At 42.8% G+C, this 65,082-nt stretch overlaps 1 protein-coding gene across 2 annotated transcripts; it reads right to left on the reverse strand.

Annotated features, from left to right (window-relative positions):
- Nucleotides 1-28,699: 28,699 nt before the first annotated feature.
- On the reverse strand, nucleotides 28,700-42,129 carry Ddx3x (DEAD-box helicase 3 X-linked). Of its 2 annotated transcripts, none has more exons than XM_028776019.1 (17): nucleotides 41,823-42,129; nucleotides 38,676-38,733; nucleotides 38,098-38,145; nucleotides 36,878-37,010; nucleotides 35,680-35,838; nucleotides 35,324-35,423; nucleotides 34,953-35,088; nucleotides 34,530-34,615; nucleotides 34,175-34,273; nucleotides 33,909-34,069; nucleotides 33,279-33,423; nucleotides 32,850-32,994; nucleotides 32,488-32,669; nucleotides 32,272-32,389; nucleotides 31,765-31,918; nucleotides 31,507-31,646; nucleotides 28,700-31,348 (listed from the first exon to the last, which is right to left on the reverse strand). In XM_028776019.1, the coding sequence occupies exons 1-17, from the start codon at nucleotides 41,865-41,867 to the stop codon at nucleotides 31,269-31,271; spliced, it is 1,989 nt and encodes a 662-aa protein (XP_028631852.1). In that variant the 5' UTR covers nucleotides 41,868-42,129; the 3' UTR covers nucleotides 28,700-31,268. The 2 variants fall into 2 exon arrangements, with proteins under 2 accessions (XP_028631852.1, XP_028631853.1); XM_028776020.1 differs by having other exon boundaries at nucleotides 38,098-38,142; nucleotides 41,823-41,943.
- Between the last annotated feature and the right edge of the window lie 22,953 nt (nucleotides 42,130-65,082).

Below are 65,082 nucleotides of genomic sequence, written 5' to 3' on the forward strand. Positions count from 1 at the left end.
AACATGAAGGAACTTCCAGTCCCCAAATTAAAACAATGTGAACAACTAAATAAAAAACAATATTAAACTGGACAGTGATAGTACATCCCTTTAATCCCAGGACTCAGGAGGCGAAGGCAAAAGGAACTATAAGTTCAAGGCTCAATCTGGTTTATAGAGTAAGTTTTAGAACAGCCAGAGCTATACAAAGAAACACTGACTCAAAACAAAACAAAGAACAATAGTAGATCAAAATCTATAGAATGAAATAAATAACAATGCACTCATACTGATATTGATATTTTAAAAAGAATAAAGATGGATGTAGGGGTGTACGCCTTTAATCCCAGCACTTGGGAGGCAGAGGCCAGTGGAGCTCAGTGAGTTCAAGGCCAGAATGGTCATAGACCATATGAAGCTTAAGAAGAAAGAAGATCAAAGTGTGGCTACTTCAGTCCTACTTAGAAGGGGGAACAAAATAATCACAGGAGATAGAGGGAGGGAAGAACCTGGGAGAGAGGGAGAAGGGAGAGGAAAAAAGGGTGGCAGGGTCAAGTATGGGAAGAGACAGGAGAGAAGTACAAAGGGTCAGGAAATTGAACAAAAATATGCAGCAGTGGGGGATGGGGAACTGGGGGTAGCCACTAGAAAGTCTCAGATGCCAGGGAAGCAAGAGGTTCCCAGGACCCAACAGGGATGACATTAGCTGAAATACCCAACAAAGGGGAGAGAGAACTTGTAGAGACCACCTCCACTAAATAGGCATGGCCCCCAGTTGAGTGATAGGTCCACCTACCCATCTCAAAAATTTTAACCAGGAATTGTTCCTATGTAAGGGAAATGCAGAGACAAAAAATGAAGTAGAGACTGAAGGAAAGGCTATCCAGAGACTGCCCAACCCCAGGGATCCATCCCATCTGCAGACACCAAACCCAGACACTATTGCTGATGCCAAGAAGTGCTTGTGGATAGGAGACTGATATAGTTGTCTCCTGAGAGACTCTTCCAGAACCTGACCAATACAAATGCAAACACTCACAGCCAACCATTGGACTGAGCCTGGAGACCCCAGTGGAAGGGGAAGGACTGAAGGTGCTGACAGGGATTGCAACTCCATAGGAAGAACAACAGTATCAACCAACCAGAGCTCCCAGGGACTAAACCACCAACCACAGAGTACACATGGAGGGACCCATGGCTCCAGTTGCATATGTAGCAGAGGATGGCCTTATCTGGCATCAATGGGAGGGGAAGCCCTTGGTCCTGTGGAGGCTTGATATCCCAGCATAAGGGAATGCTAGAGTGGTGAGGTAGGAATGGGAGTGGAGTGGGAGAGAGCACCCTCATAGAGGCAAGGTGGGGTGGAATGGGGAGTTTGTGGAGGAGAAACTGGGAAGGGGGACAACATTTGAAATGTAAATAAATAAAACAACCAAAAAAAAAAAAATACAATTGGTCCCTATAGATCTGTACCTTTTGTGGTTGAATATTTTGTTGACTGATTTTATAATCCAAACACCTAAGTGAATCTCTTATTTGTATTTTTCCTGGAGCAATCTGTAACCCCCAGCATGGCAGAATTCTTTGTGTTTCCTTAAACATTTTCTCTAAAGCATTTTTGTCAGAATCAGCCAACAAAATGTCATCCACATAGTGATAAATGATAGATTGAGGAAATTGCCTACAAATTAGTTCTAATGGTTGTTGCACAAAATATTGACATAAAGTTGGACTATTTAACATTTCCTGTGGAAGTACTTTCCAATGGTATCTTTTTATTGGACCACTGTTGTTCAGAGTAGGTACTGAGAAAGCAAACCTTTCTCTATCCCACTCATGCAAGGTTATTGTGAAATAGCAATTTGTCAAGTCAATTACTATTATAGGCCATGATCTCGGTAACAAAGATGATTTTTAAAAAGTCCAGGCTGTAAAGGACCCATTGATTGAATAACTTTGTTGCCCTTAAATAAGTTATTGTCCTCTATTTTCCTGATTTCTTTTTTACAACAAACACAGAGGAATTCCATGGGCTGGTAGACTCTTCAATATGTTGAGCCTCCAGCTGGTCTTATACCAGTTGTTCAAGTGCCTGCAATTTTTCTTTTGTTATGGGCCACTGCTCTTTCCATATAGGTCTATTCGATAACCAGTTTAGGGGCAAGGTTGTTAGTATATCAGCAGTGGCCCATTTTATAAATTTGAAAGCTCAATCCCTGTGATGTCTTGTGTTTGGATAATGGGCACTGCTTTTGATTGTTTTCTAGCACCCATATCAATAGCTTCCCCAAGGAGCATCTACTTATCACCCCAATTTTCTCATTCGCTGTCCTTAGAATTGCAGGAATATGAATTTGAGTATGCCATTATTGTAAAAGATCCATTCCCCATAAATTTATGGGTATATTAGCCACATAAGGTCTCAACTTCCCTGTTTGTCCTTCTGGTCCCACACATTTAATCCATGGGACACATTGTCTTATTCCTAATAATTTACTAATTTCTATAAACTATATGTAAACCTTCTGAAGTGGCCAAACTGGATTCAAAGACTTATGGGAAACTATACAAATGTCAGCTCCTGTATCCACCAAACCTTCCATTTCAACACTGTTCATTTGTACTATTAGTTTAGGTCTCTGATCATTAACCACTTTTTGCCAGAACACGCATTTTTCCAGTATTCCCAAAAGCCCTTTTTCTTTCTACCTACACAGCCTTGCCCTTGATGTAAGGAAACAACAGCTTAACAATTCTACCCCCTACATTAATTTGCATCTCCTTTTTTTACATATACCATAATTTTAGTTTCTTGCTATCCCCATCTACTATACATGAATGTACAATAAATTGTTGAGAAGTTAATCCATGTCTTCCCAAGATTATTCCCACTGTCCCTAAAGGTAAAGGACCATAAATACCAGTCAGTAACTTGTAATATTCAAGTTTTGGGGATAGAGATGTGTTTATAAAAAGATAAAGAGATAAAGAGTATGTTCTGTGGGTGTGTGGAGAGGTATGGGGGAAGGAGATGTCTCAGCGGGTCCATGACGAGGCATCTCTTCCCCCTGAGGGACCAGTCATACACCGGTATAGCATAGAATAGAGTTTATTCAGGGCATGGGGAGGGGAGCTGAAAGGGTAGTAGAAGCAGAGAGTAAGAAGTAGAGGCTGGCCATGACCACATGGAGAGATGGGGAAGAGAAGGGGGAAGGGTCAAGGGGACAGAGGGATCAAGAGAGCAAGAATGTGAGAGAGCAAGAGAGTAAGAGAGTATGAGCAAGAGAGCAAGAGAAAGATAAGGAGGCAAGCAGCCCCTTTTATAGTGGGCCAGGCCTACCTGGCTGTTGCCCCGTAACTGTGGGGGTGGAATTTAGACAGAATGCTAACAGATAGTGTAAGAGGCATATCTGCAGCCAGATCCGAAGCTGCACTTCTTTCTGTAGCTTGTATAAGATACTTAGTTTTGATTTTCTTGCCCACTTGGCACCTCCTGGCTGACCAAAGGAAGGCAGCTCATATTGTTTGCTGCAGGGCCTCAAGATGACAGGTGCCACTGTTTGTTTCCCAATGACAAGATGTTACCTTGTATGTCTCTCTTAGACCTACAATTCTTAGACCAATGTTTGCCCTTTCCATAGCAGCTACAATACCCTGGAAGCCTTTGTGGCTCATAGCAACCAGAACCTGCTTGTTCTCTACAATTACCATATTCTCTAGAGTCAATGGACCTGTTATTTTTGAGCTCCGAATCTTCTACCCTTACAGTTTCTTTAGTAATGGCCAAATTTTCCACAATTAAAGCATTGGGCATTTTGACTCCTAAGACTTCTAGCTATGATCTTCTCTGTGATGTTGGCATGATGTTCCTAAGAGTCAATTGCAGTTGTCTCTCTTATCCATTTGTCTATCAGGGTTCCTTGTGCTTTCAATGGTCAGATTGTTCAGTATTCACATTTTCAAATGCCAAGATCTCTATCAGTGACTGTCTGGGTCTGATATGGCTCTATTTACAGCTGAACCCAGTCTCTGTAAGAAATCAGTAAAGGCTTCTGTAGGACCCTGTACTGCCTTAATAGATTAGGTAGATTTCTTCCCTGGCTCCTCAATCATATATCCCAAACTCTTAAAGCTGCCATATGACATTGTTCATTTATGACATCATCAGGTTGGATTTGTTCTTGTAGATCAGCATAACACCCTTTACCAAACAGCTCGTCTTTAGTAACATTTATCCTCCTTGCTATATAATGTTGTTCTATTTTTGTGGCTTCCTGCCTCCACCACAATAATGGTTATTGAGCCGAGGCAAAAATCATACCAGAAAAGGTATCAATGGTAACATGAACGAAGTGTAATTTCCCAAATGAGGGGACATGTGTAACATCCATTTGCCAAATATCAAATATCATTGGGTGTAAGACCTGGGGGATTCATTCACTCCCAAGTTAGGGGAGGAGATAAACTGAGCACAGTGAGGGCAGTGAGTAACAATTTGAACAGCCTGTTCTCTGGTAATGTCACAATGAAATTTCAAGGAATTTGCATTAAGATGAAATTTATTATGCATAGCAACAGCCTTATCATAATAAATGATAAGTGATAATAATATCATAATATTATAAGTGATAATAATATCATAATAAATGATAATAGTGACTAAATTTAAGGCAAGCAAAATTTGTTTGGTGTGAAAATCAGCCTCACTATTACCTTGTGCGAAGGGGCCTAGCAACAATGAATGTCCCCGAATATGACCCACAAACACAGGCAAAGTTCGCTGCCACAAAAGAGCTTGCACCTGCAATAGGCAAGAGCAAATCGAAGACATAGGTGCCACTTAAGATGCAGTCTCTAAAGGTTCTATAATTTGAGAAACATATACACTATCAGTATATATATATATTACAAGCTTCATTTGGGAACAAAGATAGTGCCAATTGTATGACCTTTAGCTCTGCTAATTGTGCAGAGCAATTGGTCATCTGTAAGGTCTGAACTCTACCTTGGGAAGCAACTACAGCCCTACCATTGGAGGATCCATCAGTAAATACTAGGCAAGCCTGATTCAAGGGCTGATTGGAAATAATTTTTGGAAAAACCACCGGATGGAGCTTAAAATACTGGCACAACTTATTATCCAGATAATGACATCAAATTGGCTATTAATGGTACAAACAAGGCCCAGTCAACACAATTTTGAGATAAAATTTAGATCTGATCCTTATTATAAGGGGTAATAAACATGTCTGGTTCTTTACCAAACGTTTGTAGGCTTACTTTACAGGCTTTAAACAACAAGGAAACTACTGCCTGTGGGTAAGACAAAACAATCTTGGAGGGTGAAGATTGTAAATGAATCCATGAAATAGGGCCCTTCTGCCAAAAGGTACCTGTTGGGGGATGGTTTGATGCAAAAAACACAAATAACAGTTTCCTTGAATAGTCTACATAATTTAAATGAGTTTGTTCTAGAGCTTCCTATATCATTTTCAAGCATTCCCTAGCCTCTTCATTTAATTGTCTGGGGGAAGTGGGTGATGCATCTCCCTTAAGAATATCAAAGAGAGGTTTTAACTGTCCTGTGCTTAATTGTAAGGAAGGTCTTAACCAATTTTTGTCTCCTAACAATGTTTGATAATCATTTAAAGTTTTCAGAGTATCTGTTCTAATTTGTAACTTCTGAGGACAAATCCCCTTTTGTAATACTTCATGTCCTTCCTCATTTCTCCATTTTAAGATCTTATGGCTCTTGAGGGGTGCAGCAGCTGTCCCCACTCCTTGTAAGGTGGAAGAGGATCTATCCAGGGGCCAGCTACTAGGCCAAGATGTTTTAGATGTCACAGTAGTATCTGCACCAGTATCCAGAATTCCTTGCATAGATTTTCCATCAACCCAAAGGGTAAGGGTAGGGTGGTCCTCCAGGGTAGAAACCCAGAAAGCAGCAGTCCCTGTGACTCCAAATCCATCATCACCTTTAGTATTTTTAATTGTAGCATGTTTAGTAGGTAACTGCAGCAAAAGAACTAGCTGAGCAATTCTATCTCCCTGGGGAATAACTACAACTTCCCTATCCACAGTAACCATAAATTTTAATTTCTCCAGTATAATCTGAGTCTATCACTCCCAGAAGGATCCTAATTCCCTTCAACAAGGCACTGCTGCGTCCTAGGAGAAGGACTACACTCCCTGAAGTGATGGGGCCATACACTCCAGTACCTAATGCCTGAGGGCCCATTTGAGGTGTCAATACTGCTCTGGTGGAAGAGTGGAGATCCAATCCTGTGCTTCCTGGGTTACCTCTGACAAGGTCTTTGGCATAAAGGGGTAGATTTGAGGGACAAGTGGGACTGGAGTAGGGGTAATAGTGGTATTCATGGCTCTGTACACTTTGGTTTGTGGGCCCCAGAGCGGGGCCCTGCTGCCTGTTTCCCCGAAGAGGGAGAGAGCAGCCATCAGTATCTGATTTTGACCTGCATTCATTACTCTAATGATGGCCTTTTTGGCATTGAAGGCACGGGCTAGGACCTGTAATCCCCTTGTTCCCTGAACAATCCCTCTTAAAATGTCCAGCTTGGCCACATCCAAAGCAAGTTTTATTCTTGCTAGATCCTTTTTGCATGGCAGCTGTGAGTACTTGTCCCATAATAAAATTTCCATCAATTTCCTTGCAAACTCTAATATAATCATCTAAGGTTTTTGATCTATGTGGTCTAATGGCTTCTTTGAACCATTTATTAGCATTTTCAAAAGCTAACTGTTTTACTACAGGCATGGCGGTATCAGAGTCCCCAAACAATTTTTCTGCTAACTGGAGTAGTTTATTCACAAATTCTTCGAAAGGCTCAGAGGGTCCCTGGACCACCTTGGATAGTTGACCTCCAGCTGCCTTATTAGACAAGGCCTTCCAGGCTCTAATGGCTGCAGTGGCAATTTGGGCATAAACAGCAGGATCATAATGAATCTGCTGATGGAAAGCAGCATATTGTCCTGATCCAGTTAGCATTTCCAGACTTCTCTGGGGCTGCCCTGCCTGTGCATTTAATGTTGTTAAGGTAACGCATTGCTCCTGATATTCTCCCCTCCACAGTAAATCACCCCCTTCTTAGGGATGGGCTCCTCTACTCATCAATCCTTCAGGGAGCATTCATCATATACCGGAGGAACAGTAGCCTCTGTAGAATCCACAAAAGGGTTTTTACTAGGTGGTCGCTCTTCTTCCCAATCTGTTCCCTTTCGGACCTTGCATTTCTTCAATTTTTCCTTTAAATACACTATTTCCTTTTCTAAAGTTTCTTCCTCATCCTCAGAGCTGGAGCTATTCTCCACCTCATACTAAGATTTCCTACCTGCATCATCCTGTGCCACTACTCGTAAGAAGGAACTCACAATTCCCATGGTGCGATCAAAGCTCACACTCACTTAGCGCTGCTTTCAGTTTGATCCCATGCCACTTCTCCAATACATCCCACTCACTGCACCAGCCGGACAGCTTCTTCCAGAAACAATCCTGTCAGTTTCTCCCCACTTTCCTGATCTCGGTGGGACCTCCACTTGACAGCTCCTGCGCTGTCAGAGTACCAAGCTCTGGTGTAGGCCTGGGGGATTAAAGAAAGACTCAGGCTCAGATCATTCATTATGAGGGAATGCCAATGCCTTTACTGGGTAGGCTCAATATATGCACCATGTCAGGGAAGAAAAAACACAAACTCAGGAAAAAACAAGAACTCAATGGGGGGTGGGGGGGCAGTAGGATGTCAAGTGTAAATTCCCTTCCTGGGATGGATAACATGCCTTAGTCAGGATGTTTTTGATCTTAGAGGAACCACAGAATGTTACTTAGTAGACAGCAGCACACAGAAAGTCTCAGCCAGGGCATAGCAGCCCTTCGGGGTCCTACAATTTCCCATGGATCAAGCATTCAAACACAGGAATCTATGGGAGCCATACCTATTCAAACTACCACAGACACACACACAGAGGCAGAGAGAAATACACAGAGAGGTGGGGGCATCCTGTGTGGAAGGCTTGGAGAGCTTATATGAGGACTCTGAGAAGCACCAGGTGCCCAGCAAACTACACCCAAATCCAACCATGAGATTCCTGGGCTTGGTTTGGTACAAAGGCCAGGATTATGCACAGGTTGGGATAGAAAGAGCTAAGCTAAACATGCTCTCTCTGCTCTAATGCATCCAAAGGGGCAACTGGAGGGTCAGAAAAATAAACTCCAACAAGTTGTTCTCTAGCCTCCACATGCACACTATAAAAAGTGCATGCCCCCATATACAAATAAGCAAGAAACACAATCAAAAAGAGCAAGAAAACTATACAATGAGATATAAATTCCAACAGATGCCAGGGACCCTGGAAAGCTCACAGGAGCAGTAAGTTACCATCTGAAACTGGTTTGAGGTCAGGTTCTTTATTGTTCTGTAATATGTGATCATTGTAATCTTTCCCTCATGAAGTTGTTGTAGTAGTTTATATAAAATGATTAAAATAATGTGAAGAAAGTGGAAAGAAATAAAATATATACAACTAAATCCCAACAAAAGAACCCAATAGCCTATTTGAATGTTGGCCTAATGTGCACAGGGCCCCGAATCCCATTGCCACCAATGCAAAACTTTTTTTTTTTTTTTGGTTTTTCGAGACAGGGTTTCTCTGCATAGTCCTGGCTGTCCTGGAACTCACTCTGTAGACCAGGCTGGCCTCGAACTAAGAAATCCGCCTGTCTCTGCCTCCCAAGTGCTGGGATTAAAGGCGTGCGCCACCACCGCCCGGCTGCAAAACATTTTTTATGTATTATTATTTTTATGTGCATTGGTGTTTTGACTGCATGAAGGTGTCAGATCCCCTGGAACAGGAGTTATAGACAGTTGTGAGCTGCCATGTAGGTGCTGGGAATTGAACACAGGTCCTCTGGAAGAAGACCCAATCAGTGCTCTTAACTGCTGAGGCCTCTTTCCAGGCCCCTGCAAAATATTTTTTAAAAGTGACAAAACTATGATGGATAGGTCTGTCCAAACATGTATGGCCTTACTATTTGTCTCTAAACAATACAGTCCATGGACTATTTACACAGCAGTTGTGTTGGACTCTAAGATCTAACCCAGGGGATGCGCTCCAGCAGAAACACTCACAGACAGAGAATTAGATGCAATAACATGAGGTTTATTGTTGATAACCAGTGCACTGGAGTTCCCTCGCACACAGGCAAGAGGAACCCCAAGCCAAAGCTGAGAGCAGTTTTTATACCATTCTATTTTCACAGAGTTCACAGTGGCAGTTTTACCCCTTAAACAATAACCACAAAGGCTGACCTCAACAGCTGTTCCCAGGCCAGTTTCTAAGTAACTCAGATTTGCACATTATCTTTATAACACTGAGTGTTAGCTAAATGGCCTCTGTTTGCCCAGGTTTATTATGTTAAGGGCCCAGCTTCCTGATTACCTCTTATCTTGGGCCCTTCCCCTGGAATGTGTGTGTAAGTCTTTGGAATGTGCTCCTCCGGGGATGTATCCTGGGGCAGTTAATCTTTGAGTTTAAACTGAAACCTGAGATTCTTTCAATTTTAAGTTTAAACTGAGACCTGAAATTCCTACAGTTGCATTGAATGAGGTGTGATGTCACCTAGAGATAATGTAAACAGGGAGATGCCTGTGGGTGCTATGCAAATATGGTACCATTTTATGTAATGGCTTTGGACATCTGTGAGTTCTAATAGGGTTCTCATCCCTGAGATACTGAGAGACAACTGTAACTGACAGAGAAAGCAAATAGAAAGTCAGCAGCAATATGAGAGAACTAAGGAACACCATCAAGCAACAGACTCTAGGCAACCATTGCAGGACATTATCCAACAGCATGTTGGATACATAGATGTGTGTGTGTGTGTGTGTGTGTTGTTTTACTTTTGATTTTTGAAGCAGGGTCTCCTGTAGCCCAGGCTGGTCTACAACAACTTTTGTAGCCAAAAATGACTCAAACATCTGTTCTTCCTGCTTCCATTTCCCAAGTGCTTAGAAAAACAAGTGTTCATCAGCATACCAACCTGTACATGTGTTGCAGGAAATATTAAAATAGTGGCACCACCCCACGTTATCGCTGGCTACTCTCAGGCCCCGGTGACCTCACTGCTTCCATGGCTAGCTTCAAATAGTGACCACCCATCTTGATGTTCTCTTGAGGCAGATTCTGCTCACATTACCAGCCATCCACACACCCTGTGGTCAGTGGTCCCAAATCCCCCTAACTCAGTAAATCAAAACTCTTGAAGCTTATAATTTTTTCTTTTCGAGACAGAGTTTCTCTTTATAGCCCAGGCTGTCCTGGAACTCACTCTGTAGATCAGGCTGGCCTCGAACTCAGAAATCCGCCTGCCTCTGCCTCCCAAGTGCTGGGATTAAAGGCATGCGCCACCACCGCCTGGCCATCAATCAGATTTCTATATTAATAAATTCTCAATTCACAAGATGCCCACACAATAATTGATAATGGTACAAGCTGCCCACCTAGATTAGACAAGTCATCCCAATTATTCTATCCTTTATGATATTCATTGCTACCTGTGGCTATTTAAAGCCATTCAGAATCTGGATCATCTTCCTCCTCCTCCTCCTCCTCCTCCTCCTCCTCCTCCTCCTCCTCCTCCTCCATTTTCCTTTCTTCTCTTTCCTCTTCCTCTCTCTCCTCTCCTCCTTCTCTCCCAAACTTTTCAGCTCCACCTTCCCTTCCACTGCCCAATCACTGGCTCTAGCCTTTATTTTACAAGCTAAGGTGGGGAGAAGGTTCACAACAAGTCACCTGAGTCCATGACTCATTCCAGACAGCCCCTCCTGGGAAAGCAGAATTAACATCCAAATACAAACAGCACCAGGGCCATCCACAACATCCATTTTCAAGTGTGGGAAACCAAAACAAAACCTTTTCTTTCACTTTTTTAGTTTTGGGGATTGAATCCAGGGTCTCTACTGTTGTTGGAATCTAAGGTCTAATACTGCAAGGCTGCCTCGAAACCAAAAAGACAGAAATTAAAGAAAGAAGATTTGTTCAAGGTCAACCCTGAGAAATAGATTTCTCTGTCTCCACCTGTGTGTGTGTGTGTGTGTGTGTGTGTGATGTAAATGGTTTTTGTAGGACCCTAAAAAATTCAAGTGATACAAAGGACAGAAGCGTCTACCTTGGGTCTTACTTGCTTCTTTTCCAAAGTCAATCTGAACCTGGGACCTAGCTTCCAGAGCCAACATTTGCATTTCTTTTGAGCTTAATGTAGTACTTTCCTGCAAGCTGTACAGAGGCTGTTTGTTCAAATTTAGAATAGTTGGCAAAAGGAGTGGAAAGGGTTGGAAGGGAGAAGAAAAGGGACAACGCTATTCATTCTGTCTTTTTCTGTTTGTGGTCTTCTTCCTTCTCCTTCTCCTCTTCCTTCTCCTCTTCTTCCTCCTCCTCCTCCTCCTCCTCCTCCTCCTCCTCCTCCTCCTTCTTCTTCTTCCCCCCCCCTCTCTCAGACACACACACTCTGTTTTGTTTGAGATATGGTTTCTCTGTGTAGCCCTGGCTATACTGGAACTCACTCCATCGATCAGGCTGGCCTTGAACTCACAGAGATCTACCTGCCTCTGGCTCCTGAGTGCTGGGATTAAAGGCCTTTATCACCACCGGCCAACATCCACCTACTCTGTTATAGCACCACAGAGTTACGCCTGCAGTCCCTAAAACAAAACTCATTCTGTGTTGCGAAACAAACTAGGAAATCTAGGAAAACTGAAATCAAATTAATTTTTTTTGAAACAGCCTTGTGTATCCCAAACTGTCCTCAAATTCATATGCAGAGAATAACATTGAACTCCTGATTCTCCTGAGTCAGCCTTCTGAGTGCTGGCTTTACCGATGAGAGACATCACATTTGGTTTATGCTGTGCAGGGGACTGTACTCAGGGCTGGCTTTGTGCTTGGCAGGCAAAAGTTCTACCCATATCCGCCCTACAACCTAATTAAACTAAAAATCAATGACATCTAGAAAACTCTCAAGTATTTATAAATTAAACTGTGCATGTTAAAATGATTCATACGTTTAAAAAAAAATTAGATTGGATAGCCCATAGCGGCTATCCCAGTACTCTTTGGAGAGTGAGACAATAGAATCACTGTGAGTTTTGAGGTGAGCCTAAGCTACACAGTGAATTCCAGGCCAGCCTAGGCTATAGTTGAGATACTCTCAAAAGAACTGGGTTCACCTGAAAGGAGGGGTGGAAATGAAAAAAAGGACTGAGAGGTAAGAGAAGCATAAAGCCAAGACAAAGTTCTCTGATCAAGGCTCAACGTTTAATATTCAGCTCTTGTATATATAGAGAAAGCCCCACTGAGCCCATCCTTTGTTTCAGCCGGATTATGTCTCAAGGCAAGCTCAGCGGGCAGTCTAGTCTTCTAAATTCCTGTAGGAAGTTGTACCTGCAGCCAAGGTGGATAATTCCACCTAGGTCCTATTACTAGGTCTATTGTGATAAACAAGGTCTTTCCAGCCTGCTCAAGGCTGGGGGTGGGGGTGGGACACAAAGAATATTTGGGTTATCTTTTGTCTTTTTCTTACTAGAGATAGCACTCAAGGTCTTACAAAATGGTAAGCAAGTAAGTGATTTACTACCGAGTCACACCCCCCCCCAAAAAAAAAGAAAAGAAAAAGAAAAAGAAAACAAAAAAGCCAGGCGGTGGTGGCGCACACCTGTAATCCCAGCACTTGGGAGGCAGAGGCAGGTGGATTTCTGAGTTCGAGGCCAGCCTGGTCTACAGAGTGAGTTCCAGGACAGCCAGAACTAAAAAGAGAAACCCTGTCTCGAAAAAAAAAAAAAAAAAAAAAAAAAAAAAAGAAAGAAAGAAAGAAAGAAAAGAAAAGAAAAAAGAAAAACTACCGAGTCACAGCCCCAATCTTAGAAAACATTTTGAATTAAATGAAAACAAAAATATAGTCTACCTAATTTGTAGGATGCAGTTGAAGTGTACTGCTTTTAGGAAATTGCATACCATTAAACGCTTAAATTAGGAAAGAAGAAAGGTCAATGACCCCATCCTCTGTGTTGGCTGGCTCTGTGTCAATTTAGTCATCAGAGATAAAGGAGCCTCCCTTGAGGAAATGCCTCCATGAGATCCAGCTGTAAGGCATTTTCTCAATTAGAGATCAATGGTGAAGAGCCCAGCTGATTGTGGGTGGTGCCATGCCTGAGCTGGTGGTTCTAGGTTCTATAAGAAAGCCGGCTGACCAAGTCAGTAAGCAGCATCCCTCCATGGCCTCTGCATCTGCTCCTGATTCTAGGTTCCTGCCATTTAAATTCCTGGCCTAACTTCCTTCAGTGATGAACTACAAGCTGTAAGATGGAATAAACTGTTTCTTTCAGTCACAGCAATAGAAGGCAAGCTAAGACTGTTACTGTACTAAGAGATTAGAAAAGGGGATACAATAAACCCAAAGTGAGGAGAAGGAAATAATAAAGATAGAAATCAATGACACAGAAAAGCTAGCTCTCTGAAAGGATCAATAAAACTGAGGAGCTTCTAACCACATTGACAAAGAAACCAACTAAAATCCGAAGGTTGAGGCTTGGTAGAGGTCCTGCAGTGAATGAATGTATCCTACTTCGAAAGCCACAGACCACCCAAGATGTTGCAGGTAGGTTGAACAGCCACATTGAACTGCTTGAAAACTTCCCATTAAGAAAACAAAAGACAAATTGTTCCCGTTTTTTTTTCTGTGGGGAATGGTAAGAGGATCAGAAAGTGAAGGGCATTCTTGGCTACATACCAAGTTCAAGGCCAGCCTGGGATATGTGGGACCCTGCTTTTAACGAATGAGTGAGTGAATGAATGAATCATATATAGGTAAATAAAAAAAAAATCACCCACAACAAAAAATACTGTTTCAAGAATGAAAACTAGTAGGCATCCTTAGTTCAATGGTACAGCAAATGAGATCTTAGGTTCAATCCCCAGTAAGGAAAGGAGGGTACTAGGCATGTTGTTACATGCCTGCAATCCCAGCACTCAAGACACTAAGGCAGGAAGATTGTTAAAAGTTTCTAGGCCAGCCTGGGCTATGTAGCAAACCCTGTCTCAAAAAAAACTGAGGGGTTGGGGGGAGGGTGGCACATGTGTTTGGAAAGAGTTGCCATGAGGGGTGTTATTTTGTTAAACAGCTGTAAGGTATTTTCTTAATTAGTGATGGAGGGAGCTTACCTGTAGGCCTAAACTTGCCTGAACTCTGTAATCCAAACTACCCTGAAACTCTTGGCAATCCTCTTTCCTCAGCCTCCCTCATGCTGGGACTCTAGACATGTACCACCACAACCAGTTTACAATTTTTTTTTTTTTTTGTACTGGGTATTGAACCTAAGGCCTACATACTTACTAGGTGAGCAGCCACTCAATGAGAGTCCCAGCCCTACAAGCCACGTTTTTCAAATGGACAGGAAATTCTCTACCAAACAAGATAATAGAGATAGCAAGTTAATATACAAATAGAAATTTCAATTTTGTGAGTGCATGCACGTGTACACACATATGTGCTTGCACTCTTCTCATGAACATGCCATGTGAGTGCAGGTATCATGGAGGCCAGAAAAGGGTGTCAGATCAAAGAGGCAGGCTGTTACCACCTGCCCAACATGGGTTCTGGGAACTGAACTTGAGTTTTCTGTTTGAGCAGCCAGTGCTCTTAACCACTGAGCCATCTCTCCAGCCCCTCTCCCCCCCTTTTTTTTGAGATAAGGCCTTTCTAAATTGTCTGAGTGCACTTGCAGCCCCCTGAGACTGTACTGCCAGGCCCAGTTCACTTTTGTAATTTTTTATAAAGTTAAACATGCTGTAACCATGTAACCCAATATAAGCCAGTTTCACAGCCGTGCTAAGGGTTTGACACAGGGCCTTGCACATACTAGGTAGAACCTCTGTCCCAGAGCTTCTGACCCAGCATGTGTTTGTTCTATTGCTGCTACATTTCTCTCTCTCTCTCTTTTTCTGATTTATTTTTTTATGTATGTAAGTACACTGTAACTGTCTTCAGACACACCAGAAGATCTCATTACAGATGGTTATGAGCCACCATGTAGTTGCTGGGAATTGAACTCAGGACCTCTCAAAGAGTAGTCAGTTCTCTTAACCACTGAGCCATCTCCCCACCCCCCTGTTTTTCTTTTTTGATCTTTTGAGACAGAATCTCACTATGTAGTTCAGGCTGACCTGGAACTCACTATGTAGACAAGCCTCCATCCTGTTGTGGTTCTCCTGGTTCTACCTCCCTAATGGTAGAATTACAGACATTCAGCCGGGCAGTGGTGGCACACACCTGTAATCCCAGCACTTGGGAGGCAGAGACAGGCAGATTTCTGAGTTCAAGGCCAGCCTGGTCTACAGAGTGAGTTCCAGGACAGCCAGGACTACACAGAGAAACCCTGTCTCGAAAAACCAAAAAAAAAAGAAAGAAAGGAAAGAATTACAGACATTCAGCACACATTTGGCTTACTGTAATTTTTTTAAACTGGTACTGTAGAGTTTGAATAGAACATGCCTACCTTGCCCCTTGAGACAGATCACTCTGACTTTTGGCCAGATAGCAGATTCAAGGTTGAGAACATCCAAGTAGCTGGATCCGTCCCAAGGCTGCTGGAGCATTGCAGGTGAGGGAGACAGATGGTGGGGCCTCAGCCAAGTCTGCATCAATGGAATAAGAAGAAAGGGGTGGACCCTATTAAAAAATGGGGTACAGAGCTAAACAAAGAATTCTCAACCGAAGAAACTCGAATGGCCGAGAAGCACCTAAAGCATCCTTAGTCATCAGGGAAATGCAAATCAAAACAACTCTGAGATTCCACCTCATACCAGTCAGAATGGCTAAGATAAAAAACTCAGGTGATAGTAGATGCTGGTGAGGATGTGGAGAAAGAGGAACACTCCTCCATTGTTGGTGGGACTACAAGATGGTGCAACCAATCTGGAAATCAGTCTGGCAGTTCCTCAGAAAATTGGACATAGCATTACCTGAGGACCCAGCTATGTCATTCCTGGGCATATACCCAGAAGATGTTCTAACATATAACAAGGACACATGTTCCACTATGTTCTTTATAGCTTTATTTATAATAGCCAGAAGCTGGAAAGAACCCAGATGTCCTTCAACTGAGGGATGTATACAGAAAATGTGGTGCATTTACACAATGGAATATTACTCAGCTATTAAAAACAATGAATTTGAAAAATTGTTAGGTAAATGGATAGAACTAGAAAATATCATCCTGAGTGAAGTAACCCAATCACAAAAGAACACACATGGTATTCACTCACTGATTATTGGATTTTAGCCCAGAAGCTTGAAATACCCAAGATTCAACTCACAGACCACATGAAGCTCATGAAGAATGAAGATCAACTGGGGATGATTCAGTCCTTCTTAGAAGGAGCAACAAAATACTCAAGGGAGCAAATATGGAGACAAAGTGTAGGACAGAAACTGAAGGAGGGGCCATCTGGAGACCATTCCACCTGGGTATCCATTCCATGTACAGTCAGCAAAGGTAGACACTGATGTGGATGTCAGGAAGTGCATGCTGACAGGAGCCTGATATAGCTGTCTCCTTAGAGGTCTGCAAGAGTCTGACATATTCAGAGGCAGATGCTCACAGCTAACCATTGAACTGATCATGAGGTTCCCAGTGGAGGAGTTAGAGTGAAGACTGAAGGAATAGTTGAAAGGGTTTGTGACCCCATGAGGAGAGCAACAATACCAACCAACCAGAGCCCCCAGGGTTTAAACCACCAGCCTGGAAGCACTTAGGGAGGGACCCATGGCTCCAACTGTATATGCAAGGGAGGATGGCCCTGTCAGGTATAAGTGGGAGAGGAGATCCTTGGTCCCATGAAGCCTGGACGTCTTATGTGGGGATATTTGAGGGTGCAGAGGTGGGAATGGGGGGTAGTTGGGGGCACATCCTCATAGAAGCAAGAGGAAGGGGGATGGGATAGGGGTTCCTGGGCGGGACGAGGGGAAATGGGGTAAGAGGATAACATCTGAAATGTAAATAAAATATCCAATTTTTTAAAAAAGAAGAAAGGGTGGGTGTAGCAGGAGTTTTTACCCTATGCTCCCATTAGGTTGGGCTTCCAGCCACCCACCTAGGGAATCTTTGGCTCCACAAATGAAAGGTACACACACATTGGCTTATTTTGAATATGCCATCTAGCTCACTGGCTGGACACTTCTAATTCTCTATCTGCTACTGTAGGCCAAATCAGGGAAGTGGCCAGTGGCCACTTACCCAAAATCTCACATGACTGGTTGGCTTTATCTCCTGCAGCTCCTGCATCCATCTACATCCCACTACTTCACAGAGATTTCTCTTTCTCCTTCCACCTGCATCCTAGCCTCAGCAACACTAAGGGTCCCGCCCTGTCTCTCTTTGCCCAACCATTGGCCGCTGGCATCTTTACTGATCGATCAAAAACCAACTGGGGACAAGGACCTTTAGCATTTGGACATGCAGATTCTCAATGGAATCAAAGCATTAGAACCAGTCTCCAACAGGTGAGTCCAAGGAAACCACAGCCAACCTTTAATCCTTGCCAGTGCTCTGGAGGCAGAGACAAGATCTTCTCTGTGACGTGAAGGCCAGCCTTGTCTACATATAACAAGTGCCAGGCCAGCCAGAGCTATGCATTGAGACATTATCTTAAAGCAAAATACCAAATTAAAAAGGGCTGGGGATGTAGCTTAACCAGTATAACACTTGCCTAGTGATTGTAAGGTCCTGAGTTAAATCACCAGTGCTGGGGGTGCAGTGGGGGTGGGAGGGAAGGCATTTTAAAAAAAGAAATAAGGAATTCCCTTAGAGTGATTGAGCCAGGCTTGGTGGCACTCACCTGCCATCTTTAGCACTTGAGAGACAGAGGCTAGAGAATTGGGAGTTGAAACATTTAGCTCTGTAACAAAATTGAAGCTAGTAGGCTATATGAGATCCTGTCTCAAAGAACCTCATTGCTAATCACACCTCAAAACTACCATAATTCCTCATAGCAGGATGTTTGCAAGAACTAGCAAGTTCAGGGGCCAGAGAGATGACTTAGTGGTTAAGTACTGTTCTTCCAGAGGACCTGGGTTTCCTAGCACCCACATTATGTTGCTCACAACAACCTCTAACTCCAGTTTCAGGGGATCTGATTCCCTCTGACCTCCCTGTACCAGACTAAACACAAATTGTGCACACAACCCCACACAATCACACAGGTGTGCGTGCACATACACAATTTTTGTTTTTATTTATTTATTATTATTATTTGTTTTTTTGAGACAAGGTTTCTCTGTGTAGCCCTGGCTGTCCTGGAACTCACTCTGTAGACCAGGCTGGCCTCAAACTCAGAAGTCCACCTGCTTCTGCCTCCCAAGTGCTGGGATTAAAGGCATGTGCCACCACCACCCAGCTTTATTTTTCTTTGGAGAGAGAGTCTCACTATGTAACTCTGACTATCCTGAAACTCACTAAGTAAATCTGCCTGCTTCTCTGCCTCCGGAGATCTGGGTTTAAAGGCAAACACCATCATACCCAGTTAAAAATAAATCTTTTTTTTTTTAAAGAAGAATTGAAATTTCTCATAGATTTTAAAATGAAGAACAGTAACAGAAAGTGAGCACGTGGCTCATGCTCGTATTTCTAGCACTTGTGTGTATGTAGCAAGACTGGTGAGTTCTTAGAGCACACACCTGGAAGTTCAGCACTCGAGATCAAGGCAGTAGAACCATGAGTTCCAGGCCACTGAGAACTGTGTAGCAAGACCTTAAATACTAAAAACCAATAAGTAGGCCTGGAGAGATGGCTCAAAGGTTAGGAGCACTGGCTGCTCCTCTAGAGAATGCAGGTTCAATTCAGCATCCACATGATAGCTCACAACTGTCTGCAACTCCAGTTCCAGGAGATCTTATGGCACTAGGCATGCACATGGTGACATATATATATGCATACTGGCAAAACACTCATATACAATAAAACAAAATAAATCTTTTTTAAAAAAACCAGTAAGCTGGGTGGCAGTGGTACACATATTTAATCCCAGCACTTGGAAGGCAGAGGCAGGTGCATATCTGTGAGTCCAAGGCCAGTCTGATCTACAAATAGAGGTTCAGGATAGCCAGGGCTACATGGGGAAACCCTGTCTCAAAACTGAAGCGGAAGTTTCTGGTTGTGTCATGTGATGGACAGTCAAGGGAAGACACATGATATTTGGAGAGAGTATAAATAGGACTCAACGGACAGTGATGTTTGGGTAGCCTTGCACCACTTCATTTGTCTCAAGTCTTGGATGATCTCCGATTTGTTGAGAGAGGCATGACCGAGAATTTCTCCTGGTGTTACTCATGCTGACTTGTGCTGGTGGAGGTCTAGCAATTTCTACTAGTTTGTACACTGCTGGTGATTTGTGTTTGGTAGTCTGACACTTTGAACTGCTTGTATCCTGACAAACAGAGATTGGAATTGCCCCAAAGAACTCCTTCTAAACAGGTCCACAGCCCCTTGTCTCATTTACCATCTTTTCTTCCCTACCTTTGGACAGTGGGCTAGAAGGGACTTGAACTATTTGAGAACCCTTATTAAAAGTAGGTTTTGAAAAATGTAAGCCTACACAAAACCACACCCACCCACCCACCCCCAAAAAACACACACAAAACAAGCATGAGTCACTATGGCATCTTTGAATCTTGATTGGCTGCTATACCTTTACTTGAAATAGATTCTACCCTATTACAATAGTGTCTCTGCTGCAAGGTGTTGTCCATATCCCTGACAGGACTCTGTGTTCATGTCACACATGTTTTATCTTCTGTAACAGGGAAAATTAAAACCTAAAGTCAAAGTTGATCTTGCATGAGTGTGTGTACAAGCGCACACATATATGGAGGTCAGAGGTCAATCTCAGGCATCATTCCTCAGGAACTGTCTACCTTGTTTTTATGAGATGAGGTCTCTCCCTGAACTGGGAACTTGCTGTTATGGTTAGACTGGCTAGCCAGAGATCTTCCAGTGTCCACCTCCCTAGGCATGGGATTACAAGCACACGCTATCATGCCTGGCTTTGTTTGTTTGTTTGTTTGTTTGTTTGTTTTTTGAGAAAGGGTTTCTCTGTGTAGCCCTGGCTGTCCTGGAACTCACTCTGTAGACCAGGCTGGCCTTGAACTCAGAAATCTGCCTGCCTCTGCCTCCCAAGTGCTAGGATTAAAGGTGTGTGCCACCACCGCCCAGCAATGCTTGGCTTTTTACATGGGTTCTCGAGATTGAACTCAATCCTTCGTGCTTATATCACAAGCATTTCACCCACTTAGCTATCTCCTGAGCTCCAAGTTAGAGTTTTAAAAGAAGAAAGTCCTTATTTGCAAAGCCATTTATCATCTTGTGAGAAACTACGTGAAACTACTAAGACAAATGCTTAGGTTCACCGTCTCCCTCAAGTTCATTGGTTCTTTATACACTAATTTTAATTTAGGGGAGAAATATCTATACCTTTGGGATTTCAAGGATAGACCAGGGGAATGTGGCCAAGATGCACAAGTGTTTATTTTCCTGTGTACCAAGAAATTAAGGAGAAAATAGCTCAGTCAGGTACTGATACACTCGGTCCTCCATTTCTTTAGTCTGCGCATGTGCAGAGCGTGTGTCCTTGTGCTCATGGACAGGTTCCTTCACTCTCTGGCATCATGCTTGATATTCTAAGCTCTCCTTAGGAAGGCACAGCCTTCTTAGGGGATCCCAGCTGCTTCTCATTTACTTCAACTTGGAAACAGGGGTACCAACTAAGGAGCAGAGTGTTGTCCAGGCAGCATGATACCATCCAGAACTAAATCAGGGTTTCTCTTGGAAGGCAGAGACAGAAACAGAGGCAGAGAGGCAGCAGCTGTTCCCGTGGTCCACATTGAGGCTGCAGGGGAGAGAAGAACCAGTAGATGTGAGCAATATCCAGAAAAATAAGGAAAGCAGCTAGTGGACAGAGTGAGGTAATGGGGAATTGTCGGAGGGGCTCTCTGCTCACACCCTGGCAGGATGGAAGGAGTGAGGGAAGGGGAGGGTTAGTTTTTGTGACAATCTACTATTATATGTCCTTAGGAACCCTGAAATCACCAAATGGCACTAAATAGATAATTTAGTTGTAACTCCTTAACTTTTTTTTTCTCTTAAGATTCTATTTTATATATGTGAGTACACTGTAGCTGTCTTCAGACACATTAGAAAGAGGGCATTGAATCCCATTACAGATGGTTGTGAGCCACCATGTGGTTGCTGGGAATTGAACTCAGGACCTCTGGAAGAACAATCAGCTTCCTAACTGTAGAAAGCCGCGGCTTGTGCTGACAGAATTCGCCATTACAAAATGGCGCTGGCATCCGGTGCTCCTCCAAGTAAACAAGTAAACTGCGCATGTGTTGTGGTGACAGCATTCGCCATTACAAGATGGCGCTGGCATCTGGTGCTCCTCCAAGTAAACAAGTAAACTGCGCATGTGCTATGGTAAAAGCGCGCCAAAGTCAAAGCCCATCCCGGGGCGTTTTGGCGGGTAACGAGTAAGCAGCCAATCAGAAGTGAACACGCCGCTCCAAGGGTATATAAACAGTGCCTTTTCCGGGCCCAGGGTCTTCCTCTTTACATTGGAATAAATGTTTGCTGCGGAAGGATCCTGGTGTGTTGCCGTGTCTTCCTTGCTGGCGAGGTGGGCACGCTTCACACCTAACCACTGAGCCATCTCTCCAGCCCCAACTCCTTAACTCTTAACTGCTCAGAGGTTAAGTATTCTTGACTTTCTTTCTTCTTCATTTTTGAGACAGGGTCTCATCATAGGCTAAGCTGGCATCTAGTTCATGGCAATCCTCTTGCCTCAAGTTACCATACCACTGCCCACTACCCAGCAAATGTGTTCTCTTTAGCACTTTCTAGGTCCTTTATGATTAGGGTAGCTAGCTAGAAAAACCGGGAAGGCCTCTGTGGTAAGGCAGGTACTAGAATTGAGTTCTGAGTGAGGCAATAGTGAAGTGAAGAAAGAATCTAGCAGGAAGCTTGGTGTAACAGGCACACAGAGGATGTGGGAGAGTCTTAAAGGCATGCTGGAAACAGCCTAGCCAATGAGGCTGTTGCAGTGGTTCACATGAAAGAGGAAGTAAATTCAGCCCACTGACTTTTAAACCTCACCAGAGTGACTAGGTAAACGATGGAGCCACTAAACAAGATGAGGGAGAAGCATAGAGAGGACAGAGAGAGGCAAAGTGTCAAGGAGTACCACAGCACTTGAGTATTATAAACTATTAAGATGCTTAAATATATTAATAAATTTTGGGACAGTGAGGTGCTGTGGTGCACTCCTTTAGTCCCAGCACTTGGGGGACAGAGGCAGGAAGATCTCTGTGAGTTCAAGAACAGTCTGGTCTACAGAGTGAGAGTTCCAGGACAGCCAGAGTTATGAAGAAACACCTTGCTTCAAAAGTAAATAAATTTTGGGACAAAAAAAACATAGTCATCTCTATAGAGACAGGTAAGTCAAATCTAGCCTTGATTCAATAATAAAAAATAAAATACAGGGAGCTGGAGAGATGGCTCCGTGGTTAGGAATGTGGACTGTTCATACCAAGAAGCTGAGTTCCACTTCTAGCACCTATTAGTGGGCTGGCTCACAGCAGCCTGTAAAACCCTAGCTTCAGGGGACCTGACACCCTCTCTTCTGGATGCCTTAGGTACACATACCCACACATATTTTTTTAAAACTAAATCTTTTTTTAAAAAAATTCAAAATATCAACACACTAATAACTTTAACACATTTGACATTAATTATTCTGGCATCATGTCTATTGGAGAAATACTGGAAGAATTCACTATTATTTAACATTGTACTGGTTTTAGTAATAAAAATTGGAAAAAAATAGAGAAAATGAATTAGATATACTAACAAATGCCATTAGAAAAAATAAGTTAAGAGCAAATAAATGAGAGATCTAATAATTATAGGAAATAAAACTGTCATTCCTAGCAGATGATATGACTGTGACCATGAGAAATCAAAGAAATAACTGAGAAACTAGTGTGAAGTGATAATTCAGTAGCTAAAAATAAAATATATGGAAATCTATAGCTTTCCTATATATAGTTGCGGGATGGAGAACCATGCCAGGAAGCTTGGCAAAGTAGACCAGGACATCGAGAGACTCAGTGGACACGTACCCGAGACGTAGGTGACTCCCCACTTCCTGCCAGATTCCTGGCCTGGAACATGTGCCACATTCCCCACATAAGGAAATGTGACCTGTGGTCACATAGGCCCAGAACAGAGTTCTCCATGCTAACGAGGTACCTAGAGGCCCCAAGGGCTAAGCCAGTAAGTTTCCCTTCCCAGACATTCCTCCCTGCAAAAGGTATTTAATCTCTGGTCCACTCTGAGAAGGGGAGAACTGTAAGGTATGCACCCATTTTCCACGATGAACAGCCAATAAACAATATGGACTGTCTCTTTCCTCTACCACCGCCATGGGGAATGTGCCACAGCTAAATCTTCTATAGAAGGCCTCTCTGCACTTCCAGCCTCTTCCACCAAGCTAAGGACAATCGCTGCGAGACAAGGCAGAACTCCCTTCCTCACTCCCTTCCCCACAGCCCCGGCCTTGTTGCAGGCCCGGGGACCCCCGAGTCAGCCCCAGCTTTCCAACATTTCAGACTGTGCTTCCCCACCCCCAGATCAGTGTCTTGGCACTTCCCTGAAGCTCAGAACCGGCAGGGTAGATACGTAGGATAAGTGCGGTCAAACTCCTGAGTGGCCAAGCCCTGAGGCAGGCAGAACGCAGACCCACATATAGGTTAAACTATGATGGAGTCATAGCTAGATGGCTCAGTGGGGAAAGGTGCTTGGCCTGAGTTTAATCTTCAGCAGAATTCACTACATAAGGGGGACAGAAAACCATCTACAAGTTGTCCTCTGATCTTGTATGCTATGGTGTGTGTGTGTGTCTGTGTAGAACACAGACAATTCAGTAATGGAGGCAAGATGACCGTAAGTTGGTCAGAAAGACAGAAATAGGTTTGTCCATACCTGGGAACACTCTCCATATCTTCTCCACCTGAGAGCATGGAAAGCAAAAGTGGGGGAAACAGGAAGTAGTGTGAGTAATGGCTACTTCTGTGCTCACTTAGCGTCTTGCGTTTTCAAACAGTGACTCATATATCCCACGTTAGTCTCAAACTTGGAGGGTCTATGAAGCCATGAATGAACTTTAACTCCTGGTCCTCATGCCTCCATTCCACAAATCCCTGGGATTATAGGCATTTGCCAAGACTGTAACTGAGGGTAGGGGTGGGGTTGGGTTAACAGGTATAGTAAAGAGGAAAGGGGGAGGAAGGTAATTCTTTTTTTTTGTTTTTTTGTTTTTTTTTTGTTTTTGTTTTTTGAGACAGGGTTTCTCTGTGTAGCCCTGGCTGTCCTGGAACTCACTCTGTAGACCAGGCTGGCCTCGAACTCAGAAATTTGCCTGCCTCTGCCTCCCAAGTGCTGGGATTAAAGGCGTGCGCCACCACAACCCGGCTGAGGAAGGTAACTCTTAACTAAACTTGGACAGTGCCGCGGACATGGGGATTCCTATGCATTTCCTGTTTTAAAACTGATGTGCTGCTGCTGCTGCTGTAGCTTTTATCTAGTTCTCTGGGGAAGTTGGGGGTATTCTCAAAGCAGCACCTTCACAAGTAAAACACTAGGCAAGCACAGGGAGAGCTACAACCGCAACAAGATCCTAAATAGAGAAAAGTTGATTCTAAAATTTATAAGGAAAGGCAAAGGAATTAGAAGAGTGAAAAGAACAATTCAGAAAAACTAAAAGAGGCAGAGATTACCTCGTCAGCTTTAAACCCATATAGCTAAAGACAATTTCGACTATAGTCTTGGAGGAAGGATAGACACATAGATAAAAGATCTAGGTGAGCCTGGCCAACTGCTATTTGACAGACAGGCAAAAGCACTCCAATGGAGGAAGGGTAGTTTTTGCAAATGCTAGAGTATCTATGGGCTTAAAGAAGCAAACCTTAAAGCTGGAGGTTCCAGGCATTCATCTTTAATCCCAGCACTCAGGAGGGAGAAGCAGGCAGAATTCTGAGAGATGGAAGCCAGCCTGGTTTACATAATGAGTTCTAGGCCAGCTAGGGCTATATAATAAAAGCCTGTCTCAAGAAAAGGAAACAAACAAAACGAACCCTGAAATTTAAAAATCCTCAACCTAAGCTTTCTATCATTGTAACAGATTCCAAAGTAAACTGGGTGTGGTGACAAACGCGGTTAATCCCAGGACTGGACAGGAAGACTGAGCTGCAATAGTGAGACTTGTCTTAAACACAAAGGGCTGGGCAGATGATTAGTCAAGTGCGTGCTACACAAGCATGAGGGCCCGAGTTTGGTACCCAGAACCCATGTCAAAAAGCTCAGTGTGCCAGGGCATGTGCTGTGGGGGTTGTGAGGACAGTGATAGGAGGATGTTGCCATCTGCTAGCCAGCCAGTCTAGCTGAATTGGCAAGCTCCAGGTTCACTGAAACCCTGTCCATAAGATGGCTCAGGGGTAAAGGCACTTGCCTCCATGGCAGACAACCTGAGCTTGATTCCTGGGACCCCATATGGTGGAAGGAGAAAACTTAAGGTTGTTCTCTGACCTCCACACACTCAGTGGTTGGCACATGCGCGCGTGCACACACAGAATAAGTGTAACTTATTTATTTTTGTTATTGTCTTGAGACAGGGTTTCTCTCTGTCACCCTGGCTGTCCTGGAACTTGCTGTGTAGATCAAGTTGGCCTCAAACTCAGAGAGCCACCAGCCTCTGCCATCAATCCCAAGTGCTCGGCACTAAAAACATGCACCACTATATCTGGCTTACATAGCTTTTATAATATTAATGTTTTTAAAGGTGGGGAGCAATTTAAAAAGACACCTGATGGCAATCTCTCGTCTCCAAATGCCTGTGTACACATATGTACGCACACATATACACATACATATCCAAAGTACACATATACAGAGTAAGTGGAGAGGGGAAAAGACCTGGGAGGTTCACATCATAGATTTCAATGTAAAATTACAAAATTACAAAATTAGAGACAAAAATAGACAATCTCTATGACCTAGAGCTAGAGTTCTTAGATGTGACACTGATGAAATGTTGGCAAATTAGACCACAGAAAAGACTGGACTTCCACATATTCGCTGAGAAAAAGTCGGATGTCCAATCTGGGAAATAGCTCTTTAAGGCACCACACACTCCTGGACCCACACAAAAACCATTCATAAACTCATATACAGCTCAATGAAGAGAGCTTTTATTTGCCAGTTAAAAATTGGAAAGAAGTCAAGTGTCTCCCTTTCACAGGTTTAACAAATACTTTAAAGACCTGAAACTTTAAAGACCTGCATCACTCAGCGGTGAGAGTAAAAAGGAACAATTTGTAACAATCTGACCAAGGCTATTATGCTGAGTGAAAGTTAACCAAGCTCAAAAGGCCACATACTTCATTATGTAACAATTGTGAAATGACATTTTTAAAATGTTTAAACAAATGAGAGGATGTCAGAGGTTAGAGATGAGGAAGGCAAACAGAGGGAAGTAGGCAGTTGTCACTATAAATACAAGAGATACGGCACAAAACAAGATTGTAAGACTGCCACTTAGCCATTCTGTAGGTCACACAAATGTACATGTGGGAAACTGCAGAGCTCCACACACAAGTACAGGTAACATACACAAAAATGAAGCTAAGGGGTTGTTGGGACAGGCTGCCCCGGAGTCTTTGCCTAGGTCCTTTTCTTACACCATGAAGTTGATAACCAAAAAAGGAAAATTAAGCTCTTGGATGATGGATGGACTAATCTGAATTCATACTTTCTCCAACGTGCCAGACAAGTCAGATGAAATCAATAGACTGGAGCCTCTAAACTGGAGGTTCTCAACCTATGGGTCTTGACCCCTTTGAGGGCTGAATGAACCTATCACGAGAATTCATGTCAGCTATCCTGCACATATTTAAAATCCATAACAGTAGCAAAATTAGTTATGAAGCAGCAACAAAAGTACTCTATGGCTGGGGGGCTCACCACAGAATGAGGAACCGCAGTTAAAGGGTGGAAACATTAGGTAGATTCAGAAGCACTGCCCTAAATGACCCTTAGGTACTTGGGATGAGGATGGAAGTTAAACCACAGAATACTAGGCAGGGTAGTGTGAGTAGTCACATCACATGCCCACATAAGAGAGAGGATTGGGGACACAGCTTGGTCTTTCAGGAATAGTACTCATGTACTTGTTTCAGCATTGGGACAATCAATAGTGCTGCTGTCACACAAACTTTCCATGCATTTTCACCTCACCTGGGGAAAATCCTCAGAATTGGGAGTTACTGTTACATGGCAGATAAAACTCTTCCGACATTTCAGGCTCACAAACTTTGATCGCTTTCTTCTATAGTAAACACCTTTCCAGGTCACAAAATACCCTTTTCCACAATATGCAACATACTGATGATCACAAACTGAAATAAGGGAAAGAAACAGAAATGTGTTTAACCAATAAGTGTTGTCAGAAATGGAACAAAGCCAACCCATGTGGCCAGCACAAGAATTTAAAGGCAAAAGGAAACACAAAATGTGTACTGTTTGTGCAGTTATTTTCAAACAGCTATTAATGTACAGCCTCTTTGCCTGACAACCTTGGGAGGCTACTCTTGGTTGGGGTCTAAGGCAGGAAGATGGTGGCTGAAAAGATGACTCTATTGAGTAAATAACTTCTATACTCCATGTTACAAAAAGTGTTAACTACATGATGGAATGCAGAAACTAAAGATGACCAGATGGGGCCACATGAGATTATTTATCCTTGCCAGCTTTGAAAAATTCTGAAATACAATAGTCATGTTGACCAAACCTGGTGTCCACTACAGTGGAAGTCACACTGAATTGAGCACAGTATACAAGAAACACTAGAGTCTGCACTCTGGCCATCCTTGATTGACCCAGGTGATTCTGGTTATTAGAAGCATGTCTGAATAGACTGAATAGTTTTTAATTTGCTGGAGCTTAAACATGAGCACGGTGTCGCACACCTGTAACTCCAAAGGCTCGAGGCTGAACTGCCCAGTGGTGGCAAGTCAGCTTTCACTCCCAGCAGACTTGACACTACAAACCACAGCAATCTAACACATTATCATCCCAAGAACTCTGCTATACCAAATTACCTAGCTTTGCACCTATCCTCAGAAGTCACATTAACAGCTTTTTAACTTTTCAAACTACAATTTCACATTCCCTTTTTGCATAAATCAAAAACTGGTTCTGGAGTCATTAAGTACTAACAGCCTGTAAAAACTGGACTGTAATGGACCTCTCACCCCACTTGCCATCACCTTTTGGATTACTAATACACCTTTAATCTAACTCTTCCTTGCACTGTTCAGCTACCTTTCCTATCAAAAATCTTTAGAAGATTCACATTAACAGGCCCAGGTGGTGCTGGGGCATGCCTTTAATCCCAGCACTTGGGGAGATAGAGGCAGGGGGTTCTCCGGAAGGTTGAGGCTGGCCAAGTCTACAGAGCAAATTCCAGGACTACAGAAACCCTTCCTCAAAAGGAGAACTACAAATACATTATATAATAATGAAAAAGACAATCAAATGACACGTTGTAATTCAGGCAAGAGCACAACTTTATTTTCACCTCTAAAAGTAAACCACAATTGACAACAACAAAGGAGACTGTGCAGTTCAACTTTTTATTTTAATAAAACCAGAATATGCACAGCACATGCAGTGCTAGCATCTAAACTAATACAATAAGCAACTACTAAAGCTACAGTGACTTGAGGGTCAATTACATTCAGCAAGTTTAAACCCATTCTTAATCTTGAAACGTAACTGAAAATATTGCTTGCTGATAAAACTTGCTCAACTGCTCTTGCTGAATGTCCAAGTCACTGACTATGCCAATACAACAAAGATAACCACATGTTTGAGGATTGCAATGTGCCAGACATTCACTGAAAAAAAAAATACAACTAAACAAAACTCACACAACAAACATCTGAGAATCTGGACACTTTGTATCAGTGTTTTGAAGTGTTTCATTAATATCTTAAGACGAGTGTATCAAAACCTTGGCATGATTTAGTTTCAAGTCGCCAATTTTGTTTTTACTATCAGAAAGTTATGGCTACACCGCCAATGCCGGGTCTGCTTAATTTGACTTAAGAGTTTATTATGACTTAACATTAAAAGCTCACACTACCCCGAAATATATAATTTCACGCATACGGTGACATTCAACATTCAAGTGCCAGTGTTTTTGTACTGTCTTTTGGTCAAGTTTCTTTAAACTTTCAAAGAATCACTTTTAGGCTTACAAAAATAAATATTTGTCAAAATGTTCAATAAATATTACATAAAACTAGCAGCAAAAAGTATCTAGAAATCTGTCGTGTGCAAAGTTTTCTTCCCAACTATCATTCCCATGGTCCCAAATAAATTTTAGAATCTAGTCCCATCCCTTTCCTAGACAAGCTGCGTTCAACAATCTCCAAGAGACAAAATAAGATTGGAAGTTTAAGGACACGCACACAAGACATACATATAAAATTCTCTGAATGTGCAATAAAAGAAGTACTTTGTAAAAAGTTATGGGCAAAATGTACAAGGGCCTAAACCTAGACTAATTGAAATAGCACCATAACAAATGACCTCAATACTGTCAAGTGCACCTACTTAATAAAGGTTTTAGAACAAGGCACAATACACTTGAAAATCTATTGCACTTTAGGAAATTTTTGCCGTCTTCCTATGCCACTGTAAAAAGATTGAGCGTTTTGATCACTGCATTCTGGTCACAAAGAGCCCAGAACTCCAAGTGGCATAGGCATTTTAGTGGTGGACAATGCTCATCTTTGGCCAGATTTAGCATAAACAGACTATAAATACAATGGAAACCTATGCAACTAAAACTGACTAAACTGCACTGTAGAGCAGAATTGACACCTTGTGCAGTTATGTACATATTTCCAACCTGTGTGATCTCAGATTTCAGTTTGTTACTCTTCTGGAGCCATTTGTTTTTTGTTTTGTTTTGTTTTTTTTACAAAGTCTATAGTAAGCCAGTTTAACATCTCAACGCAGCTTGAACAGAGTAATGTGAATCGGCATTTAAAATAAAGCCTGCTGCATAATTCTTCCTGTTCATCCCCATCTTGACCAAAAAACATCAACACTAGCATGCGTTATTAGACCAAAAATCATCCAGAGCCCAAGTGAGGGCTGGTCATTGCTGTGGTCAGCCATTCTACCATTTCAATTTCTTTTATGGCAGGCATTTAAAAAGTCTAAGTAGATGAATTCTCCTAAAAACCTATTTCAAGATATCAGACCTTTAAACTTTCCCTGTAATAACATGCCCACATTTGGCTAGCTCATAGTTAACGATCTGCCTAAACATTGAAAGAGGAATTGCTGTATTTACTTGCATTAACTTTGAGAACAGTGCTTTGAATGTATGCATGTATTCATACATCACCTCATCATGACTGGAATGGCTTGTTTAAAGACTATTATCAGGTTCTAAATACCTATCCAGGATAGAGTGAGCAAATCAGAACTTTAACTTAATACAGTTTGCCACATTAGAAACTAATTCCGTTAATATGCTTCAAGACGTTTGTTGTTTGTTTTCCCCCAATCTGCAAGTATCAAAAAAGCCCTAAGACAGGCTACCACTTGAGTTTTTCCTTATATTATTTATGGATGAATCGATGATTCCTGTTAAGTTGTATCACACCTGTGTGCCAAGGTTTGATTTTAGCCCAAGTTCAGTAAATTTATTTTGTCAAAAACAATTGGAATCTTGAGCATTACTGAGCCAACAGGACATCAAAATAAAAAGTTGTCTAAAGTTAAAGGCACAGTACATTAACAAACAAATGATCCTCAGTCACAAAATTATAAATGCAGTTTTGGGATAGGGGTAGGCGGGAGGGGAGTTAATCCAAACTACAGCAATGAAGTCTTCAAACCACCTTCAGAACAGGGCTGCTGATTGTTCCTTTCATCTTTACTTGTGACCTTGAGCTCCCTTAAAAAAAAAAAAATTTCAGTGGAGAATCACAGCTGGTAATGTACTGCAAGTTCTTGAAGCTACACAAGGTATAGTCTGGCTAAGTTACATGTGGTTTCCATATTAGCTTGTTTGGCAGGGTGACCTACTACAAAGCAGGCTCAGTTACCCCACCAGTCAACCCCCTGGGAGTTATAATTTCCTCCATATCCATCACTGTTGTAAAAGCCTCCGTAGCCACCTAGTGAGAGATAAAATAAAAAAAAAAGTTAATTAAATAAAAGTCATCCATTGCTAGCAACTATCTTTTTCTTCAAAAGTTATGAAAGGCTATAGTGTTGAACTTCCCCAAATCGTCTTATCTGTATTTAAGACAATAAGGTTTAAAATGAATACTACCTCCACCAAATCCTCTGCTGCTGCCATGGCCACCTCCACCACTTCGACTGCTGCTTGCACGGCTGCTGCTGAAGCTGGAACTGCTGGCACCGCTACTCTGTCGATAGTCTCTGGCACCAAACCCTCCACTAAATCGACTGCTATAAGGGCGAGAAGAGTCATGTTGGTATAAGCATTGATAGACAACACTAAATATTTTAAGCAACACTGAGAAACAAGTTCTCATGCCCCTAACTATGCATCATGTGTATACCTTACCTCTTAGAACGTCCACGACTGCTACCCTTGTAGTGATGCTCAAAAGCCATGTTTTCTAACCAAGATGGCACTTCTTGTTTTGCTTCAACAAGAAGATCCAGTAAATCCTTAGTGATATTTATATTCCTTTCATTGAAGAATGAGGTGGCAAGACCTAAAACAGTTCACACACAGACACACACACAAAAAAAAAAACACATAAGCAAAAAGTACTCCAGAAAAGTAGCTTAACATTCTCATCAGATATTACTCTCAGCTATCTAACCAATAAATCCTGACTGCATTGTGTAAAGAATCATAAATAATATTTAAGATATTATAAATTATAGGCTGGTATGCATGGTCGTGTTAACAGCTTTAATCCAGCACTCTGGAGGCAGAGATAACCAGATTCTATTGAGGTCAAAGCCATCCCTGGTCTTAAACAAAAAGCTATAAAGTTCTTTCCTGTGCTATCACAATAAAACAAAAAACCTCAATCAGGATATCCGGTAACTAAACACTTACCAAGGTTTCCTACACGCCCTGTACGGCCTATGCGATGCACATATTCTTCAATATCACTAGGCAGGTCAAAATTAATAACATGCTTCACATTTGAAATATCCAGTCCTCTTGCTGCTACCTGAAATACAACTTTTGTTTTAGATGGCCCACTAAAAGCAAGTATTTGGACGCAATAAACTTTTGAGAGTAAAAAAATAAACACAGTATTATACATACTGCCGTAGCCACTAGAATTGGGCTTTTTCCTGAGCGGAACTGATGAAGGGCCTCTTCCCTATCTCTCTGAGAACGGTCTCCATGGATACTGGTACAAGCATATCCTTCATGGTATAAGAAATCCTCCAGCGAATCTGCGCCCTTTTTGGTCTCCACGAACACTAGAGTCAGGGAATCCTTGCCTGAATTTGAAAATAAGGTTTATCACTATCAGTAAACAATACTTTATAAGTATGTATACAGACAAAATGGACACATGACAAGGTTTTGAATAGGGTAGAAAATGGTGATACAAACAATTCTCATTACATAGTCAGAGAGCTAATGACTATTCTCATTACATCAAGAGAGAGCTAATTTACCTGTTGCATTTAGGAGGTCAAGCAGAAATGACCTTTTGTCTATCTCCTCCACCCAAACCACTTTTTGTGTGATGTTCTCTGAAGTAGACCCAACTCTTCCTACAGCCAGAAATATGTACTCATCTAAGAAATCACGGGCCAGCATCTGAAGAAAAAAAGCCACTCTTTAATTTTGCAGTTGTATTGCCATGTTTGTAAGTGTGGATGTCAAGGAGTACAACTTGAGGAAGTTGGTACTCCTTTCTCTTCATGTAGGTTCCAGGGACTAAATTCAGGAAGCAAGTAATTTTACTCAGTGGACCATTTTGCCAGCACCCCACCCCCCACTATTTCTGGTCAAAGCACATTCCTTTAAGCAGGAGGGTCAGAGGGCAACCTGATCTACATAACAAAGCCCTGATTTAAGTAAGTTGAAATTGCATATAGTACCTGTATTTCCTTAGGAAAAGTAGCACTAAACATCATAGTGTGTCGGACACCTTTTGGAGGCATAGTGTCTTGTTCAACTATTCTACGGATCTGAGGTTCGAACCCCATATCTAACATCCGGTCAGCTTCATCTAACACCAGGTATCTGTCATGAAAAGAAACATTTAGTTAATTAAGACCTTGAGAAGAAATTAAGGCAATCTATAGTTTAATTTAAATATCAATGTAGTTAACACTGTTTAATACTTTACATAGGGAAAAAAAAGGATTCTTGCCCCAAGATAAAATCATCCATGATTACAGAGCCAACTAGCTTACTTTTTAAATTAATGTTTTCAAGTTTTTTGTGTTTATGCACATGTACTACAAGGTACACAGGAAAATCTGCAAGACTAAGTTTTCCTCCATTATGACAGTTGGAGCAATAGACTGTCATGCCATCAGGTTTGGCAGCAAGCACCTTTACCTACTTAGCCATCTTGCTGACTGCCCCCTCTCTTTGTCCTTGGATCTAGTCACTCTCCTCTACTAAAGCTGACCTTTCAACATTGATTGGAACTATGATAAATTAATTTTTGTAACCCATTTCTCTCAGTATTTACATATTTAGACAAGCTAACAAACACATACTTGCAGAAGTCTAACCCGATCTTCCCTCTCTCCATCATGTCCACGAGACGTCCTGGAGTGGCTACTAACAAGTGGCATCCACGTTCTAAGTCTCGAATCTGCTGACCAATTTCAGCACCACCATAAACCACACAAGGACGGACTCTAGATCGGTATGAGAACTATAAACAAAGAACTTCCATTCAATGTCAAAATTCTTTACATGGCCATAAAATATTTTATTAGAATCACTGGGCAAGCTATGGATCACTGAAATGCACACTTACTTTTCTGGCTTCCTCATAGATCTGCACTGCCAATTCTCTCGTTGGTGCCAGTACCAAGGAGATTGGATACTGTTTACGACGCCCATATCTTCCATTTTCCTAAGAAATAGAAATTTGTTAATCTGCATGCTAAATTATCACTTAAGTTAATGTATAAAAAATTCCCTCTGCAGTTTATATACTATACCATAAAACTTCAAGTAGTCTTAGCACCACTTGGAATGCTCTCGATAGCTTCCTAAAAGCTTTGCTTTTTATAAAGAAACACTGCAATGGGAATACACTTGCCCATTTGACAGAGCGCTTGCTTAAGAAAAACCCCCTAGGCCTCATTCACAGCATCAAGGGAAATCACCTTCATGGCCCTCAGAGCCTCTCCTGGACCATCAGCATAAATCTGACTCAAGATAGGCAAGAGAAATGCTGCAGTTTTTCCAGAGCCTGTTAAGAGAAATATGTTCATCAGTGGACCACAATAAAACCCTCCTTATTACTTCTGAATCAACACTGGTAAGCTAACTAGTACTTTTACTTTATGTCCAAACTTCCCAGAAACTTCATATAACCTCTTTAGCTGACTAAAACAAGAGTCAGCAAATTCAGAAACAAGCTACTCTTTTAAAATAAGGATTTACAAAATATAGCCATTATTTATGTATCATCTATGGCCTCTTCGACACTACAAACAGTAAAATTCAGTTCATTGTACACAAACCCATAAGTATCTAGCATGTGTTTCTTTACTAGAAAAAAGTGACAGTTAATCAAATGAGCGTACCTGTTTGAGCACAAGCCATCAAGTCTCTTTTCTCTTTGATAATAGGAATAGCATGCTTCTGCACTGGAGTTGGCCGAGTATAACGAGTAAGCTCAATGTTTCCCATAATAATTTCTCCCATCTCAACATCACTGAACTGTCAAATTCATGACATGAAACAAGTAGAAATGTTACCTGAAGCTGTTTTATATTAATTTGTGAATGATAACAAACAGCAAACTTTTAACATATGATAACTAAGCTGGGCTTTTACATTGGATATATTTCCTATTCAAAAAGAAAATTACTTAAGAATGCAACCAATGTTTCCCTTTCCACAAACTCTAATGTATGGTTATATTTCTCTGTAATTTAATAGAGCAAGTACTTACACTTTCAATGTGTGGAGGACAGTTGTTGCCTGTTGCTTCAACTGGAATATCATCATATTTCTCAAAGTTAATCCCAGTATTGCCTCCAGAAAAGAGTTCCCTGAAATAAATAGATTGGTTAGTTAAGTTCACATGCAATACCAATCAGAAAGATTTCATCACAAATAGCATACTTCAAAAACTCACTGTTCCTGCTGGGCGGTGGTGGCGCACGCCTTTAATCCCAGCACTTGGGAGGCAGAGGCAGGCGGATTTCTGAGTTTGAGGCCAGCCTGGTCTACAGAGTGAGTTCCAGGACAGCCAGGGCTATACAGAGAAACCCTGTCTTGAGACAAAACAAAACAAAAACAACTCACTGTTCCAAGCGTTCACTTGGTGGGAGTGGCTTTGACCAGTCATCTTCATCTGATTTATCACACCAGCGACTATTTCCACCTCTTTCGAATTTGCCAAAGCCACTTCTATCTCCACGGCTGCCAATGCCATCATAGTCTCCCCGTCCACGGTCATCAAACCTGAGTATCACAAGAACAAATCAGAATCTCAACCATCATCAGATCACTCCAGAGGAATGGATCAACTCCAAGATATGAACAGTTCAAACTATCAGATTCTATCATCTAAAAACCAGTACCCTTCTTTTATTTCCAAAGTCATGTAGCCCAGTCTTGTCACATACACTCATCATTAAAAATTAAAGCTTTAAGAACAATTAAATGGACATATAGCCCCTCCCGTTTTAAGTGTTTGTCAAAATATATTTAGCAGTAAAGATCAAAAAATAGCACCTCCGCCGGGCGGTGGTGGCGCAAGCCTTTAATCCCAGCACTTGGGAGGCAGGGGCAGGCAGATTTCTGAGTTCGAGGCCAGCCTGGTCTACAGAGTGAGTTCCAGGACAGCCAGGGCTACACAGAGAAACCCTGTCTCAAAAAACAAAAAAACAACAAAAAAAAAATAGCACCTCCAACACTTGTTCTGATTACAGATATTTAAGGAAAAATTCATGTGACAGATGCTTTTTAAATATATATTTTTTTAAATCCTTACCTGGATAAAGATGTGTTTAGTTTGAGGTCTATTTGCCAAAAATCAGGACACGGGAGACTAACCATAGCTATTAGGCCACATGAAGTCAGTTTGCCACACTTGTATAATTAATTAATATAAGGCATTTATTTTGCCATGAGTCTACAAAGAGCCCAAGCAAATTAGGCCATTCACTATATGAAATTACTTCTAAAACAGGTAATATTAAAACTAGGAAAATATAAAAACTGACTTCATATTTGCACTTTTTCTTTTCTTTTTTTTTTTTTTTTAAAAAAACAGGGTATCTGTGTTGGCTGTTCTAGAACTCAAGAGAGCCATCTGCCTCTGTCTCCCAAGTGCTGGGATTAAAGTGTAGCAACACTTTATCTGATTTCTATGTAATAGGTTCAAGCTTACAGCTAAGAAAATGTAGTAAGTAATGAAATGGTTGACATCCACTTTATCCCGATAGTCGGGATAGAAATGTCTAAAGTAGCATTGAATGTATAAGATGGTTTCATTTACCTTCCCCTTGATCCACTTCCACGATCACCAAAGAAGCTAGACTTCCCTCTTGAATCACCCCGGGATCCAAAACTGCTGTATGCATCCTTATCTTTACTAGAACTCCACCCTGAACTGTCTTTGTCATAGAATCCTAAGAATAAAAAAAAAAAAAAAAAAAAAAAACACAAACTCAAAAAGAATCCTATTAACACATGGTCTTAATCTTTCTGAATTTTAAGCCTGCTGGCTTTTTTATATCTGGTATCAAATGCCAATGTAAATATTCTAAATGTATCATGCAATCTGACAGGCGACGAATATTTTGTAACAAACATCTCTAAGGTCAACAACTTTGCCTTTAGCAAGATGACTATGGTACTATCACATGACTATGCTCTGCCACTCACTTTATAGATGTACATGAACTCACAGAGAAACAGTCATCAATTAGCATCTCTGATTACTTGGTTTAGTATTTTTCAGTTCCAACAGCAAAACTACAATGCCTTGTACATGTGAATCATAGTCCAAATGGTATCACTTTAATGGTTTATTTACAAGCTTAATATAAAAATATTCAAAAAAAACAAACTCTCTTCCCTATATGTTCCCAATATAAAGTCAAATATAAAGTTTAACTAAGTAGGGATCACCAATGACAGTTACTTAAGACAAGTAAGGCTGGAAGTAGCTTCGATGACATCTTATTAGTCAGAGACATTTACAAGCTACTTTCCTTTTGCCTTTGTCTCTACCATTACCCAGCCATGTGTTTTCCCTAGCAATCAAGACCTTAATTGCTTCTCCAGATCTTTCTTATAGTTGTAAAATTAAAATCCTGCCTCTTCTAATGTTTTTTGATAAAGAATTCCACAGAGAAACACTACCAATTGTGCCTGATAGTTCAATTTATCTTGTGCTAAGTTCATCTTGTCATGTTAAGACAAAAACAATTTATTTTCATGTAGTTTGTACTACACTCCATAGCATCCACCTATTTTCTCAAATTAAAAGCAAGATGTAATAAATCATACAAAAACCATGATGACACTGAAGGCAACTTTCCATGGTGTGACATCAGTTAAGGTTTTTCAAAGTTACTACTAAGTTCCAGTACTTTAAAATCAATCATGGTAGAAAATGTATAGGCCTCCCAAGCTGCCTTGCCTTCCCTCGGCTTTGACTAATTTCTAAATAAATCAAGAATTAGACTTACCAAACTGGCATTAAGGACTCACCTTTAGTAGCTTCTCTGTTCCTTAAATGAGGAGGGATATAGCGCCCTTCTAAAAGAATACAAAATTAATAAACAATGCCAAATACCTTCACAGTAAAGCTTTTCATCAAAATCCCTATTAAAAAAATCAAATACTCCTAACAACTTTAAAGAGTTGGTGAGCAAGATATAACTTTAAGATAGGCAATATGCCTGTAATCCTAGCTAAAGCAGGACAGCAAGATCACCAAGGCCAACCTAGGCTACATTAAAAAAAAAGGCAACTTAAAGCCCAGTAGTTAGGCTGGGTGTGGTGGTACTGCCTCTAATCCCAGCAGAGGCAGTATGAAGCTTTGTCAGCCAGTTAGTAAGTACCTGGACAGCTAGTTAGTTAACTGGCTACTAGTGGTATTTATTCTAATTCTCTTTGCACTTCTGAATTAAATACCTGACTTGATCACCGACCTATACGCCCAGCATTTCTTTCTAGCCAGTGAAAGTGTATTCATTCTAACAGTGAATGTTAAATTCTTAACATTCAAGGAAATACCAAGATATCTAGTTCTGATATTCAATATATCCATAAAAGGTTTTACTTACTGCTTGCTGTACTTCCTCCAGTCTGATTATCTGAAGAGTTCAGGTCTAGGCCAGCAAACTAGAAAGAAATCAGATTGTTTTAGTTTCAATGTTGAATGAAATGGAAGAATATCCTGGTCCCACATTCAAACAGTTACCTCTCGGAGCCCACACAGTGACAGAGAATGCACTAGACTAGAGTTCTAAATACCACAGAAAGCAAGTTACAAAAATCAGAAACTAGATCCAAATTCAATTCCATCTTTCAAAATATTTGTTCTGTAAACATTTTCCATAGTAAAGCTCCTTATTTGAGAAACTAAAACTTAGTTATGTTGAATCTCAGAATTTTAGCCAGGTATGGTGGTAAGCAACCTAACCCCAGTATTCAAGTGGCTAAAACAGTTCTTGCAAGAGCACCTACTCAACAACTCCAGTTACAGATCCACTGCTTTTTTTCTGGCCTCCAAAGGCATTATGGTACATACATGCAGACACATACATTAAATAAAAACTTAGATTGAAATTAAAGTTTGAGGTCAGGGCAGCCAAACAAAATTGTTTTAAACATTAACTAGGTGCTCAGAGCTTAGTTCAGTTGGCAGAGTGCTAGCCCACATTGAAGGATGAACCCTTAATCCCTAGTACCACAAAGTGTGATGATTCATGGCTGTAGTCCTAGTATTGGAGAAGTGGAGGCAGGTGGATCAGGAGTTCAAAGCCATTCTCAGCAAATATAAATAGCCTGGGCTAAATCAGACCCTGTTTAAAAACAAAAGCCACACATGTTAAATGAGTGTAGGATTCATTTTTAAAAAGTTTTCTAAACACCGCCAACTTTATACTTATTTTAAACCTAAAAGTATAAAAGACAAATCTTGAAATTATTGTTTAATTCCTTTACCCTCAAATATAGCACAAATATATTAAATTGGGGATAATACTGCATAAGACAAAATTTTATCATTACACTCACCAGTTAGCACTACAGAATAAAACTGAAATAATTCCTGTTCTCCCATTTAACTGCAAATTCACAAAACTAGTCATGAATATCCTTTGATGTTCTTACTAAAGGACATTTTACTGTGGTTAACCTACCAAGTCCACCCATCTCCTTATACTGGTAACAAGATTCTACAAAAATGCTACACGCTATCTTCATCCTTTTAAGTTCTTAAAAAAAATATGTATATGTATGCAGTGTGTGTGAGGGGGTGGTCTCACTATGTAGCAGCCTTGGCTAGCCTCAAACTCACTAAAAGACCAGGCCGATCAAATTCGGGTCGCCACGGTCATCACACTTGGTGGCATCTGCCTTTACCTGCTGAACCCATCTATTTAGGAGTATAAACCACAAATGAAAAGGGAACCCTCTCAAAAAGAAAAAACAGATAAGACGGAACTGTTACTCTATAAATCTGTGTTTAAAGTTCAACGATACTGGCAAACTACAAGTATCGCTATGGTTCCTGAAAACAGAAAGCAGATGTAACCTCTTTGCCATTAGCAAAAGTGTTGCCATGCTTTGACACAGTAGCCGCCATTTAAAGCCATTACAACATGAGTTTTGGGTTTTATTTTTTAAATGACTTTTTAAAATGTGTACGGGTGGTTTGCCTGCATGTATGTCTATGTGAGGGTGTCGGATCACCTGGAGTTACAGGCAGGCGTGAGCTGCCACGTGGGTGCTGAGACTTGATCCCAGCCAGTCCTTTTAACCGCTGAGCCATCTCTCGAGCCCGCCGTTTAGTTTTGAAATTTTTTATCATTTGGCAACATTAATCTATGAATCAACAAAGCTGACAAATGCACTGTTGGTCACAAACTTAAAACTTGAGCCACTCCGAATTCCTAAGCTTTCGGAGTTAAATCCATTACCAATTTATGAAAGGCTCTTGGGAATATAAATTCCAATACAGTTCAGCAACATTGTATCATTTAGTATAAATAGGTATCAATTAGATGGAAAATGTAACCGTGTCCTTTTTTAAGTTACAATGTATCATAACATGGAAGTTACTGTAGCGGGTCATTGACTGGAAGGCCAGGCATAAGGCAACAGATTATCTCCTCGGTCTCTACACCTAGAAATGGAGTCTCGATTACGGAATCAGAAACCAGGCCGGATCAAATCTCCCAATTTTACTTCAACGGCAGCAACAAGTTATCTGTTGCCATATTCTGGGCCTTTTGCCTGCCTGTAGAGGATCCCAGAGTGGGCCATCACTGGCAAGGCGCGTGATCCTCTCTCTCTCTCCCCTGCGCCCAGGTAAAGGGCGGGCGTGCCGGGCTCGGGACTGCGCGCCTCGTTTCCTGGAGCCTAAGGCTGAGCAAGGGCCGCGCCGGGTGGCTCGCGTCACCGCCAAGCCCGGCGCAAGTGCGCACGCAGCGGCCCCGGCCTCCCTCCCCCTCCTCCCCCCGCCCAATCCGCCCTGAAATTTCTGCGTCACAAAACTTTCCACTCGGGAACCGCGGCCTCCCCAGCCGCGACATACCGGGCCCGGGGTGCCGAAGAAGCCGGGCTGGCTTCCCTACGAGCCCGCAGGCGGGCAGGCCCGGGGGTGGGGGTGGGGGGCGACCGCGCGGCACCGCCAGCCTGCGCCACACAAAGGAGGCCGCCGCCATTAGCCCGCGCTGAGGCCAGCACCCCCTTCCGCGGCGCCCCCTCCCACATTCCAGCGCCGCGGGGCCACTCAGCTAGCCCGCGCGCCGCCGCTGACTCCCGGATTTAAAAACCCCAGCCACTGGAGCCATGGAGGCCTAAAGCCCCAGAAACCCGAGGCCAAAAGCAGCCATCCCGGCCCGCAGGCCGCCACGAGGGGCAATATACCCCCCCTCCCCAACTCCCGGTCACTAATCAACTAGGGTGCGCGCGCGTGCGCCCGAATGCACGCGCCCCCTCCCCCTCAGCTCGCCTGCGCACAGACACAAAAGCCGCCATTGTGATCGGGCCAGGGACAATACCGCGAATCGAGCCGATCTGGATGAACCACCGGCTCTAGCACTCCCCGCAAGCATCCAGCCCCTCCAGAGCCCCTAGATCCTGGCACCCGCCGGCCCGAGCCACCCGGGGAAACGGGAAGGGAAAAGCAGAACTCAAAAGAGCTGCGCCACAAGGCAGGTTAGGTCAGGGGAGACACTGGTGCAGCGACCACTGCAGCTCACCTGCTGGTCCAGCCCGAGCGCATTTTCCACTGCCACATGACTCATCCCTGAAGAGTACCGAGAATTCGGAGTCTTCCGCTGCTGAGCAAGTGCTGGCTTTACCGCAAAGGCCCTCTCACGGGAGAACTGCGGCTTTGAAGCGCACCGCGCGGCCACCGATCTTATATACCGACTCGGAGGACTGCTACGTCAGCACGTAAGACGTGTGCCCTCCTCTCGCCGGCGGCAGGCCACTGCCGTTAGGAAGTCAGCCTGCTTACTGTGCGTTGGTTGGCTTAGTCCCGTGAGATTTCCTAATCAGTCTAGTTACCCGCGACCTTCTCCGCACCCAGAGAACCCCGCATTCTATGTGGTTCTGCTTCTCTTGGGTTTGCTTTCCCCTAGTCTCCCCCAGTCCCTTTAACGTGTTTTTTTTTCGAGATCTCGCGAGAAATTATTTCCGATCGTCCTCTAGCAATAAGGCCCTAAGATTTAAACTTGGCTTATTTGCGGCTACTTCCCCTGTGCACCCAGTTTTTATCTTTCTAGCACTCCTCCATTCCTCTCATAACCCGGGAGTGGAGATGATGTAGTTGCCTTTGTCTGGCCTAATAAGCCCTGGCTTTCCGTGGAGGGCAGCGGGTCACGTGACCGTGGGTGTCCAGCAAGGTGGCCATCTTGTTGAAGAAGGGAAACTCGCTTGACTAGTGCTGGGAAAGGGAGGGAGGGACGAGAAAACTGCGGGAGGGCGGGGAGGAGAAAGGGGGAAGGGAGCTAGACATAGGAAGAAGGTGAAAGGCTGGATGCTGGTGACCTGAGTCCACCTGCGCAGGGACTATAGGGGATGTGTGGGTCGCTGGAGGCTTCAGATCGCCGTTGCCTAGGTAGCGGGCACGCCACCCCCATACCCCCACTATGAAGGAACAATAAGACTCTCTCACGCGAATCTAGAGCCGGCAATCTAGGACCCTCCTGGGACCCTGGGCCTCCGCTAGTGTGTGAGTCATTGCAGGCCCCTGTGTCCTTCCGCCCGGCATTTCTGGCACCAGACCAGTGGCTGCTGGCACAGCAAGGGACCCCGAATGTTTCTAGCAACTCTCCTAGGACCCCGGGGAGGTGAGGATGTGGGACTAGACACAACCTGTGTCTCTGCTGGAGACGCTGGGACGGGGTTACCTGATCGAGGTGACTTGCCTCGGGCCTCTCCACTAGACAGGGAATATGAAGGAAAAGGGGGGCCGGCATTAAAGGGACCGATTCTGGTGGTCCCCGTTTCTAGGCGGACCATCCCCAAGTCTCAGCTTCAAAAACACACACCTTTAAACAACAAAACCAAAAGAATAGATTGAGTCCTCAGCTTTTAGGCAATGGCAACATACACGTTACCTAAAAGGTACTCCTTTCTGACCCTCAGTTTCACAAATAAAACGCCTGGACACCCCATCAACCCCAAGGGGTCTTCTGCCAGAATTCAAACAATTAGTTCTCATCACATAATTTACAATTCAATGCTTCTATTTTTCCAGTTTGTAAAACTGAAACGGAACTTTTAAAGAGATACGGAAATAATAAAACAATCCCCAGGCAAGTTGCTTTTCGGCTTTTGTTCTCAATTTGTCTTATCTATAAAAGAGATCACTAGACTACACAACCTGTTGTTTTTAACATTCATTTGTATAACAATTGGATGTTGTGTTTCTTCCTGTTGAGGTTACATTGGCAATGTTTTACTTAAAACAAATATGTTGTTTTGTTTCTTAGTAAACCAAAGAGTTTATTAGGTCTACTTAGAGGAACTGTAACTTTTTAACAGCCTTTTAAAACATAATAAAGTAACAAGTCAGAGATAATGCAGCTGTTTGTTACTGTTTCAAAAAGTAGGAAACTATAATAAGTATTTTTAACACTCCCTGTAACCTTACTAAAATAACAAATCATAGATAATACGACTCCTTTTTTTTTCCAGTTTCAAAAAGCATGGCTAACTGTACTATCCAAACCAAAACCAATGTATGTAATAAAACAATGTAATTAAAGCTGGCTGTGGTGCTCCACCCCTTTAATTCCAGCTCTAGGAGACAGAGGCTAGTGAATCTCTGAGTTTCAGGCCAGCCAGGAGAGAGAGGGAGAGGGGGGTTGGGGGTGGGGGGGAAGGAGAGAGGGGGAGAGGAGAGAGATCTGAGCACCAGCATTTAAAGAAACCCTGTCTTGGGGGAAAACCAAACCGAACGAAAAAAAAATGTAATTAAAAGTTACATACTAAGGGGCAGAGAGACGGTTCAAGGGTTAAAGGCAGATCTTCCATTCCTACCACTTAGGTCAGGTGAGTTCGAGCTCCAGGTGCCTGGTGCCCTCTGGCCTCCTGGGCACCCGCACCCTCATGCACATACCCCCACGTGAACAGTCGTGCACAGACTTTGTTTTAAGTTATGTTTAAAATACTTAAATTTGGAGGAGTGCTGGAAAGATGGCTCAGAGGTTAAGAGAACTGGATGTTCTTGCAGAGGATCCAGTTGATTCCCAACACCCACGTGGTGGTTCAGAGCCATTCATAAATCCAGTTTCAGGGGATCCACTGCTCTTCTCTGACCTCCTCAGACAGCAGGCATGCATATGATAGACATACATACATGCAGACAAAACACCCATACTTTTTTTTTTAATTAAAAGCAGGCTATAGTGACATATACCTTTAGTCCCAGTTCTCAGAAGGCCTGGAGGCAAGGAGATCTCTGTGAGTTCAAGGTCGGCCTAGTCTACAGGACTCAAAAGCTAAAGTCAGAGAGAGAAATGTGGGACTGCAGAGATGACTCAGCAGTTAAGAGCACTTACTGTTCTTGCAGAGGACCCAGGGTGGGGGTCCTGGAACCTACATCCTGCTTCATATAGTTTTATTTACAGGGGATTCTATGCTTGCTTCTAGCTTCAAAGGGCACTGCATGCATGTATTACATATCCAGACAAGGAGCCACACACACACACATACATAAATTAAAATTAAATACGTAAATTCTCCCACTCAACTACTGAGCAGCTACAAAGGCAAACTAGAGAAGTGTGTTGCTTCCACAACTGAAGTACCATGATCAGCTTACCGCCAGTGGCTCATAGTCTCACATAGTGACCTCTTGGAAATACTTGGAACAAAAGAGCACCATCCTCAATTAATGACGGCAGCTACATCTGAAGCCAACCTGGTGTGTATGGGAACAGCACTTAGATGATGATGTGGCATCTACGTGGGTATCCCATGGACCAATTCTCTCCTGTACAGAACTGATCAGTTTGCATCTAGCATGCCTGGCTCTGTCGACCACATACCAGGAGTCCTCAGCATCCTCACCAGTGGTTTTGGCACCCCTAGATACACACATTTCCATAGTGCCCCTCTGAAAACCATTAGGCCTAAGAATCTCTAGGGTCCTGTGGTGGTTTGAAGAATGATGGCCTGTAGGCTCAGGTTTGAATAGCTGCTAGAACTGTCTGGGGAGGATTAGGAGGTATGGCCTTGTTGAAGGAGATGTGTCACTGGGAGTGGGCTTAGAAGTCTCAAAAGTCTCTCCTCATTCCCAGTCTGTGTGTGTGTGTGTGTGTGTGTGTGTGTGTGTGTGTGTGCGCGTGTGTCCCATCTTTTGCTAGTGGTTCAAGATGTGAGCTCTCGGCTGTCCTGCTGTCATACACTCTAAGCCTCTGAAAGCATAAACCCAACTGAATGCTTTCTTTTATAAGTTGCTTTGGCCATGGTGGTTTGGTTTTGTTTTGTTTTGTTTTGATTTGGTTTGGTTTGGTTTGGTTTGGTTTGGTTTGGTTTGGGTTTGGGTTTTGGTTTTTCAAAACAGGGTTTCTCTGTGTAGCCCTAGCTGTCCTGGAACTCACTCTGTAGACCAGGCTTGCCTTAAACTCAGAAATCTGCCTGTCTCTGCCTCCCAAGTGCTGGGATTAAAGGTGTGTGCCACCACTGCCTGGAGGCCATGGTGTTTTATCACACCAAATCCAAAGAAACTAAGAAACTAAGATGGGTCCCTTTCTGCTATGAGATTTGAGGATTCACAAAGCACATTAGTGAGATACATTTTTAGTTTTGCTTTAGATTCCTTTTCACATAAATCTAGAAACATAGGAGTCTGCTATTCAAATGCTGTAAACTGTGAGCATTACTCTGATTGCTTGCAGCACAGGACATTAAGTGACAACCTGCTTCTGGGCTTTGTTTTACTTATAGGGAATATACCCACAGGGCACTGTCGGGGAATCCCCGCCCCCATTAGATACACAGCAGGTTCCTATTTTCAATTAGCTCTGGTTCATATACTTAATTCAAACTACTAGGGTGTTTTGTTAATAAACAATTGTCGGAATACCAAATGGACAGGAAATTGGGTGCTGGAAAAAAAATGGCTTACTGGTTAAAAGCATGTGCTGTAATTTCAAAGGGCCCAAGTTAGATTTCTAGCACCCACCTCAGGCTGCTCACAACCTCCTGTAACAGCCGTCCCAGGGGATCTGATGCCCTGTTTTGGCCTCCATAGGCACCTATAGACATAAACATACATGCACACATAAATATTTTTTTTAAATGTATAAGAAATGGGATCCCAGCACTTGGGAGGCAGAGGCAGGCGGATTTCTGAGTTCGAGGCCAGCCTGGTCTACAGAGTGAGTTCCAGGACAGCCAGGGCTACACAGAGAAACCCTGTCTCGAAAAACCAAAAAAAAAAAAAAATGGAAAAACAAAAGATTTGTCTTCTCACATATTCACTCTGAAAAGGAATGGCGTGCAGGCCTACAGTATCTAACTGAGCCACCTTTCCTGCTCCAAGTGACTGTTCCATTAAGGAGCAATTTACATATTTTACTGTCAGAAGCTTTCTTAGTGTTCTATTGCGGTGAAGAAACACTATGACCACGGCAACTTTTATAAAAGAAAGCATTTAACTGGAGGTTTGCTTACAGTTTCCGAGGCTTAGCCCATCATCCTCATGGCGGGGAGCATGGTGGCAGACAGGCAGGCATGATGCTGGAGAAGGAGCTGAGAGTTTTTCATTATGATGTTATGATCCGAGGGCAGCAGGGAGAGAACTGGGCTTGACTTCTGAAACCTCAAATCCACACAAAGTTACACACTTCCTTCAACAAGTCCACACCTCCTTATCCTAATCCTATCAAAGAGTTCCACTCCCTGATGGGTAAGCATTCAAATATATGAGCCTATAGGGTCATTCAAATAAGAATAATAGGCTAAAAATGGTCAGAAATTACTGAAACCAGACTTTTTCCCTACTCACTTTCCTACCTCCACAGGCATTTTAAGTCAACAGCCTGTATTAAAGCAAATACACTAGGTGCATCTAGCCCCAGCAACCTAGACCTGAAGGTATCCTGGGAGAGATGAGAAGGAGAAAGCTTGGGAGCTGTGGTCCTTAGAACTAGCAGTGAACTTCCTGCTCTAGGGCTTATAAACTGTGTGAATGGAGGCAACTCACTGGACCTCTCAGTGCTTTGGGAATATCAACAGAGTTTAAGCAGCTGGGAGGAGCTTTGGAAAGATGACTCCATAGTCAAGAGTGCTAGCTATTCTTCCCAAGGAGCCAAGTTTGGTTCCTAGCACTCACATTGAAGTTTCCCAGTCATCACCTGTAACTCTTGCTCCAGGGATCAAGTGTCCTCTGCAGGCATGGACACACACATCGCATACAGTCACACAGAAATACATACACAGAAATAGAAAACAATATTTTTTTGTGATTTTTCGAGACAGGGTTTTTCTGTGTAGCCCTGGCTGTCCTGGAACTCACTCTGTAGACCAGGCTGGCCTCGAACTCAGAAATCCGCCTGCCTCTGCCTCCCAAGTGCTGGGATTAAAGGCATGCGCCACCACTGCCCGGCAAACTTGCCCTTTCTTGTTCCTTCTGAACTCTAGCTGGCTGATTCAACCCAGCTGTTCTGTCTCTACATGCCTCTCTAAGCTGACTAATTCTATCTGGCTTCTCTCAGCTTCTGAACTGCTATGCTTGGCTTCATATTAACTTTGGCAATCTGTTCTGATCTTCTGGCTCCCTCTCATTCTCTGGATTCACCAGTGTCTAGCTTGTTCTCTCTCTGCAGCCTGCTTCTCTATAACTGGTAAAAGTGCTTCCTCTCTTTGCACTGCCTCTCAGGTAGCCTCCCTTTCCTCTGTTCTCATAAGAGTTGATAATCCCAGCACTTGGGAGGCAGAGGCAGGTGGATTTCTGAGTTCGAGGCCAGCCTGGTCTACAGAGTGAGTTCCAGGACAGCCAGAGCTATACAGAGAAACCCTGTCTTGAAAAACAAAAAAAAAAAAAATCACTTTCAAACAAAAGGTGCTTCCTTCTACAAACTAACTTTACCTTTCATGTTTGGGATTAAAGGTGTATATTTAGGCTGAGCCACACTACAACTAGAAACAGGTTTTCCCAGCAAGAAACACAATCTTGGGGTTCATAGTATGATCAGCTATCCTGCAACACGCCTCAAGCAATGGTTGCATCTAACCTGGGTCTCACATAAGTCAAGGCCTCACGTAGAAAAGGAGTCAAAGCTTGGTCCAGGGTTGCTCCATGAAAACATCTTGGTGAATGGCTTCCCATCACGTGGGCGGCACACACAGCCTCACTGCTCAAACCACTGTAACAAGACATAGCACGACCATTCTTTGTGAACGGCCACACTCACAAGCGTGCACACAGACACACCTACACAGAGGTTGGGATTTGTTACATTTCCTCGTGCAAGGTACAACACACAGATGTCCAACAGATGTTAAATCATGGGGGGACTGTGTAAGTCCCTGTCCTGGGCCAGTCATAATGTAGGGTGTGGAGAGGGACATATATCCGTTGTTTTGCTTCCATAGGTGGTGGCCTTAAACAAACTTTCTTGCCATCCTCTGAGGCCAAGGAACCTAAACCCAAGGGCAGAACTAACTGGACTTTGCACGGCTGGAGGTTAAGCAGTAATCAAGGAATTTCCAGAGCTGGATACCTTGTGTCTTTGTGGAGTGATCACACTGCAGTTTTATCTTGGATTGGGACAAAGTTGAAGGAGAGTGCCACATATCTGTAATTGAAGGAGTGAGCATTCGGTGCTGGGGGAGGAGCAATCCCAGAGCCTTGTACGAGCTAGGCTTAGGCAAGGACCCTTTTACGGAGTTACTTCCCTCCCCCCTCCCCCTTTTCTGTTCTGGTTTTTTGCTTGTTTGTTTGTTTGGAGACAGGCTGTCTTTATGTAGCCTCAAACTTGAGGCAGCTCTCTCAGTCTCTCAAGAGCAGATTAAAGGCCTGAGCTAGCACTCCTGGCCCAGAAGGATAATTAGAAGTATGGAGGTAAAAGTAGTTGCCTAAGTCAGTATCCTTTTATGTAGTTTTTGAAACAAGGTCTTCTGTAGCCAAGGCTGGTCTTGAACGCCAATGGACCTGCCTCTGCCTTCTAAGTGCTGGGATTCCAGTACACACCACCACGCCCACCTGGTTATTCTCCTCTTGTTTTTTTGGTTTTTTTGTTGTTGTTGTTGTTGTTGTTATTCGTCAGTTGTTTTGGGGGTTTATTTCATATTTCATTTTTTATTATGTGCCTAGCCTTTAGTGGCTAAGCCATCTCCCAAGCCCATAAACAAACAAACAAAAACAACAAGGAAAAAAACCCAGGGTCTCATTACGTCGATCTTGCTGGCCTCGAACTCACAGAGATCTCCTAACCTCTGCCTTCCAAGATTAAAGGCATGTACCAACATGCCCAGCCCTCTTCTTGTGTTTTAAAATTATAATCAATCTTTTGGAGTTTTGTTTATTGGAGCTTCAAGAAAAACAGATTCATTTCCTATGCTGAGTTAGAATACTTAGGAGAATGTGACATCAGAGACTGGTAACAGTTCTAAAGAGGAAAGGAGATGTTGAGGCCAGTAATTATGGTACAGTCCTCTGATCCTGGCCCTAGGGAGGCTAAAGAAGAAGGATCTTGAGTTTGAGGACATCCTGGTATACATAATGAAACTGATGTGGTAGGAAGGTCTCAACCAGTAAAGCTCTTGTCACCGAAAGCTGTCAACTTCAGTTTAATCCATGGAACCCAAGATAGATGGATCGAACCACCTCCACACAGCTGCCCTCTGACCTGCATATGCAGTCCACGGCACTCGTGCCCTCCTATCATACACAGACACAGTTAATAATAATATTACTACTTAATGTTCTAGAAGTATTTTCTATATTATATGACTATTATATAATAATTATTATTATTGCTATTACTATAATTATTACTTAGGAGGAAGGTGCTAAACTCCAGTATAGGCTAGCCCTTCTTCCTTCTTATTCAAGGGTAAGTGCTGATAAATATAGAACCAGGAATGTTGTAGGAAATCCCTAAAATACTGACCTGAAAGCTGCCTGCCTTCTGCAAACTTGGCCAAAACAAAATTAGATTAAAGGGTATCTGCTCTGCCATTTAAACTGCTAAAAATATTTTCAGACAGACTAACCCAGTGGCTTTTCCCTTCCTACAGACAAAGTCTGAAGAGTGTATAGAGAAGCCATGGGCAGGAGGCAGCTCTGAACTGGAAGCAAAGGGTGGCATGTGAGACTTAGAGATCTAGCCCAGGGATTCACCTACCTGTAGGACACCACGTTGCTTATTAACTCATGGGACCTTTTTTAGCAGATCTTCATGGGTGTCGTAGAGCTTGAAAACTGGCTGAGCCTAAACTGCCAGTCTTATGTTGGAATTACATCATCTGTCCTTTGGTGAAAACTAATTCCCGTCGGGAGTTGGTGGCGCAAGCCTTTAATCCCAGCACTTGGGAGGCAGAGGCAGGCAGATTTCTGAGTTCGAGGCCAGTCTGATCTACAGAGTGAGTTCCAGGACAGCCGGGGCTACACAGAGAAACCCTGTCTCAACAAACAAACACCTAATTCCCTTTCCCCCCTTAGCAAATATTGCTGGCATTGGCCTACAGGCCTTGATGGCTAATGGGGTGTAATCACTTTTAAATTTTTTAAAGTGTATTCAATGTTTTAACTTTCAAGTCTTTGACAGCTTGTCTAAGTCATTAGTCTCACTTAAGAAATACAGAATTTAGCTGGGCATTAGGTCACATGCCTGTACCTCAGCAGTCCAGGAGCATGAGGAAATCACAAGTTTGAGGCCAGCCTAAGTTACACAGTGAACCCCTGTCTCAAGAAAGCAATACAAACTGTATGAACTGGTGTATGTTCCACAATTTCTCCCTCCCTGTTGGCCATCAAGGTGTTATGAATTAAAACATAAAGAAGGGGCTAGAGAGACGGTTCAGTGGTTAAGAGCACTGACTGCTATTCCAGAGGTCCTGAGATCAATCCCAGCAACCACATGGTGGCTCACAACCATCTGGAATGGGATCCAATACCTTCTTCTGGTGTGTCTGAAGACAGCTACAGTGTACTCATATAAATACAATAAATAAATAAATCTTTTTTTTTGTTTTTGTTTTTTGTTTTTGTTTTTTCAAGACAGGGTTTTTCTGTGTAGTCCTGGCTGTCCTGGAACTCACTCTGTAGACCAGGCTAGCCTCGAACTCTCGAACTCAGAGATCCGCCTGCCTCTGCCTCCCAAGTGCTGGGATTAAAGGCGTGCGCCACCACTGCCCGCCTAATAAATCTTTTTAAAACATAAAGAAGACACATTCTGGCGATAGAGTTTCGTTGCAGATATCTGTGTCATCCCTGCTCATACACAAAGTACGTGACTCCCTGAGCTGTGGAAGCCAGATCCAGTTTCATCTCTGGGTTATATTCTTAGTACTTTGTTTGGCTACTTAGTTTCTCTAACCCTTGAGGCCTACCTAGAACGGGTGTTTCTTCAAGGCTGCACAGAGAGGAGGCACAAGCTAGCCAACGAGCAGTAGCTGAGCTGGCAGTCAGATCCCTAAGGAGTGTAGCCAGGACACGTGGGGTTAACTGAACAAGTCCTAAGCCATCCATCTCCTCAAACAAATTGCTCAATGAATCTGTTTTTTAAAAAACAAGCAAACAAACAAACAAACAAACAAACAAACCTTATTAATAGGGCTGGAGAGATGGCTCAGTGGTTAAGAGCACTAGCTCCTAGAGGTCCTGAGTTCAATTCCTAGCAACCACATGGTGGATCACAACCATCTGTAATGGGACCTTCTTTTGGCATGCAAATGTTCATATGCAGATAGAGCACTCTTAGACATAAAATAAATCTTAAACAAACCTTATTAACATGTAGTAACATATTAAGTATCCAGGGGCCTCTCAGCAGGTAGGTAGAAGTCTAATGTAGGACTTCAGTGAATCGTTCTCTGACCTCCATACATGCACACATACGCTGTGCCATACCCATGTACATGCAGACACACAAAACGTAAAAAAGTTTAAAGAATAACATATGAATCATACGTACTAATGGTGTTCAGTGTAATATTTCAATCCATGCATATGATGTATATGATGATATCGTAGTAATTAGCAAGTTACTCATCTTATCATGTCTTTATGTTTAGAGTCTCCAAGCTCTTGTACATTTTCATAAACTGTGGGTTAGATGAGTAGGGCCTGGTGGTGTGATTAGTAATCCCAGCACCTGGGAGCAAAAGCGGGACGATCAGGAGGGGAAGTCATCCTCAGCTACAGAGGAAATTCAAGGATAGCCTGGGCTATATAAGAGCTTGTCCCAAAAACAAATAAACAAGGGTCTGTAAAATGGCTTAGCAGACTTGGGCAGTGGTAGTGCACACCTTTAATCCCAGCACTCAAGAGGCAGGGAGATCTCTGTGAGTTCAAGACTAGCCTGGTCTACAGAGTCAGTTCCAGGACAGCCAGCCAGGGCTACACAGAGAAACCCCATTGATGGCGGGGGTGGGGGTGGGGCGGGGAAGCAAACAAAAAAACCCCAACAACTCAGCAAGTGCCACCAAGTCTGACAACCTGAGTTGCCACATGGTAGAAGGTGTGAACTGACTCCTGGAAATTGTCTGCTGACTGCCAAATACACACACATACATACACATACACACACACAGAGAGAGAGAGAGACAGAGAGAGAGAGAGAGAGAGAGAGAGAGAGAGAGAGAGAGGGAGAGAGAGAGAGAGGGAGAGAGAGAGAAAGAGAGAGAGAGAGACCAAATAAATAAATAAATAAATAAATAAATATGAAAACATCTGAAAAAGACAAAACAAAGGAAGAATGGATTATTGTAAGCTATGGTCGCTGCTGCAGAACACCAGAACTGACTGCTTTCTCGTGATGTTTTAGTTTCTGTGATCCAGCTTGTAAGCATAAAACTGGCCTTGAGCTCACAGAGGTCCACCTTTCCATGTGCTGTAATAAAGGGCATGTGCCACAACTAGCTCTATCTCGAAAAAAAATTTTTTGGGGGGGTTTTCGAGACGAAATTTTTTTTTTGCTGTTGTTAATTACATTTAGTTATGTGTGTGTCCATGGGAGTGCAAACCACTGTTCACATGTGGAACTCAGAGGACAACCTGTAAGAACTGATTCCCTCCTTCCACTGTGTGGGTCCCTGGGATCAAACTCAGATCATCAGGCTTGGTGGCAAGGGCCTTTACCTGCTAAACCATGTTGCCATCCTCCATCCTCTAATTATGACACACACACACATACACACACACACACACACACACACCACTGCCATGATCATATTGGCCTGTTGGCCTATATTGAGTTTGAGGTTACCCTATCCAAAAAATAAGATTAAATCAGCATAGTCTCAGTCTCTGTCACTGTGTGTCTGTCTCTGTCCCCCTGTAGAGTGTGTGTGTGCGTGTGTGTGTGTTTATTCCTAGACATGGTACTCAGGGCCTACACATGGTACACATGAATATCCCCAGCCCAAATGTCATTCTTATTTTAGATTGATTTATTTTATATGTATGTGTTTTGCCTTCATGTATGTATGGCCAGCCACCAGATGCATGCTTGGTGCCCACAGAGGCCAGAAGAGTGCATTAGATCTCCTGGGACTGGAGTTACACATGGTTAATAGCTACCATATAAATACCATCTGAACCCAGATCTTCTGGAAGTGGTCTTAACTGCTGAGCCATCTCTCTTAGTCCCCTTTGATGGTTTGTATATACTTAGCCCAGGGAGTGACACTATAAGGTGTGGCCCTGTTGGAGTAGATGTGGCCCTGTGGGTGTGGGCTTTAAGACCCTCATCCTAGCTGCCTGGAAGTGAGTCTTCCACCAGCAGCCTTCAGATGAAGACATAGAACTCTCAGCTCCTCCTGCACCATCCCTGCCTGAATGCTGCCAGGTTCCTGCCTTGATGATACTGGACTGAATCTCTGAACCTGTAAGCCAGCCTCAATTAAATGTTGTCCTTTATAAGAGTTGCCTTGGTCATGGTATCTGTTCACAGCAATAAAACCCTAACTAAGACACCCCTAAGTGTCATAATTGTTTTAATTTTGTTACATTAGAAAAATGGACTGGCCGGGCGGTGGTGGCGTACACCTTTAATCCCAGCACTTGGGAGGCAGAGACAGGCGGATTTCTGAGTTCGAGGCCAGCCTGGTCTACAGAGTGAGTTCCAGGACAGCCAGGACTACAAAGAGAAACTGTGTCTTGAAAAACCAAAAAAGAAGAAGAAGAAGAAGAAGAAGAAGAAGAAGAAGAAGAAGAAGAAGAAGAAGAAGAAGAAGAAGAAGAAAAATGAAAATGGACTGGAGAGATGGCTTAGTGATTAGAGCACTGACTGGTCTTTCAGAAAACCCATATTCAATTCCCAGCATCCATATAGCAGCTAACAACCAGCTATAATTCCGGTTCTAGGGAATCCAATACCCTCTTCTGACCTCTGAGGTCACTGCATGCATGTGGCTCACAGACATACAAGCAGGCAAAATACCCATTCACATAAAAATAAATAAATCTAAAAACTATTTCACACATTTATTTCTTTGGGGGAGAGGGTGGATGACATATGGAAGTCAGAGGACAGCTTATAGGAATTGGTCGTCTCCTTATACTGTGTGAGTCCTGGGGATCAAACTCAAGTTGTCAGGCTTGGTGGCAGATGGCTTTACCCACAGATCCATCTCACCAACCTATATTATATTTATATTCAAACTGCCACAGTCTCCTTTCATGTGGGTTCAACATTAAGCTGGAAAATATAATTAGATATATCTAATATAGTCTGTTTCAATATTTCTATTTATTTTATGTGTGTGAGTATTTTGCCTGCATGTATCTTTGTACACCATGTATGTACCTCATGTGCAAGAAAGTCAAAAGAAGGTGTCTGATTCCCTGGAACTGCAGTTATTAATGGCTGTGAGTTCCCATGTAGGACTCTTAACCACTGAGCCATTTCCCCAGCCTCCTTTTTGTTTATTTGGAGTGCATTTGTGTGTATGTGTATGAGTGTGCCGAGTGTAAAGCACTAATTCTGTCTTTCTACTATTTGGGTTCTGGGGCTCAAACTCAGGTCCACAGGCTTTGCCTCTGTCTGTATAGTGCTAATATTATAGGAGTGTGCCAGCCACCACATCAGAACTCTTAACTGTTAGCAGCTAATTGTGACTATTTCTTTCAAAGCACTATGTGTATCTACAGGCTTTGAGGCAACTAGAACTGTTCTTTCAGGCCTAGTTGATGGGACATAAGTGTTTGTGTATTTTATTCCTTATAGATATGTTCTAAATATCTATCTTAGTCAGCATTCTATTGCTTTGAAAAGTCACCATAACCATGGTAACTCTTATAAAAGAAAACATTTAATTGGGGCTTGCTTACAATTTCAGAGTAGTGCAGTATCATCATGGTGGGGAACATAGTGGCACACAGGCAGACATGGAGAGTTGAGAGTTCTACATCCAGATCCACGAGCATCAGGAATAGAGAGCCTTTGGGCTTTTTGAAACCTTAACACTCACCCCAGTGACACACTTCCTCCAACAAGACTGTACCTACTCCAACAGGGCCACACCTCCTAATCCTTGCCAATAGTGCCATTCCCTGGTGACCAAGCATTTAAATCTATGAGCCTTGGGGGGGGGGGGCCCGGCTATCCTATTCAAACCGCTACAATCTCCTTTCTTATGGATTCAATGTTAAGATGGAAAATCTTTAAATCCTTTATTAGTTCAAGTCTACTTTATGGTTCTTACAAAATAAACAAAAACTTATGGCTGTACACTTTACACTTTGACTTGGATAATAATTAGATAAGTGTTACTTTGTGCTAAAATAGAAAAAGTCCGCAATGCTATTTCTTCCACAAGAATTGTTTTATGAAAAGAAAAATGCAGCTTACCAACTGCCGCCCACTCTTCCTTCCCTGGAATGTTTTTGAATCTATCTTGTTACCTTTTATACAGCTTGACTCTGAACATAATGAGAAATGTTACTTACTGTGTGAACCAAATTCATACTTTAAATATGTTCCACTTCAAAGAGTTGATCACCCATATACAATAGCTTGTATGCCAAAAGTTTAATCCCTGCACTCATAATGTTGATGATATTTGGAGGTGAGGCCCTGTGGAGGGAATTAGAATTAGGTGAGGTGACAAAGGTGGGCAGGCCCTCCATTGGTGTCAGTGTGGCTTGCTTTTTTTTTTTTTTTTTTTTTTTTTGGTTTTTCGAGACAGGGTTTCTCTGTGTAGCCCTGGCTGTCCTGGAACTCACTCTGTAGACCAGGCTGGCCTCAAACTCAGAAATCCGCCTGTCTCTGCCTCCCAAGTGCTGGGATTAAAGGTGTATGCCACCACCGCCTGGCTCAGTGTGGCTTTCCAAGAAGACAACTAAGACGTTTATTCTGTTCCAGCATGTGATGTCTCTACCATGTTACCATGCAGCAGAAGGCCCTCACCAGAGGCCACCTGATGGGGACATCCTGACCTTGGGCTTTCCAGACTCTACAACTGTGAGCCAGCATATTTCTATTCTGTATGAATTACCCATCCTCTTATATTTTGGTATAGCAACACCAAACAATTATTGTCTTAAGAAAGGCTTAAGAAAGAGCTAAAAATGTTGGCACCGTGGACACACAGTAGTCATTGGTTCCAAAGTTGTGCTACACACACACACACACACACACACACACACACATTTTGAAAATGGGATCTCATGTAGCCAAGCTGAGCTTAAATCTGATTATCCCACTGCCACCTTTCAAGTGCTGGGATTACAGGCATGCCACCACACCTACCCTCTACTGTGTCTTAGATGACTCAACTAGGATTCACTTGTGGTCTAACCTAGGTTAGTTTACCACCCTGTGCCTCCATTTTTAATTTATAAAGTAAAAGGCATACATGTTGGTACATGCCTGTAATCCAGCTCTCTATGTGCGGACATAGGAGTACTGGAAGTCCAAAGCCAGCCTGGCCTAGATAGTAAGATTTTATCTTGAAAAAAAGCAAACATATATTAGCATTCAGATGACAGAGGCAAGATTAGGAGCTCAAGATCAGCTTTTGGTCACACGCTGGGTTCCAGACAAGTCTGGACTACAGGAGCTGTGTCTTACACAAAATAAAACATTAGCTGGGCAAAGTGGTGCGTGCCTTTAATCCCAGCACTCAGGAGGCAGAAGCAGACAGATCTTTGTGAGTTCGAGGCCAGCCTGGTCTACAGAGTGAGTTCCAGGACAGCCAGGGCTATGCAAAGAAACCCTGTCTCAGAACAACAACAACAACAAATTACTTTAATTAATTTTAAAACTACAGTATAACAACTAACTAACTAAATAAATAATAAAATGAGATCCCTCTAAGTCAGGAGACATTATTAGTTGAACAACATACTAAGTCAGGGGTAAAAGAAAGACAAACTTTTTTTTTTTTTTTTTTTTGGTTTTTTTTTTTTTCGAGACAGGGTTTCTCTGTATAGCCCGGGCTGTCCTGGAACTCACTCTGTAGACCAGGCTGGCCTCGAACTCAGAAATCCGCCTGCCTCTGCCTCCCGAGTGCTGGGATTAAAGGCGTGCGCCACCACCGCCCGGCAAAGAAAGACAAACTTAAAGATGATCTTCGCTATCACAGAAGTGGGGCGATAAGACATACAAATACACAGGGAGATTACAACCTGGTATGAAGCACTATGGGATATTCTCCACCTAGACCATGAGTTCCTCTAAAGCAGAGCCTGGGTCCTGTTCATGTCTATAAATGTGGAGAGAATGAATGAATGCTAGCAAAAATACAACAGCTGTCTCAAGGAGGAGCACATATAGTGAGCTTAGAAATTCAGAAGGCACCGAGCAGGGACAATGGCTCAGCCTGTTAAAAAGCGATTGCTACTTTTGCAGATAATCTGAGTTCAGCTCCCAGGGTCACAATAGTAATTCCAGTTGTAAGGGATGGGCTGTCATCTTCTAACCTTTGCAGAGTCCTGCATATATGTGGTACACACACATAAGCACGTAAAATAAATATGTCTTTTGAAAACGCTCAGGAAGCCGTCAGGCTTAGAGTTTGAGTTAAGCTGGAGTTATGGACAGGACTTAGGAAAGGCAAGGCAAGGCTATTTCTGGTAAACGTAGCTGTGGAAATGAGGAGGAAGATACCTCATGCACAGAACCTTGATGGTCTGGGAGGTGGGAAAGGCTGTGGAGCTCTTGAAAGCAGTAACTTCAGGTGAAAGTGGTTGCAGGGAATGAATTGTTCACTCACTTGTCAAAACCACAAAATACCACCCTAGTAGTTGAGAAAACAACTCCTGTGGTAGTGGGAATAAGAACACCCTCTATAGGCTCACATGCTGGAATGCTTGGTCCCCAGTTGTTGGAACTGTTTGGAAAAGATTAGGAGCTGTGGACTTGTTAGAGGAAATGTATCACTGGGGGATAGGCTTGGAAGTTTGAAAAGTCCATGCCATTCCCAGTTAGTCCCCCACACACACTCTCTCTTGCTCCCTTGCTCTCTCGCTCTCTTGCTGTCTCACTCTCACTCTGCCTCATGACTGTGGATCAGGATATAAGCTCTCAGCTATCTCTCCAGCATCACATTTGCCGGCCTGCTGCCAAGCTCTCCTGCAGGATGATCGCCGACTCTAACCTTCTGCAACCATGAAACCAAATAAACATTTTATTTTATAAGTTATGTTGGTCATGGTGTCTTATTGTAGCAATAGAAACGTTACTGAGACAAGTGACAAAGAAGAAGGAACATGTCTTTACTTCAGAGGAATGACTGTCCATTGGCCATAGTGTTTATTTTATCATATTTATTTATTGAGATGGAATCTCAGTATGTTGCCCACATTGGCTATGGGAATGAAGTATTTGGCCTTTCTTTTGGAAATAGCAGCAAGTGAGGAGCAGGGAGGCATTCCCTAAAAGGGACAGTAGGGGGACAAACATTACCCAGGAATTATCCTCGTTAGACTCAGGAACAAAACGCATTGTCATGTTGAGCCTGTGGTACAGGTCTGTAATCATATCTTTTCAGGAAGATGAAACAGGAGGACCACAACTTCAAGGCTCACTTTGACAACAGAGCCAGGTCAAGGCCAGCCTAAGTAACTTAACAAGAGCCTGTCTGAAAGTTAAAAAGGGACTTGGAACAGAGCTTGCCTAAGTTTCACTCCCAGCATGGGTGTGGAAGATTCTCACGTGCCGAAGCTTAAATACTTAAGTATTTTTCAAAATAATAATTTATTTTGTGCTAACCATGGAACCTAGGACTTCATATATGCTAGGCAAACAGTCTACCACTGAACTACGCCTCCAGCCTTTATAAATTATTTAATTCACGTGGAGGTTGGCGTTTGCAGAAGTCAGTTCTCTCCTTTCCCCTAGGAATGGAACTCAGGTCATTAAGCTAGGCAGCAAGCACTTTTACCCACGGAATCAATCAACCCACCCCAAACCTTTAAGCAGCTTCTGGATAAGCATGATTGGACCTTACACTCTCAAGAATTCTTGGGAGACAATTGTAGCCTAAATCAAAGTTCAGGTCTCCTTCTCAGTTATTAATCCATGGGCTCCTCCCAAATGTGTCACTTGATAGGCTTTCCTAGTTGCCTGGGTAAGGAGCAGCCTACTCTACTCGGAATATAGGCCACTGCTTAATAACCTCACCTCACTTTCCTCGAAGAGACGGTGTAAAAATGAGCAGCGTGGCATGTGAGGTGAGTCCTTCAGGCGTCCCAGATGATCACTGCTATATTAGGAGCAAGAACTATTATGCAATGAGACCTATCTACACCTTTGCTTCATGCCATCACGTAATAGCAAAGAGTACCTGGGAAACTAATAGGTTTCATTGTCGATTTTAAAAAGAATGATCATTTCTAGGGGTGAGTTCAGGGAATGTAGGAAAAGTATTATAAGATGAAAAGGCTAGATGGAAATGTTTTTATAGGATGTCCACATGTGTTCATGCACACACACACACACACACACACACCTATAATCATAGCATGGTCTAGGCAGAGGCAGAAAGATTGCTAGTTCCAAACCAACCTACTGTAGTGAGATAATGTGTCAACAAACTGTGGATACATCGATAAACATGCACACATGAAAAGGTCTCTTTGAACACACTCTGACCTATATCTAGCTAGAATAATACTAGGGTTTCAACTAGTTCATAACTGACAATGAACAACCTTCGGCAATAATCCCAGCCATAGTAGGTGCTCTATTCTGGGCTTGATTGGCATCCTTTACCATCCTCCAATGGGAGACATATGCTTACACATCCCTATCCCTACAAGATTCTGGATACTCTGAATGCAACTGTAGTATATTCATTTTCAGATCACTAGTGTCTAATACTAAACCTGGGCCATAGTCAATAAACTAAGTGCATGAATGGACAGATGGATGGAATATCTACATGTCATGACAGGGGATTTCAGGACAAGCTAGGAGATCACTTTTTAAAAAGCAATTTAAGATTGAACCATATTTTATTGGTCAGCTTTCCATCACTGTGACAGAACATCTGACATAAACACTTAAAGGAGGAAAGATTTTATTTTGGCTTCATTGTTTCTGGCCCATGGTGAGGCAGAGCATCATGGCAGGGAACCTATGGTGGAGAACAGTCACTTGCCCTATGACAGCCAGGAGTAGAGAGAACAAGGAGAAGGAGACAGAATAAAATACACCCTCCAAAAGCCAGTGACTTACTTCCTCTAACTAAGCCAGAGTTCCCAACAGTCCATTCATCCATAAAGTCTTCAGTGAAAGAAGCATTGGCACCCTTTGATTCAATCACCTCCCCAAAGCTTTGCCTCTGAATCCTGCATGAAGCTCAAACCTTCAACACATGAGTCTTTGGGCAATGTTTCATATTGAAATCAAAATTTTGCTTTTGTCAGATACCCTTTTAGAAGGGTGAAAAATAAAAGCTGAGAAAATATTTGAAAAGGGACTGATACCTAGAAAATATAAAGAACTCTCAAATTTGAGATGTAGCCCTAGATAGATGGACCTGTCAAGCATGCCCAAAGCCACACCATGGAAAAGAAGGCAAGCTCTACCTCAACTGTAAACACTAATTAGAAAATGCACAGCCCGGTTTACGAGGTGAATTCTAGGCCACATAGCCAGGGCTACACAAAGAAACCTTGTCCAGAAGAAAACAACCAACAAACAAAAAGCTTATGGTCTATGCCTTTAATCCCAGCACCTGGAGACTCAGCCAGGCAGATCTTTTGTGAGTTTGAGGACAGACTGGTCTACAGAGTAAATAGTAAATTCCAGGACAGCTAGGGCTGTACAGAGAAACTATCTCAAAAAAAAATTTTTTTAAAGAAAGGAAAATGGCCCAAATTGATGAAATCAGACTAGGTGTGTTCATCAGCAGATGAATGGAAAATGAAAATATGGTCCATGGAATTTTACTTGACTATAAAGAATGAAATTATGTTGCTTACAGGAAAGTAGATGAAACTGGAGAGCACTATGTTAAATGAAATAAATCCATCCCAGAGACAAGTACCACATGTTTTCTGACATGCATGGGAACTGGGTGGGGGTGGGCAGAAAGGGGTGGGAAACTAGAAGGAATGAGAAGCTAAGGACGTGAAGTGAAAAGAGGGAGGACTGAGAAGGAATAGAGTGCCAGATGTGTTGCTGGATTCCTGTAATCCTAGCACCCAGGAGGTGCAGAATTGTAGGCAGATCTCTGAAGTGGAAACTTTTGCTTTTAAAATATAAGATTACCGGTTCTAGGCCAGCCTCCTCTATACTGGGAGTTCTAGGCCAGCCAGGGCTACATAGTTTGACCTTGCTTAAAATTTTAAGAAGTAAAAAAGGTGAGGACACTTATAATCCAAGCACTTGGGAGGCAGGCTCAGGAGCCAGCCTCAGCTGGGCGAGACCCTGTTTCAAAATGAAACCAAACAACTACAATGCGACGTCACAATCGACCATCAGACTGACAGAAATGAAGAATGCTGACACTGCCAAATGCTAGAGAGACTGTGGAGAAACTGGGTCACTTGCTGGAGGGAATGGAAAACGATACCGACACTCTGGAAAAATTTGGCAGTTCAGTTACGGCTGAAAATAGATTTATCCTATGACCCAGCATTTGTACTTTTTGGCATTTGTCCCAGAGAAATAACAACTTATTTTCACACAAATCCTCTTACACAAATGTTTGTAACGGTGTTATCTGTAACAGCCTGAAACTATAAGTATCCTATAATGTCCTTCAGTGGACAAATGGTGACACCCCCCACCTCTCACTCCCCCACACTTCTCACCCTCCACCACATCTCACCCCCCTCCACCTACCTGGCATACTCATACCATAGATGACTCAGCAATAAAAAGCAAAGAACTGTGGAACTGAGAGTGGCAATTATGTCTGTAATGCCAACACTTGGAAGGCTGAGGCAGGAGGATTACCCCCAATTAGAGGTCAGTCTGGGATACAGACTGAAAAGGAGACTCAGGCTTTAAAAGAAAAGCCAGTGAGGTGGCTTAATAGCTAAAGACATTTGCCGACAATCCTGACATGAGCCCCTGAACCCACATGGTAGAGAAGAAAAGCAATTCTCACAAGTTATTCCCTGCCTCCAAGCCCATGCCCGTGGAGTGCACTACCACACACATATACACTAAAGAAACAAAAACAAATGTATAAAGAGTTAAACCTCTTTTTTTGGTTTATTTCTTTTATTTCATGTGCATGGTTATTTTGCCTGCATGTCTTTATGGGCACCATGTGGAACCATCTGTGGAAGTCAGGAGAGAGCATTGGCTCCCTGACACTGGATTTACAGATGGCTGTGAAGTACCGTGTAGGTTCTGGGAACTGAACCTAAGGCTTCTGCAAGAACAAATGTCTCTTGAGTACGGTGCCATCTCTCTGGTCCTCAAGTGTATTAATATATGTAACACTATGGATAAACGGGTCTCCAAGGAGTCATGCAGGGTGGGGAAAACCTGGCCCACCAGTCTCCAAAGGCTACCTAACACATCATCCCACTTCTGGAAGGTTCATTGAACAGTATAGCTCTGAAGATGGAGGCCAGCCTCATAGGCCTGGGCTTCGGAATAGGGATGGCTTGAAGGACCCTTGTGACACATTTCCAGCTTCTACAAGCTACAGGCAAAATGACCTGGAGACAATCTTATCTCCCCACCCTCCCACTGAGCTGCGTAAGCGTCTCCTCCCCCAGGTTGACGACAGATCTGGAGATTCAGGCGATAGACGAACTTTGCTTTGTCTGGGAAAGCTGGACATTTAAAGTTCTCAGAGGCCCCCAGCAGCTATCTAGAAGCAAACAGCTCCTGGGGGAGGAGACTGTGACAGGGATCGGGGATGGGGGCTGTGAAGAAGAGATGTCTGCAAGTTGTGTAGAGAGCACTGGGGACACAGTTTGCATGACTCATCTCTGGTGGACTTTTCCATGACACAGGCGTCTGCTTCTTCAGCCCTGCCCATACTCCTGTTAGGAACTCTAGTGAGAACTTACTGGGTCTCCAAATTGTACAGTTATTACTTTGGCCTGTTCTGGGTTTTCTTTCTGAGTGAATAAGGGTGTGTGCGTGCGTGCGTGCGTGCGTGCGTGCGTGCGTGCGTGTGTGTGTGTGTGTGTGTGTGTGTGTGATGTGTATGTTTTATCTTTCCAGGAAGTCTCTCACCACACATACACACGCTAATTTTTTTTAAATTACATTTGAAAAGATAAAACCAGTTAACATTTCTGACTTGCAACTATGTTTTAATTCTTTTTAATGTTTATTCATTTACTAGGGAGGGACATGCTCATGCCACCATGACAGAGTAGAAGTTAAAGGACAACTTTTGGGAGCCAGATTTCTCCTTCCAGTATTTGCATTTCTGGGACTGAACTCAGGAGTCAGATTTGGCAGCAAGGACTTCTGCCCACTACAGTCGTCTCTCTGGCCCTGTGTTTGTTTTTTATATTCACTCTCTACTCCTTAAAAATGTCTACATCAAGCCAGGCGGTGGTGGCGCACGCCTTTAATCCCAGCACTTGGTAGGCAGAGGCAGGCGGATTTCTGAGTTCGAGGCCAGCCTGGTCTACAGAGTGAGTTACAGGACAGTCCAGGCTATAAAGAGAAACCCTGTCTCAAAAAACCGAAAAAAAAAATGTCTACATCATGATTTGTGGGTACCTCGAGTGTCTTAGTCAGAGTTCTATTGCTATAGAGACACTATAACCATGACAACCCTTATAAGAGAAAGCATTTAATTGGGGGCTTGCTCGGGGTAAGCCCATTATCTTTTTTTTTTTTTTTTTTTTTTTGGTTTTTCGAGACAGAGTTTCTCTGTGTAGCCTTGGCTGTCCTGGAACTCACTCTGTAGACCAGGCTAGCCTCGAACTCTCGAACTCAGAGATCCGCCTGCCTCTGCCTCCCAAGTGCTGGGATTAAAGGCGTGCGCCACCACCGCCCGGCGTGCCCATTATGATTGTGGTGGGGGAACATTGTAGAAAGGCAGGCATGATGCTAGAAAAGTAGCAGAAATTCTACATCCTGATCTGGGGGGGAACTGATAATGGGCTTTTGAAACCTTATAGCCCACCCACTGGTGACATACTTCCTGTGACAAGGCCACACCTCCTAAACCATCTAATCCTTTCAAAGAGTTCCAGTTGGGCACCTTTAATCTCACCATTCTGGGAGGCAGAGACAGGCAGATCTCTGTGACTTCAAGGCTAGCCTGGTCTATGGAGCAAGTTCCAAGACACCAAAGGCTATACAGAGAAACCCTATCTTGAAAAAAGAAAACAAAATAAGAATGTATATGTATATGTATATGTATATGTATATGTATATGTATATGTATATGTATATGTAT

The sequence above is a fragment of the Grammomys surdaster genome, unplaced genomic scaffold (genome assembly GCF_004785775.1).
Source record: "Grammomys surdaster isolate TR1022 unplaced genomic scaffold, NIH_TR_1.0 263, whole genome shotgun sequence".
Lineage (NCBI taxonomy): Eukaryota > Metazoa > Chordata > Mammalia > Rodentia > Muridae > Grammomys > Grammomys surdaster.

What these genes read in the sequence shown, in the direction of transcription:
- Ddx3x (XM_028776019.1), bottom strand. Translation starts at nt 41,867, where the DNA reads ATGAGTCATGTGGCAGTGGAAAATGCGCTCGGGCTGGACCAGCAG. An exon ending in TCTATGAGGAAGCCAGAAAA is followed by an intron (nt 34,070 to 34,174) that starts GTAAGTGTGCAT and finishes CTTTGTTTATAG; the next exon opens with TTCTCATACCGATCTAGAGT. An exon ending in ATCGGGTTAGACTTCTGCAA is followed by an intron (nt 33,424 to 33,908) that starts GTATGTGTTTGT and finishes TTTTCATGACAG; the next exon opens with ATACCTGGTGTTAGATGAAG.